General features: G+C 39.3%; 4 protein-coding genes across 4 annotated transcripts; 2 read left to right on the top strand and 2 right to left on the bottom strand.

The window, feature by feature from the left end:
* Nucleotides 1-3315: 3315 nt before the first annotated feature.
* LOC126693104 (5-methyltetrahydropteroyltriglutamate--homocysteine methyltransferase) lies at nt 3316-8311 on the bottom strand. The gene is made up of 12 exons (XM_050388977.1): nt 8155-8311; nt 7226-7583; nt 7053-7140; nt 6305-6432; nt 5817-6208; nt 5560-5723; nt 5194-5274; nt 4935-5101; nt 4738-4843; nt 4325-4575; nt 4014-4215; nt 3316-3900 (listed from the first exon to the last, which is right to left on the bottom strand). The coding sequence occupies exons 2-12, from the start codon at nt 7573-7575 to the stop codon at nt 3532-3534; spliced, it is 2298 nt and encodes a 765-aa protein (XP_050244934.1). The 5' UTR covers nt 7576-7583; nt 8155-8311; the 3' UTR covers nt 3316-3531.
* Nucleotides 8312-26776: 18465 nt separating this feature from the next.
* Nucleotides 26777-27187, bottom strand: LOC126691266 (ribulose bisphosphate carboxylase large chain-like). Its single transcript, XM_050386325.1, has one exon. The coding sequence runs from the start codon at nt 27185-27187 to the stop codon at nt 26777-26779; it is 411 nt and encodes a 136-aa protein (XP_050242282.1).
* Nucleotides 27188-37499: 10312 nt separating this feature from the next.
* On the top strand, nt 37500-41225 carry LOC126691265 (uncharacterized). The gene is made up of 3 exons (XM_050386324.1): nt 37500-38360; nt 38850-40413; nt 40477-41225. The coding sequence occupies exons 1-3, from the start codon at nt 37500-37502 to the stop codon at nt 41223-41225; spliced, it is 3174 nt and encodes a 1057-aa protein (XP_050242281.1).
* A 9259-nt stretch (nt 41226-50484) lies between these two features.
* LOC126691264 (uncharacterized) lies at nt 50485-55972 on the top strand. Its single transcript, XM_050386323.1, has 3 exons — nt 50485-50553; nt 54422-55248; nt 55453-55972. Exons 1-3 carry the CDS (start codon nt 50485-50487, stop codon nt 55970-55972), a joined length of 1416 nt encoding a protein of 471 aa, XP_050242280.1.
* Nucleotides 55973-72089: the final 16117 nt, after the last annotated feature.

Here is a 72089-nt window from a genome sequence, read left to right as displayed (position 1 = left end):
AGTGGATTCAGATACCAACCAATAAGAATTTGCTACCTCAACAGTTTGTAAAAATGTTATAGAAAATTTTGTAGTTATAGCATTACTCTTAAAAGAATTAATAATATGCAAATGTAATCTTATATATCAAAATTGCTAAAATTATAGATTATGATCAAAGCACAGTTGTTGCTAGTAATAGTAACAATAAGCCCCCACAAAAGAGGTCTCCGAAAAATACAGTCAAATTCATAAATAAGTACTCACGGTTACAAACATTTTTCTTTTAGCGAATGATATAAAATTAGACAATGAGATGGTTCTACTTCTTGAGAACAAACTCCCCTTTTGGACTTTATAGTCCATATCGAAAACAGAAAAATAAAAAGGGAGGAAAGTACAAAATGTAGATCAAATATCTAAGGGTGTGTTTGGATAGGACTTATTTTGCTGAAACTGAAAACTGAAAACTGAAAACACTGTAGCAAAATAAATTTTAAATGTGTGAATAGTATTGTGGGACCCATTTTTAATGAAAAATTTGATAAAAAATGGAGTTTGTGGGACCCGTGAACAGTGCATAAGTACACTGTTCACAGGAGAATGGGTCAACCATTGCGGCTGAAAAGGAAAAAAAAAAAAAAAAAAAAAAAAAAAAGGAGGAAGGAGGAAACGCAGACGCAGCACTAATAAGTGCTATCCAAACTAGCACTAAGTTGGAGATTTTCTTACGCGTCAATTCAAGGCCGGCACCTCTCAGTGTGCATCAAGGAAGTACTTGTATAAACTCCGCAACGTTACTTTGGACCACACAACTTGCATTGGCAACCACAAAGCAGCTTTTGCACTCCTAACCGTACACCCCAATCTCCCAAATCCCGCATTTCGGGCACTCCCCAAATACATTCTAGTCTCCTACATTCTTAAGAGCATTTTCATCAGGTGTGCCAAATGCTAAATATTTGACATTTGGCACACTAAACACCAAAAACAGCCCCTTATGAATGTTTCAAAATTATGAGACATGTTACAATACGTTCTCAAATATAAGAGCGTACGGACAGGAATGCTATAATTCTTTTGATTATTTTATTTACTTTTTTTTCTCCTCCCAACACATCTCTCTCCGTCTGCAACACAGCTCTCTCTCTCCTCTTTGGTCTCCAGCTCTCCGTTGCTCCCTATTTCTTTCTCACTTTCATTTTTTTTTTTTATCTCTCACTCTCTTCCTCTCTCTTTGCATTTCGGTATTATCGCCGTAGATTCGACCCGTCTCTACGCCTTTTTTTTTTTCCTGTCACTATCTCTCTCTCTTTCTTTTCCTGTCACGAAGAAGAAGGCGATTCCGATATGAAGCAGAGCTCGCTGATTGAAGCTCGCCAATCTGAACCTCTGCTCACCCAAGGGCAGTCACCGATCTTTGCTCGTCGTCCTCCATAGTCACCGATCTTTGCTTCTTGTCACAAAGAAGAAGGCGATTCTGATCTGATGCAGAGCTCGCCTATTGAAACTCGCCAATCTAAACCTCTGCTCGCAGATCTGAAGCTTTGCTCGCCTAGGGGTAGTCGTCGATCTTTGCTCATCGTCCTCCATAACTCTCGCCGCTGATCTCGCTGCCGATGGTTGGTTGAGTTTGGTCATTGATTGATCTGTTGGGTTGGGGTTTTGTTGAAGATTTTGAGGTTTTTTTTTTAAATTTTTTATTTATTTAGAATTTGTTGGAGGATTCGATGATTGTGGTTGTAGTTTGTGGCGGTGGTGGTTGTTGTGGCGGTGGTTGTAGCAATGACTGTTGGTTCTTAGGTGGTGGTGACTGCCACTGACTGTGCATTTGTATATTTGCTGGGTTTTGGGTAAATATATTATTTTAATGTATAATAAATATTATTTTAATATATAAAATTGAAGAATAAAACATCTGATAAATGAGATATTGTAAAATGATGTGTTAAAATGATGAAACAGGTTTTTAACGTGTCAAAATATCATTTTTTATAAGAGAGCAGATGAGAATGCTCTAACTCCTTAAGAGCACCCACAGCAGGTGTGGTAAATGTGCCAAATGCCAAATATTTGGCACATTTACCACACCAAGCACAAAAATGATGCTTTATGAGATGTGCTAAATCTCAAAATTTATACCACATAGCTACAGTACCGTTGCAAATTTGCAACGGTACGGACTAATGTGGTAAAAATTTTTATTGTTTTATATTCGTTTTCTCTCTCCTCTCACTTCATTTTTTTTCTTTTCTCTTCTCTCTCACTCTCCGGTTCCCTCTCTTCTCCCTCAAACCCCCAATCCTCTTCTCTCAAACCTCACTCTGTCTCTCTGTCGAACTCCCTGTTTCTCTCGGCGCCGTCGCCCTGCTCGACCTCGGCGCCTTCGTGCTCACCAAGACGCTGACTTTCGCCGCCGCGTTCTCCGCCTTCCGATCCCGTGGCTCATTGCTCTCGCTTTTTTCTTCGCCCAGTTCATCGCGCTCGCTTTCTTCTTCGCGCTCGCTTTCAACACGATCGGGTGGACCGACAGGGCCAAGGCGGCGATCGTGCCTGGGTTGGTGTCGTTGATTGTTGGGGTGATTTGTAATGGGTCCGGCGTGGGGCCGTGGTTGTTTGGGGTGATTTTGTAATGGATTTGTGTCGTTGATTGTTTGGGTCGTGGTGGTGCAGTGGCGGCGTGGGGCCGTGGTTGTGGCTGGGTGTTGATCAATCAAAGATCTCTCTCTGCCTCCAAATCAAAACAGAGCAAGAAAAACATCCAAAACCTTAAAATTTTTCAATAATGGCAGAGATTAACGGCTGTGGTGGGTTTGTTTTGAATTGTGTTTTGGGTTGTGGAGGAATAGGTGGCTGTGTAGTGGTGGCTGTTGGTTGTTTGCAGTGGCTGTAGATTGTGTTTAATGCGTAGGAAATATTATTTTATTATGTAGGAAATATTATTTTAATGTATAGAATTGTATGATAAAACATCTGATAAATGGGATGTTGTAAAATGGTGTGGTAAAATAATAAAGTAGGTCTTTGATGTTGTAAAATGGCATAATTTTTGCCACATCTGCTGTGGATGCTCTAACAATGCAACACCTCTCTTGGTCTACTTATTAGCTCAATTCAGTTCAAGTTCATTTCTCTAAATAAGCAAAGTATAAAGGAGACTTATTAGCAAAAATAAAAAGTATAAAAGGAGATTTCGATATGAACGTGTCAGTGTCTTCTGTCAAGGCCAGCAATATGGTCCAACTACCCACTTGTAGGCACAGACAAACATCCAAAAGAGTTAAAGTGGCCATGGCAGTCAAATAAATGAATAAATAGAAAAGTAGCTTAGTCAAATGCAAAAACTAATAATGACATTTCATTTTTTTCTTCCAATGCTTGAATGGATATTGGGGGGGCAGAGCCCAAAAATACAATATTTGAAAAAAAAAAAAAAATTGCTCTCAAACCATATTTTAGGCCCTCTAAATATTTCATCACACAGTTATTCAAACAATTAAAACATGAATTTCCTTCAGAGCCAGAGGTTCAAACTCCCAACTCTTAAATGATTCACTTGGCACTAGCAAGCTGGGTGCGAAGGAGCTTGGCTGCAGCAACCATGTTTTTAAGAGCTGGCTTCACCTCGGTGTACTTGCGAGTCTTGAGTCCACAGTCAGGGTTAACCCATAAGATGTTTGTCTCAAGCACAGCAAGCATCTTGTTGATCCGGTCAGCAATCTCTTCAGTTGATGGTATTCTAGGGGAGTGGATGTCATAGACACCAGGGCCAATTCCAGCACCGTACTTGACTCCCTCACGGAAGACCGAAAGAAGCTTCTCATCAGAACGAGAATTCTCAATGGTGATCACATCAGCATCCATGTCGATAATTGAGTGAATGATGTCATTGAAGTTGGAGTAGCACATGTGGGTGTGGATCTGTTGATTGTTGAAAGATGAGAATAAAGAAAAAAATTGAAGCAACTGAAAAAGAATGAAACATAAAGCTAAACTTCAAGGTGTTTTAAGTAGGAAGTGAAAAGGGAATAAACCTGGGTAGTGTCGACGACACCGCAGTTAGTGATCCTGAAGGAGTGAACAGCCCAGTCCAAGTAGAAAGCTTGCTCGGATTTCCTAAGAGGCAACCCCTCTCTCAAAGCAGCCTCATCAATTTGGATAACATTAATACCAGCTTTCTCAAGATCCTCCACTTCGTCCTTGATGGACAATGCAATTTGATAGCAAGTCTCATGTCTGACAACAGGAATTATATGTAGTGTTAGTCTTAAAAAAACAGATCAATCAACAGAAGTAGCTTGTTCTGTCCTTTTTATCTCTTTTTGGTATTCTATTATTTTTATACCTTGGCTGGTCATTTCGAACAAAGGACCAGTTGAGAATGGTGACAGGGCCAGTAAGCATTCCCTTCATAGGGCGAGCAGTCATGCTCTGAGCGGCAGAGGACCAGAAGACAGTCATTGGGTTGGGACGGCTCACATCACCATAGATAATGGGTGGCTTCACACAGCGAGATCCATAAGATTGCACCCACCCATTGACAGTAAAGGCAAAACCAGACAGCTGCTCCCCGAAATACTCAACCATATCATTCCTCTGTAATGAAAATTTTCCACAATTAGTGGGAGCTACTCATACAAAGATAAAAGGTAACCTAGACAGATACAGTGCTCTTTAATATTTTAAATTTTAGGAAAGCATTAGATATATCCTACTGCTGATCTTCAAATAAACAGATATTAATATAGGGAATCACACCTCAGGCTCTCCATGAACCAGAACATCAATATCAAGTTCTTCTTGGAGCTTGACAACTTTGTTAATTTCCTCCTTAATGGCCTTAACATATTCATCCTCAGAGATTCTATAGAGAACAGCATGATCAGGGACTATATTAGATAAACATTCAAAACTCACATGCTGAGCAAAACAAATAGAATTGTCACTTCACTCACTTCTTTGCCTTGTACTCACGACGGACCCTTCTGAGTTCAATGGTCTGAGGGAAGGAACCAATGGTGGTGGTAGGGAGAATTGGAAGGTTGAGCTTCTTCTGCTGAGCATCCAGTCTGGCGCTCACATTTGTAGCACGGCGGTGGTCAGAACCCTTCAAAGCAGCAGCCTGAGGAATCAAGAAATTAAGTCATCAGTAAGCACATATACATACAGCATATCCACTTGAAAGGCAGAAAAAATGAAGAATGAGGCACTCACGGCTTTCTGAACGGATTCATTTGTCACCCTTGGAGAGGATTTCCTTGATGCCTGAGCTGCAGCATTATCAGAGAAGAATGCCTGAAAATGAAACCACAAAGAGTGAGTATGTGGCATTCATATCAACTTAAGCAACAAGAACAATTAAACACAAAAACAATTTCCTTCAAGGTGGTTTACAAGATTTCTCCCAGAAGTTCAAGCAAAAATCTAAACTAATTTTCAAGCAGACAATGCTGCTTCCCCGAAGTCCAAGATTTGCAAATCCGCTTATCAAACTTCACTATTATCCTCATTACTGACTAGGAACCAACCACCACAATGGATCTAGTAATTTCAGTACACACACACACAGAGGTGACTTACATCATCCTTGTGACCAGCCAGGGCCTTAGCCAATGCATTCACTTCAACAACTTTCTGTGCTGCAAAAGCAAGCCATGACTTGATTTCCTTGTCCAACTTAGTCTCATTAACTAGATCAACAGCGGTATGGAGAAGCGAGCAGGAGGTAGAGACCACTAGTTTATCTGCACAGAAAAAAGGAAAGAAGAAAAAAATAAAGAACTACATATAATGAAAACATCTATCACCATGGACAACAAGACATAAAACATTTGTACCTTTGCCCACAATGCCTTCAAGAGCATGCAATGTGCTAAGAGAAGCAGCAAGATCATTGGCCCAAATATTCCTTCCATCAACGACTCCAGCAAAGAGGTATTTTCCCTTGGGGAATTCAGCCTTGATCAAATCAAGGGTCTTAGTACCACGAACCAAATCAAATCCAAAAGCAGTGACACCCTTCAAAGCAGTTAGTGTCTTGAATGCCTCAGCAGGAATATCAGCAAAGTAGGTCTCAATGAGAACATTCAATCCAGATAAAGATGATTCTAGCTCAGAGTAGGCATCAGTGAATGCTTTCAATTTGTGAGAATCAAGATCCAATACAATGGTGGGCTCATCAAACTGAATCCAGGAAGCACCAGCTGCTTTAAGCTCAGAGATCACTTCCCTGAAGAAATATTCATCGATGCAACAATGAATTAGAAAATTCAGATCATTTAGATCCGGAATAAACGACATAGATGGTAAGTTTAAAAAATCTCACTTGTAGATAGGAAGGATTTTTTCCAGAAGGGAGAGGAGAGAGAAGTTCTTATCAACACCCTTTGCAGGTTTAGACAGCAACAAGTAGGACACAGGGCCAACAAGGACTGGAACAGTATCTACTCCAAGCTGCATGAGACACAAAGGGAGTGGAACTCAATATACGGCATATATTAATAAGTTGATTCACAGGTAAAGAAAATTGAAAGGAATAACTTGTAATTACGATCAGGGCCTGGTACTATTACTATAGAAGGAGGATATATGACAAGAAACCATCACGATGCTTGCATTGCTAGGTTTAACTTCTAGTTTCTATACATGTATGCCATATCAATTTCAAACCATTATCAACATTTTTTTTATTGGTAAGCTACACACACGAACCCATAACCTCAGCATCCACCCACACTTGTGAGAATTGGAAGAGCAATTTGGGTTCAAGTCATCATATGGACATATTTGACATTCAAAAAAAAAAAAAAAACCTCACTGCTATGGACACATTTACCAAAGCAGCTACATATACACACCCAGAGCCGATATATAAATTAATTGACAAAATATTACCAATATTAGAAGTCTAATGGATGGAAGGAAGAAGGACCGAAGTAAAATAATGTTTGCTAAAAATAAACTAATTTTGTGCTAAATCTACTCTTCTTTACTTTCAGTCCCTCCCTCCCTCCCTCTTAATCCAACTAACCATAAATGATAAACTAATAAAAGAAAATAGAAAAGAAACATACCGCCTTAGCCTCCTTGTATTCAGAAACTGCCTTGTGAGAAGCATAAGAGAAGTTAACATCAGGTCCCAATTCAGGGACAATGAAATGGCTGGATGGATCAACAAAATAACAATAGTTCAATAAAAAATAAAAAAAAGTTAGTAGTTGCGGTGGAAGGAAGGAAAGTGACTTACTAGTTGGTGTCGAACCACTTGGTCATTTCCATAGCCGGAACAGAGGCATTTCCTCTGGCCATGGAGAAGTAGGTGTCGAATCCAATTTCACCACCATTCCAACCGTATCTTGGTGGAACAGCGCCAAGCATTGCGGTGGTGTCAAGCACCTGATCGTAGTAAGCGAAAGTGTTGCTAGGGATGTACTTGATCCCGGCATCAGCCATCTGCTTCCAGATTGATGACCTCAAATCTGCACTCACCTTCTGCAATTCCTCAGCACTGCTCTTTCCATCCCAGAACGATTCCAATGCAAACTTCAGCTCTCTCTTCGGGCCCATGCGAGGGTATCCAACAATATGTGATGCCATTGTTCGTTCTAAAATCAAATAAACAAAATTAATTTAAAAAAAAATGCTTAGTACTGCGATTCCTGGATCTGTTTAAGAAAAAACTAATCAATTCAATTCTTTCAGATCTATATCTAATACACTGGTTGGTTTCAATTTCAATTATGTATGTTTTGCCCAGATCTAAACCTAATATCTGAAATCCAGGTCAGATCTAATGTGAATAGCAAAGACCAATTCTAGATCCGGAGGATAAATATGGTTCAGAACACTGCTTTCTTATAACCAAAACTAGATCCGCCGTGATCCTAGCTAATACTAATTGAGAGATGTGTGTGTTTGTGGTAAGGTCCTATATATATATATATATATATATATATAAATGGGACTCACAAACTCACTCACCAATAGATCTCTCAAACAAAACAAAACAAAACAAAAAAACAGAAAGAAAGCAAGGAAGTGTTTTTAGATTTGAGTTTATAGAGACATCATCGTCGTCGTCGTTGTCTTTTTTATGTTTTAGAGAAGCAACTAAACTAAAAAGAAAGAAATAAAAACAGGGTGTTGCACGGACAGGCAGCAACCAAAAAAGCATACCTTTCGGATCTCAGATTATTATTATTATTATTATTTTTAAAATTTTTGAGAACGAACGAACGAACAAACGAACGAGGGAGGAAGGAGTCTTTGCCGAGCTTGGAGCAGAGCAGAGAAGCGCGAGTTGAATGGAGAGTATTTGGGTCCTATTTATAGCCCAAACTACTGTGCTGGCAGGCGTTCAGATTCAGTAGATCTCATTTGGCCCGCTTTTCTATGAATTTCTACTTTTTTAACTATTGTTTTTTCTCTCTCTTATTTTCAGTATCTTTACTCGCTCTTGTGGCGCGTGTGACGGTTTTGAACTGGTGTTAACTTTGCAACTTCAAAACTTTGCTCAGTTCGTTTCACATTTTCTAGGAAATTTTTTAAAAACTATTTCCTAGCAAAGCTATTTCATTTTCTTACGTTTGTTAACTACTTTTGAAACGAGTAATAGGAAAATTATTTCTTAACTTCACTTATTTCCGCTCTGTTTGTTTTGATGTTTCCCATTTTACTATGTTTGTTTTACAGTAAAATATTTAGTCAAAAGTAAAGTATTTTCAGTCAATCAAATCAATTAAGCAAATTTATATAAAATATTTTACATTTAAAATTTTGGTAAAATATTTTACATTTGCTCTCTCGCTCTCACCCCGATACTTTCACTCCCTTAGTACCTCTCATGATATTTCCCATGACTCTCTCCCTTCCCACTCTCAGTTCTCTCTTCCCACAAACCAGAGCCACCAAACCATTCTTAGGTTCGCAGCACCACTCATCTCCGGTGGCTCTCATAGTCAGCTCCACCTCTGCCACCATAAACCAGAGAGACACTAAACCAATCAGGTTCTCAACACCACCCATCTCCGATGGCTCTCATCGTCAGCTCCACCTCTGCCATCATCGACTCTACACCTTCGCCCACGATTCATTTATCCCCATCACACCGACTCTACCTCCATTGTTGTCAACTCACCCATCAGTTCTCAGATCTGGGTTTTTTAACCATTGTGGGCTTTTTGGCGGGTTTATGGGTTGTGGTGGGTGGCTGGGTTTTTGAGTTACAATGGGTGGCTAGGATGGTTTGTGGGTCACAGTGATGGCTGAGTTTTTGGGTGGCTAGAATGATTTATGGGTTATGGTGGGTGGTTGGCTGGCTTTGGCCTTTTTTTTTTTCCTTCTCCACTTTGTGGATTTGAGTTGTCAGTCAGTCAGTGGAGTGTTAGGGTGGTGGTAGGTGGGTTTATGCAGACATGGTGGTGGTTTGGGTGGTTGGTGGTGTGGTGGTGGGTTGGATTTTGTCGGATTAGGTGGTGGTTGTGAGATTCTTAAATTTTTTTCCATTTTGTTGAAACATACATTTTTAGGAATGCAAACCAAACACCGTAAAATGAAAATATTTTTAGTAAAATATTTTACTTTTGCAAATATTTTACTTTGAAACAAATGGAGCGTTAACTTCGCGTGAAATAAAGTTGTTTTCCATAAAATTTTAGGCTGTGTTTGTTTCGGCTATAATGAAAATTAGGAAAACATTTTACATGATGGTTAGTGTTTGGTTTGGACTGAAAAAAGGATCTTTGACTGAAAAAAAGGATCTTTGACTATAAGAGAGAGAGAGAGAGAGAGAGAGAGCACTGGCCACCAAGGACAAAGGCTATCAATAAGGGAGAGAGCACCACTGACACCTGAACTCGAGCTCCGATCCACCACTGTCCGTGGCCGTGCCTATCATCGCCGATTAAGGTCAAATCCGAAACCCTCTTCCACTCTCTCCATCCTTCTTTCTCGCTCTTCCTCCCATATTGATCTTACTTCTCTCTCTCTCTCTACCATTTTGTCCTCCCTTCCTCCTTCACCGATCTAGCCTCATTGTTGTGGATTTTTTTTTTTTTATTGGAAAATTTTTTTTTTTTGGGTTTTGGAAAATTGGTGTTGGGGGTGATTTGTGGGTTTCAATGGTGGTGGGTTAGGTTGAGTTCTAGCATTGATGGTGGCCAATTGGGGGTGGTTTTTGGTGGATTGGTTGCTTGGGTGATTTGGGGGTTTCAAGGGTGGTGGGTTGTGGGTTTAGTAGATGGGTTTGTTATGGATAATTTTGAATTTTGATCCAAATGGAGTCTATTTCCATAGATATTTAATTATTCTGGTTAATGTGAACGTGATCCATTAGTATTTAAAAGCAGGCAAATGATTGGCTAAGATATGATTAAACTAATCAATTTTACATGGTCATTTTTTTTGTTCTAAAAATCAAATAAATAAGTAAAAAACACAATGACAAAGGATGGTTCTAATTTTTTTTTTTTTTTTTTTTTTATAGAATACTAAGTATTTTAACATACACATGGGGAGAGAGGAGAAGATCTTAAAAAAACTGATAGTGGTGTATATTCCAAATGATCTAACTCTTTGACTCAGACTCATTTTCCAATGTAGGATGGTTCCAATTAGGTTAGATATTACAACTTATATAACCACAACAATTTAATATCTATGGAAATAGACTCCATTGGATCAAAATTCAAAATTACTTTAACTATCCATGACTCCCAACTCCCAGTATGTACAGTACATGAAAATCCTCTACAACCTTTTTTTTTCTTTCAATTTTTAATTTTGCTTCTATTGGTATGTGAAAGGGAGGGGAATGTCAACTAAGAGGCATGAATTGCAGATATATTTATTTGAATTTTGATTTTTATTATTAAGAAATTAAATTCTATAAGGATGTTGTATAAAACCTAAGTTTACACCATTCAATCCCAACATGCCACATTATCATATCATATATTAAAGAATAGGCACAACCACACCCAATTAATTTTAATGCCCATTTGAAAATCCAAACCAACTAGGATTTTATTGTGATGTTATTAAGTGTGATAAGATGTATTGAGTTTCAAATAAAAAGTTGATGTAGCAATATTTTATTTGATGGTGTAAACTCCATATTTTACACCCCATCCTTACCAAATTCGAACTCATTTATTAAAGGCTAAAATACTATTTTGGTCCTTACATTATGGGGTCGCGGTCAATTTGGTCCCTACATTTTGGTAATAGTCAATTTGGTAATGCTCCCTACATTCTTAACTAAGCTCAATTACGTAATAGTCGTTTTGGTAATCGTCCCTACATTCTTAAATCTTAACTAAGACTAATGGCCTATTAATATATCTTCAAATTTGTACAGATCCAAATTGGGTAGGGTATGTCCATCATCTCAAGATAAGTTCAAAAAACTATGGTTTTGTGCCAAAAGAAACACTTCTTTTGGTTTATGTTTCTAATTTCCCAGGTTACATCTTATTTTGTTTTTATTATAACTGTTTCACAAGTTGAATTCAAATAATTTTACATTGAATTCAAATAATTTTACAAAGTTTTTCACAGAGATAGAAAACACCAAGGTTAACATAAATAAAGAAAAAGAGCATGATTTTTATAATATTTATAAGTTTTTAAATTTTAAATAAATAAAACAATCGTGCGAAGCGCAAGTAAAAAACTAGGGCATGTTTGGTAGATTGTAATAGGCACTGTACTGTAATAGTTATTCCTATGGTTTAACTATTTAATAGTTTGGTTATGATTTTATTACAAAGAATAGTCATTCCTTATGAATAACTATTCTTTAAAATGAAAAATAACTTTTTTTTGTCAACAAGTGAGAAATTATTATTACTCTTTAAAAGGGCTGTAATAGCTATTCCCCTCTAAAAGGGTTATAATAGCTATTCCTTAGTATATGTAATAATTTTTAACATTAATATATTTCCAAATAAACAAACTTTCCATATTCATCTAACAATTATGGAAATAAAAAAAAATCATCAAAAAATAACTCATCTCTTTAAAATTTAAAATCTATTAGTTTTTAGGAAATATAATTGTACGAATGAGATATTTCCTGAAATAGATCTTAAATTTTATTCTAATATTACAATTCACAATCAAACTCCCTTAAAAGTTACCATGGCTTTTGAGTGGAGTTGTGGTGTGCCTTTGTGTTAGAATTCCTTTCCCTCTCTCTTGTGTGTGTGTTTGTTTCTCAAAAAAAAAAAAGAATGGGTAATTGTCCTACATTATTTAAGAGAGTGTGTGGTGTGTAGTATAACTTGCCCCACCCTCCCTTAAAAGTTACCATGGCTTTTGAGTGGAGTTGTGGTGTACCTTTGTGTTAGAACCTCTTTTCCTCTCCCTTGTGTATGTGTGTGTGTGTGTGTGTGTGTGTGTGTGTGTGTTTGTTTGTTTCTAAAAAAAAAGAATGGGTAATTGTCCAACATTGTTTAAGAGAGTGTGTTGTGTGTAGTATAACTTGCCCCACCATCCCTTAAAAGTTACCATGGCTTTTGAGAGTATGTTGTGGTGTACTTTTGTGTTAGAACTCATTTTCCTCTCCCTTATGTGTGTGTGTGTGTGTTTGCTTCTCAAAAAAAAAAAAAGGGTAATTGTCCCACATTACTTAAGAGAATGTGTTGTGTGTTGTGTGTAGTATAACTTGCCCCACCCTCCCTTAAAAGTTACCATGACTTTTGAGTGGAATTGTGGTGTGCTTTTGTGTTAGAAGCTCTTTCTTTCTCCCTTGTGTGTGTGTGTGTGTGTGTGTGTGTGTGTTTGTTTCTAAAAAAAAAAAAGATTGGGTAATTGTCCCACATTGCTTAAGAGTGTGTGTTGTGTGTAGTATAACTTGTCACACCCTCCCTTAAAAGTTATCATGTTTTTTGAGTGGAGTTGTGGTGTGCCTTTGTGTTAGAACCCCTTTCCCTCTCCCTTGTGTGTGTGTGTTTGTTTCTTAAAAAAAAAGAATGGGTAATTGTCCCACATTACTTAAGAGAGTGTGTTGTGTGTAGTATAATTTGCCCCACCCTCCCTTAAAAGTTATCATGGCTTTTGAGTAAAATTGTGGTGTGCATTTGTGTTAGAACCCCTTTCCCTCTCCCTTGTGTGTGTGTGTGTGTGTTTGTTTCTCAAAAAAAAAAAAAAAAAAAAAAAACTAATGAATATGTTTAGTTATTTCATTACAATGCATTTTATTTCCAGTAATAAAGATTATCATTCCTGTTGTAATCTATACTCAGTTTATCAAACATAGCCCTAGTGTTTACTCTAAAAATATATATAGTTAACTCCAATGGAAGCCACTCTGAGTTGTAATTGACTTTTTTTGAGCTACAAAAATTAGAATTGCCTCATTCTCAATAAATAAATAAATAAATAAATAAATTGCCTATTCGAGTTTGAGGCTATGTAAAATGTAAGTGTAACAACTAAGAGCATTTCCAATGGTGTAGCTAAAAGCAAAATATTTTCTATAATAGAGAATGAGACCAAAAAAATGGTCTTCAATAAATTCTCTAAACCCTGATTTTTTTTTTTTTTTTTGCTCATGAACAGTAGCTCATCAAATCTGATAGGCTACTGTACATTAGCAATTGAATTTTTTTTATTAAAAAACTATACCACCTACTATTATATCAATTCTTTCTCTCTCCTCTGAAATTGCTTTTTTCTCTCATTCTCTCTGTTGCTTCTTTTTTTCTCTCATCTTCATTGCTTCTTTTTTCCTCTCATTCTCTCTGTTGCTTCTCACAGAACAATTATTCTCTCCTCTTTTCTCTTTCTGCTACAAAGGGTGATCTGCAAACGATCACAGATCTCTCTCTTTCACATTAACAATCCTGGATTTCTCTCACAAAAGCTGAAATCAAACTGGTATGCCAACTTCAATCATTTGAAATCATATTTCCAATTGGCTATTTTTTGAGTTTAGAAAAATGGGTTTCTAGGTATATGACTTGCTATTGATTTGGATTTTGGGGTTTCAAGGGAATAAGGTTTGATCGTTGAATTCTTGGTAATGGCAATGATGTTTGATCACTGAATTCATATTGGGTTTTGCATGTTTGTCATTTTTGCTTGGTGGGTTTTTGATATCTATGTGGTTGGAATGGTTTTTGGAAAATGTTTTTTGGCAATTCTTGTTTTTGTTCTTTTTAAAGAGTATTGTCATAATTTCCATATGATTCCATGAATTTTTGTAAAGACAATCCAAGCTCCACAAGGTAGAAAGAGTAGTCTTTTTGCTACAACTCAAGAGTCAACAAGGAAAGATGTAGAACGTGCATTTGGAGTGCTTCAAGCACGATTTGCGATTGTTCGTGGGCCTGCACATCTTTGGAGAACAGAGGCTCTTGATTACATTATGAAGGCATGCATAATATTGCATAACATGATAATTGAAGATGAGCATGATGCCAATGGAGCAGAAGACTTTGATTATGAACAAGTGCTTGAAAGCATCCCTACAACAGTGTCCCACGAGCCTATAGAAGAATTTAGTCAATTTACAGCGTTCATTGCAGCCCATGAAAAAATTAGAAATAGAGAAACTCATTTTGAACTCCAATTGGATCTTATTGAGCACATGTGGCAATGATATAGTGAGTTGTAGGATTATCTAATTTTAAGTTTTATGCTTGCATTAATTTTTATGTCTTTAGTCTTTATTGTAATTTGAGATTTCTCTTCATTTATGTTAGTCCTGTATAGGTAAAATTCGATGTAATTTGAAATTTATCAAATCTATGTTAATCTTGAAATTTATCAAGTCTTTTTGGAAAAATATAACTGTTGAGAAATATTACCATTTGAAAAAAATGACCCTTTAAAAAAAGGGTATTGAGAAAATATAATTGTTGAAAAATTTGAAAATGTTACCGTTAGGAAATTTAAAAATATAGGTGTTAGGAATTTGAAATATAGTTGTTGGGAATGAATAAAAAAATATTAAAAAAGATTAAAGAATGAATAAAGAATGAATGATGAAATAATATTTAAATGAGATAGAAAATCTGTTGAAAAATGTATTTTAAAAAGTGGATAACTAAAATGTAAAAGTCATTGTTCATTTTTCAAACAGTACAAAAGTTTGAAAAAAATTTGAAAAATGACTGAAGGTACTCTAACAACAACGTCAGCATGTTTTAGCAAATAAAAAAAAAGGTTGTGTTAACGGGCACCGTGTTGAATAAAAAAATATTAAAGAATGAATGATGAAATAATATTTAAATGAGATAGAAAATCTGTTGAAAAATGTATTTTAAAAAGTAGATAACTAAAATGTAAAAGTCATTGTTCATTTTTCAAACAGTACAAAAGTTTGAAAAAAATTTGAAAAATGACTGAAGGTACTCTAACAACAACGTCAGCATGTTTTAGCAAATAAAAAAAAAGTTGTGTTAACACCAGAAGTAAAATAAAAATAAAAATAAAAAAAATAAATAAAAAAATAAAATAAAATAAAAAGCGCATTGGCATGTGATGTGAACCAGAAGTCAGAACACTGATGTGCAAAGCAAAAGTAAAACAAGTGAATTCACATGAAAGAATCCCGGCAGATTTGTCACATGGTAGCGTGTTCGCCACGCGCTACAGAAACGCTTGCACCTATATTGTAGTGTAGATGTTAATAATAAAAAAATTATTAAAAAAAAACAGGTTCATATTTTTATAAATCTTTGAACTCTTAAAGTTCCCAAGATATCCTAAAAGTTTACGCTGAAGTGTAAAAAAATATAGGATAAAAGGCAAAACTGATGTTCTAAGAATTTTTTAAATTTTATTTCAGTCTTTTAATTTTGTTTTTGTTCATTTTATTTTTTTTAACTTTCAAATTTATTCATTAAGGCTGTTTTATCAATTTTTGTTATATATTGTTGTTAATTTTTCAATTTTATAAAATTTTCTTCAAATTTTTTAAATTAAAAAAATTCAATTAATAATTGAAAAATATTTTCCACATTTTTAAAAAAATATTTTTTAACAAAAGTTAACAGAAATGTCTTAATTGAATAAATCTGAAACTTAGAAAACTGAAATGAATGAAAGCAAAGTTAGAGGACTGAAATGAAATCTGAAGAAAGTTAAAGGGTCAGTTTTGGATTTTAGCTAAAATTTTAAATAAATATAAAAGGAGGAGACCTCTTGTTTTGCGCAAGTCTCTCCATTTAAAAGATGCAAAAATATTTTTTTGTCTCTATATTTTGAGATTATAGTTAATTTAGTTCTTCCATTTTGATAGCAACCAATTTGATTTTTATTACTTTCAATTTACAGTCAATTTGATCCCTACCGTTAACTCATTAACAAAAAATGCCTACGTGACTAACAAATTGCAAATAACCCTATAATTTTAAAAAGCCAGGTTAGCATTTGAATTAAAAACTTAAAAAAAAAATTTAATTTCTCAATTTTAAAGAAAAATTAAAATGAATTAAAATAAATTGAAGAAGTTGGATTGCTTTAGATATACTTCAGAATTTGTATTTTGTTCCTTTAAATCTATAATTGCCATCATAATTTCCCTTAGAATTTGTAACTTTGTCATTTGTTATCACGTCTAATATGACAAGGGAAATGTAGGATGTGGGCGGAGAGATAACTAGGTGGAGATTTGCAATGAAAGACCGAGCCCCTAATGCCATGTTTGTTTGGAGGTGAATGGTGGGCAGGTGTTTTCTACCCAGGCATACAAAAATATTTTCTCCCTAAAATAGAGAGAAAAATGAGTGGAGATAAATTTTTTCTTGATTGACAAAAATGCCCATATGCACATATGCTTCTTCAAGTTGCCTTGATTTTTTTTTTCTTCTCCCCTGGGTAGTAACATTGCCTTTTGATTCTTTTTTTTTTTTGGGCAATGTTGCCTCTTTTTTTCTTTTTTCCTAAGCCTGGGCATGCCTTCTTTCTTTTCTTTTCTTTTTCTGGGCAGTAACGTTAAAGTTGTCTCTCTTATTTTTTTTATTTTTTATTTTTTATTTTTTATTTATTTTCTAGGACCTGGGCGTGATAGTTTTTTTTTTTTTTTTTAAACTAGACATGAATTTTTTTTTGGGACATGATTTTTTTTAATAAATTTGGGTGATTGCTCCTTTTTTTGTGGTTATTTGTCACTTTTTTTTTATTTTAATTGGACATCATTTTTTAACAAGAATATATGAGTAAATTTATTCAAACTTATTTTTTTCCTTCCCTCCATTTTTCTACTCCCAACCAAACAAAAAGGAGAGAAAATAAAATCTCTTCTATTCTCCCATTTTTCTATCCATCCAATCAAACGAACCTTAAGATTACAATCTGGCAATGATGAACTTGAAATGTAGATCGGCGTCGATCTCAAGCACAACTGTAACAGCTCGGTCTCATCCGCATAAGCTTTGCCTCAAGCATGTCAAATCCACCACTACCATTAAAAATTTATTGTTTCTTTCCAAAATCCTTTTTCTCTAAGATTCTACTTGTGTAAATTATATTTTACCTTTTTGTGTTTTGAGTTTGGGAGATTCGAAAAATTTGTAGATCTAATAAAAAAAAGGTTTGGTTCGACAATGGTGGCTGGGGTACTAGGTATAGATTTTGTATTTTTCTTTGCAAAATTTCGTAGATTTATGTTTATTGTTGCGTTTGGTTTCCTAGAAAAAGAAAAAAAAATGACATCTTAGTCTTGGTCACTCAGCATGTGGTTTGTGAATTAAGTTGTTGATAATGGTTTATATCCAGATTTGGTCCTTTGTCCTCTACCTTAAAGGTTCTTCTTGTGAATTTCTATTTAATTTACCAATAGCATTCACTTCAACTGTTTGGTTTCCAAGATTAGGTGTGGTGTTGGATCGTTTTTTTTTTTTTTAGGAAATGCATAAACTTTTCATTACTAAGGAACCATAAAGTTTACATCATGGATGAGGGCTTGCTTAGCAAAGCAAGGATCCTCTTCAACCCATACAATGTCATCAATAATGTTGTAAGCATTTTTTGCTACTAAGTGAGTAGGCATATTCCCTTGCCTCTTTACATGGGAGAACTGAATTTGTGAGAACCCCATACATAGTAGGGCTATCCACAGGTCGGTCCGGGTCAGGTTTGTGCCCAACTCGGAACCGACCCGTCGAAATCGGGTGAGAAAAAAATGCACCCGTCGCCGACCTGCCGGAGTAATTGGGTCGGACGGTTCAGACCTTCAACAGGTGGCGGGCGGGTCGGTCGGAGTCATAGATTTGAGAAGACAGCGAGAAAACGGTGAAAAAACACAGATCCGACGAACAAATGTAGATTCCGGCGATAGTTTTCCAGATTCCGGTGAGATTTCCCTTATATCCGGCAAAAATCTCACCGGATTTGATGAGATTTCTCCAGATCCAGTCAAAATCTCACCGGATTTGATGAGATTTCTCCAGATCCGGTCAAAATCTCACTGGATCTAAGGGAAATATCACCGGATTCTAGAAATTTTGGCCGGGATCTAGAAATTTTGGCCGGAATCTGGAAATCGTTCGGTCGGTTTGGGTTTTTCGGGTTTTAGAGGAAGAAAACCGAAACCGACCCCCCATAATCGGTTTCTGGTGGTGAAGACCCGCCACCGACCCATCGGAGCAGTTGGGTCGGCCGGATTCGGGTCGGGTCCGGTCGGTTCTTCGGGTGGGTCGGGTTACCGGATCAATCTGGATAGACCTAATACATAGCTTTAGAACCCTTTGAATAACAGAAGCCACAGCTGAGGGAGAGGGGGAAGAACTTGCCAAAGCATTAACCAATACCTGTGAATCTCCTTCCAAGGTGGTGTTGGATCGTTGGTGTAGGAAGAGAACAATGGTTTTAACTTTCCAATGTGTTTGGTAGCCAAAAAAACTGAAAGAAAAAAAAAATTACAAGTTGATTTTTTTTTCTCTTTCTTTAAAATTAGAAATAAGATATTTTTTAAAATATTTCTGACATGGATTTGTTATTAAGCTAACGTGGCTTTTTAAAATAGTAACTGAAAATTTTTATTATTATTTTATTAGTCAACTTAGTTTCAAGTGTACCAACTGTGCAATCTGTTAGCCACACAGGCATTATTTGTTAGTGAGTTTGCGATAGGAACTAAATTGACTGTAAGTTGAAAATAACAGGGACTAAATTAATTGCTACCAAAGGGTAAGGATCAAATTAACTGTGACACTAAAATATAGGCATCAAAATGATGTTTTCTCCTTTAAAAACTATCAATTTCATCTTATTTTATAATTTAGATTGAGTCCCATTAAGGGGTGTAGTCATTCATTAATAGACAATTTTTAAAATATTTTGATACCCAATTTTCATAAGAAATATAAAATATTCGCAATGCCACTTTTGTATAGAATCATTATTGATAGAAATTTTTTCATCATAAAAATTATTGATAGAAATTTATATTATTTATTAATCACCATTTAATAAAAAAATAATTAAATGTCCATAAAAAAGAGTGTGATAGGGTGGGTAATTGGAATCATTGAAAAAAAAAAAGGAAAAAAGTTAACGGAGAAGTAACGAGGTTGGTGGGTGAAGATTTATTTATTTATATTTTTTTAAGAGGAGTTAGTGGGTGAAGTTGGTGGGGATTGGTGGTGCGACTACATGTAGGTTGGGGGACCAGAGAGAAAGAAAGGGACCGAGAGAGATTACGTTTTTAATTTAATTTAAATACAAGCTTCCATTTGTTGTTCAATATTATTTCCGTACTCTGCCTACATCACCCTTTGATCAGTGCCAAATGGCTGCTGCAGGTTTGTTGGGTGAGTTGGTGAGGTGAGGCCCCCACGTAAAATGGCACAATTATAGCACAACTTGTAAATGATGGAAAAAAAAAATAATGTATCTACGTAACAAGCAACAAATTTTAGTGTAACGCATACGATAGTTGTGGTAATCCATGTAGTATTAGAATTATTTCGGCATGGACTTTGATGATGGAATTGGGAGCAGCATGATTCTATTCAGATCATACCTCTTTTTTTATAGGAAAATACTAACAAGTATCCTTAGGATATTGGTTAAGAATTCAGTTAAAAAAAGTTTTAACATCACTTTTATAGGAAATGAAAAAAACTAGCAAAATATTTTTTTTTTCTTATCCCATAAAAACTTTCTTTAACTGGATTATTAATCAGTTCCCTAAGGACATTCGTTAGCATGACTCTTTTTGATAATCTATTCGGACCATATCTTGAAATTTGAGGAAGAGGAAATATTCATTTGTGCTTCCGTGATCTGCCCATACCAATGATGAGAATAGTAAAACTACCCCACTCTTTACCTTTTTTTTGAGGGCCTCATGTTCAACATGGGATGTCGGCTGGTAGCTGGGTTTGATAATTCTATTGTTTTAATGTATTCGGGTACAATTCATTTTAATTTTAATATAATATATGCTTTTATAATGTATTATATTTATGGCAGAATGTATTTCTCCAAAATATTATTATGAAAATTTTGCTTAAAAATAATTATGTTCAATAAAATTGTGTTGCATGTGTCATCGAAAATAATTATGTTTTTCAATTAAATAATAATTTGATCAATATGTTATTTCTAATGGTGCGTTTGAATTGAGGGGAGGGATTGAGAATAGAGTAGATTTGGTCCAAAATTAGGTTTTTTTTTTTTTTTTTAGCTAACTCTACTTTACTTCCCCTCCTCCCCCTCAAAATTTGAGTTCCAAAATATTCATTTTTTTAGAAACCTTACTTAACACAAATAAATGGTGATATTAATAAATAATAACCTTTAACACAAATAAATATATATGAGATCTAAGTACAGAAAAAATAATTAGCATATTTTAATCAAATAATTTTGTAGAAGAATGCCATATACTAGTAACAGTTCTCCTAATTTGTCTATAAATATTCAATAATTTCTCTTTAATTCTCTACAATTTTCAAATCTATGCATAACCAAAATTTGTACACAAATTTAAGGAATTTTCGTTCAAACAATTTCTATATGAAAAAAAAAAAAAAAAAAAAAAAAAAAAAACATAACAATTTTCCAATCACACTTGTGAGAAAAGCGACATGAGAAGACCACTTTTTAACTTATCCTTTTTAATTAATACTCTGTCAACAAATGCCAAGGTAGAGATTCTATAGTTGATATTATTTTTTTTCCTTACCCTAAGGGTCCGTTTGCATTGAGGTAGAGTAGAGTAGAGTAGAATTGATCCAAAATTGGCCTATTTTAGTCAACTCTACTATCCCTCCCTTCTCCCCTCAATCCAAACAGACCCTTATGGTCCGTTTGGATATAGCTGAAAAAAACTGAAAACATTGCAGCAAAATAATTTTTGAATGTATGAATAGTACCGTGAGACCAATTTTTAGTGAAAAAGTTGCTGAAAAGTGATGTTTGTGGGTCCCATGAACAGTGCACCTGTTCATAGGAAAAGTCAACATTCACGGCTAAAAAAAGAAAAAAGAAAAAATAAAAAAGAAAAACGTGACGCGGAAACGTAGGAAATGCGAAATCCAAACCGCACCTTAGAGCGAAGAGGAGTTTTTTTTTTTTTTTTTAGAAATGCTAATGAGTGCCCTCAGGGCACTTGTTAAGAATCCAGTTAAAGAAAATTTTTATAGGAAAAAAAAAAAATTAATGTTTTGACAACTTTTTAGAAATGCTAACGAGTGCCCTAAGGGCACTCGTTAGCATGACCTTCTTTTTTTTTTTTTTTTTTTTTTTTTTTTTTTTTTTTTTTTTGCTATTTTGTGTGTTGGGACTATAAGTTCTACCCTCTAAAACTCTTATACCGTACAGAAAAGAAAGAGTTAGGACAAGAGATCATCCCACAAGCCACAAAGGAATTTTTGCTTTTGTTTTTGTTTTTTTTTTTCCACGAGAAAATAGAGTTATTTTATTTTCTGTTTTTTCTTTGATTTCTTTTTTTTGGGAGTTGGGGTTTAATTAAAATGCCTACGGCTAAAGAAATAAGCTAAAGATTTAACTTGATTTATTAAAATTTGGAGACCATTTTTTTAAATTTTTTTGATAGGACCATGTTCCACTTTTAGCCTTAGGCGGTTACCTACTTGGCATGCGTTTGGGTAAGAATGAAAAATTAAAATTATTTCACTATTCAGCTTATTTTTGTTATTATCCATGGTTCCATTGCACTTTTTGATACTATTCATGGGCCTTACTGTACTATTTTAACTAACTTTTACTTTTATCTACAGTATTTTCATCAATAATTTTTCAATTTCAACAAAAAGTGTTGGGAGACTAATTTAAAAGGGTAACTAGCTAATATAGACAAAGTAGAGTTTTAACTAAAATTTGGTCAAACCTTTGCTGACATGTGGCTGATGCTCCTACCTGCTTCATCTTTTCTTTGTACATATTTGATTTTGTCAGACAATAAATCAATAATATTGAAAAAAATTAAAGTAATTCTTGATTAAAACCCTAGAGGTTGGCTTTATAAATAACAAAGACTCAACATCATTCGAAAGAATTGAACTTAAACATCTATTTCATCAATATTAATTTTATTTATTGTAGTTCCATACGACTGAGCTCATAACCATAACCTTCAATCATTTGTGTGGTGACTTATCCCTTGAAAGATCACTTGTTTTGTCCATCTTAACATATAACAATCATTGTCAATGAGATTTAAAGTTTCCAACAAAAAGAATTCATGAGTTTCTTTTTCTCTGACATTGATAAACGAGACCATTTTCTACAACTTTTTAACTGTAAGAGAGAGTTTGCAAATGTCACTGACAGACTGACTCGTGGCGTTCCATTAATTTTGTTTAATTTGCCATAAAATATAGCCCATGCCTTTGTGATTCATTTTGCTCAAATTTATTGAAGAACACAATCAAGAATTTTGACAGATGAGTAACATACAATTATTTTTATAAACATGAAAAAGGAACTAATTGACAAATGGAATAAAGTCCAGCCAGATTGTTGGTGTTGAAAATCAACAGCCTCACAGCCACGGGTGGGTTAGAAAGGCTAATGTAACAAGTGATACGCAGGGTGAGTAGGTGTGGACCGGGCCGTCCATTTCATTTTCACTACCTAAAATCACCAACCCACCTTGAAGGAAATTTTGTGCGGTTGGTGATCTATATATATATACGATAGACAGTCAAGGTGGCTTTTTCATCACCAACCGCTGATTGCTACGTTTTACTACTCATTACACCTTTCATTGACAAGGCCAAGCCGAGGGAAGGGAATACACATCCTCAAACTCAACACCAACAACCCAATTGTTGTACCCAAAGGAAAATAACATTAATAATCCAAACCCATCAGCCAACACTTCTGTCTTTTATCTCAATCTTAAAAGAAAGCTCTTTATATTTTAAATCTTTGGTACTTAGCAAAAAGACCACACTAATATACCATTATGATATGGATATTGTTTCGGGTCATCTCTATGGCCAGCCATTGAACTTCCTTGATTGTTGGACTTGGGGCTACTGTCAAGTATAACTTCGTCTGGATGCTTATGACTTCAAGTGTTATATTTGATGGCTTGGATTATTATTGTGCACCACGTAGCTTGGGATAATTGCCCATTGAATTCCCAACCCGGCTTAGATATCCAGGTTCAACTTGAAATCGATGCTTTTGACCTCAGGTGCTCAATGTATATTGACTGGTTTGGAATAGTAGCAAAGTAGATATGAGATATAGAGTTCTACTTTAAGTAGACTTTGTCTTTACTTGAATTGGTATTTTGCATGCGAAGGAATACAATTCTATTGATTGAATGACTTGTATCTTCACCGACTTAATATCCAATATAAGCAGTGTGTTGTGGCAATTGAAGTGTGTGAAAATAGAGTGTGTGGGTGTGAGGAAAAAAAAAAAAAAAAGGCTCTCCTTTGTTTGGTTCATTGACATTTGTGGGTTGCAATTTGGAATAGTGAGAGAAGTTTGTTGCTGCTTGGTTCTGCAGTTTAGTGATTTGCTCTCTCTTGATACGTTGCAACTTTTGGATTTGCTTTGTGGCTCTTTCTTTGGTTTGTGCATAATTCGCATTTGGTATTTGGTATTCGCATTCGGTATTTGTAAGCCTTTGGTTCTTTGGTTTGTATATGTGAGAGAGAGTTATTTAAGTGTATTTGGGATTTGGGTTTGTGAGAGTGCCTTTACACCAATTTGTATTATCCCAAATTTGATATAGTGATATTTGCTCGTCGTCACTTGTGGATGTAGGCTATTACCGAACCACGTAAATTCTTGGTGTTTTGTGTCTATTTTCTTTTGGATTAATTTTCTTCGTTCCTATTATTAGTTTGGAGATCTTTCACAAGCCTAAAATATTTTCACAATCAATCTTGGTAATTTGAACTTCTGCTATTTTACAACATCAAGGATAGCTCCATTATCCGTTGCAGCTATAATATGTAGACTGTACGTAGAAAGATCAATGATCATGAGGGAACAATATGTAGCAAAAGTTAGGAGTTTATATAGCAGCTTTCGTGGCTTCTTAAAGCTGATAATGTCATTGAGGGTTACTTATTTAGAGATATATTAGCTCATAGTATAGACCCAAACTCATCCTTCTTTGTGTAGAAGACAAGTCTCCTACTTGTATTAGTAGTTTAGTATACTTCCGCATCTATTCTATACGTTATACTTCCGCATCTATTCTAACACATTCAACATGGTATATCAATGCTAATATTTAACATGGTATTATAGCCAAAATTTGTTCTTGGCTTTTAGCAAAATTCATCTTGATCAAGCAAAGAAGATTCCATGCACAGATCCATCAATCACAGTGCCATTGCTTGCCTCCAAATCTGGAGCACACAACATCACACAAAACCTCCCATGGAGTCACCATCGATGCCTTACGGCCGAGTCCCCCCACCCCCCCGGGAAAATGCCTAATATTTACAACGCTCTGGTAGTTAAGGGTTGAGATACTGCCAGTCAACAAATTAATGTGACTTGTGAAGTACAACAATTATTAGGAAATAATCAAGTTAGTGCTGTAGCTATGAGTGCTACAGATGGTCTAATGAGAGGAATGGAAGTGATTGACACGGGAGCTCTTTTAAGCGTTCCGGTTGGTGAAGCGACTTTAGGATGAATTTTCAATGTGCTTGGAGAGCCTGTTGACAATTTAGGTCCTGTAGATACCCGCACAACATGAAAAAATATGTATAACTAGAACAAGCACAAGGGCTATAGCTCAGTTGGTAGAGCACCTCGTTTACACACGTGCCAATGTTTTTCAAAGAAGTCCGTCATGGAATCAAAATATTTGATTTGATTGATAAATAGATGTCTTACTCTATGTTTTCGGGAATAAACAAGAGAACAACAGCCTAACAAAAGGTTCGGTCCAATCCGGGCATCCATTTACATTTAGGTTCGGTACCAAATAAATGGAACCCATCTTTGCGTTGGTTTGAGATATTGATAAGGTGAATATCCCATCTATTCAATGCTAGGCATAATGAGTATCAAGACCTCAAAAAAATTCTTTTTTCATCCTATCTTATGAACTCTAATGCTATTATAGCATTTGAATAAAATATGAATAGAGTAAACTAGAGTAATTAGTAAATTTGTCTCACGCATATATCTTTAACAATTCATAAAATAGAAAGAAAAAAGCATGTTGATTATATCAAAGTTCGAGGGTAACAATAATTTTAATTTATCATGGGTAAAGACACTATTGCTGATATAATAACTTTTATATGCAATGCTGACATGAATAGAAAAGGAACAGTTCAAATACCATCTACTAATATCACCGAAAACCTTGTTAAAATACTGTTAAGAGAAGGTTTTATTGAAAATGTGAGGAAACATCAGGAAAACAACAAATATTTTTTGGTTTTAACCCTACGACATAGAAGGAATAGGAAAGGTCCATGTAAAATTGTTTTAAATTTAAAATGGATCAGTCAACCTGGTCTACGAATCTATTCTAGTTATCAAAGAATTCCTATAATTTTAGGTGGGATGGGGATTGTAATTCTTTCTACCTCTCGGGGTATAATGACAGACCAAGAGGCCTGACTAGAAGGAATTGGCAGAGAAATTTTGTGTTATATATGGTAAGCTTTCTTATATCCAAATTAAGATATGGAACTTTACTATTTGTAAAAAAAAAAGGATAAAGAATGGGTTTCTATTCTCACTCTCCTCTTACATTAGTTAATACTTCAAGTAGGTTTTACCGCGAATGAAAAAAGAAAACTGGATTTATCAAAGTTTAATTCCTGAATCACTTCCGAATGGTATGCTTTGGAAGCATTGGTTTTTACATTCCTCTTAGTCTCGACTCTGGGAATAATATTTTTCACCATCTTTTTCCAGGAACCACCTAAAGTTCCAACTAAAAAGATGAAATGATTTTTTATTATCTCGATTAAAGTAATGAGCCTCCCAATATTCTTCAATAGGCACGTGGTTAGAGTCCCAGGCTCCTCCCACTACTTGGGAGCTTACGGTTTCATGTTCTATTTCACTCCCCGATGGGGGTTCTTTTCACCCTTCCCTCACGGTACTACTTCACTATCGGTCACTCGGGAGTATTTAGCCTTACAAGGTGGTCCTTGCTGATTCACATGGGATTCCACGTGCCCCATGCTACTCTGCTCAAAGTGTAAGCTAGTGATGCTTTCGGCTATTGGACTCTCGCCATCTAGGGTGCAACACTTCACCACTTCGGCTAGCAGCCGACACTTGTATTGCTTTCCTACAACCCCGTTTTCATGGTTTAGGCTACTCCCATTTCCCTCGCCGCTACTACGAGAATCGCTTTTGCTTTATTTTCCTCTGGCTACTAAGATGTTTCAGTTTGCCAAGTTGTCTCTTGCTTGCTCATGGATTTAGTAGCAGTTCGAAAGGTTAACTGGTCTAAGGGGTAAGCTACATAAGCAATAAATTGATTTTCTTCTCCAACAACTGGCTCGATATGGTAGCATCGTCCTTTGTAACGATCTAGACTGGTAAGCCCGTCAGTCCACACAGTTGTCCATGTCCCAGTGGAAGATTCAGCAGCTACCGCGGCCCCTACTTCCTCAGGCGGAACTCCAGGTTGAGGAGTTACTCGAAAGGCTGCCAAGATATCAGTATCTTTGGTTTGATAGTCAGGAGTATAATAAGTCAATTTATAATCTTTAACACCAGCTTTGAATCCAACACTTGCTTTAGTCTCTGTTTGTGGTGACATAAGTCCCTCCCTACAACTCATGAATTAAGAATTTTCGCAACAACAAGGTCTACTCGACATGAATTAGGAGTTAATGAAACCTTTCAAGGAATCGTTTCAAAAAATCACCAACTAATTACAATGGTTCATTATTAGACCATGATATTTGATTCGCCAAATACACAATTTTTGTATACTTTTTCATATGTATGGCGCAACCCAATCCTTGTTTTCTCAAGTTTCTAATCTCTTACCCCCGCTCCCCAAGTAAGAGATTAGAAACTTGAGAAAATAAGGATTGGATTACGCCATACATATGAAAGAGTATACAATGATGGTGTATTTGGCGAATCAAATATCAAGGTCTAATAACAAAGCATTCTAATTAGTTGATGATTTTTTGAAAGGATTCCTTGAAAGGTTTCATTAACTCCTAATTCATGTTGAGTAGACCTTGTTGTTGCGAAAATTCTTAATTCATGAGTTGTAGGGAAGGACTTATGTCACCACAAACAGAGACTAAAGCAAGTGTTGGATTCAAAGCTGGTGTTAAAGATTATAAATTGACTTATTATACTCCTGACTATCAAACCAAAGATACTGATATCTTGGCAGCCTTCTAAGTAACTCCATAACTTGGAGTTCCACCGAGGAAGCAAGGGTCGTGGTAGTAGCTAAATCTTCCACTGAGACATGGACAACTGTGTGGACTAATGAGCTTACCAGTCTTGATCGTTACAAAGGACGATGCTACCACATTGAGCCGGTTGCTGGAGAAGAAAATCAATTTATTGCTTATGTAGCTTACCCCTTAGACTTCTTTGAAGAAGGTTCTGTTACTAACGTGTTTACTTCCATTGTGGGTAATGTATTTGGATTCAAATCCCTGCACGCTCTACGTTTGGAGGATTTGTGAATCCCTACTTCTTATTCTAAAACTTTCCAAGGTCTACCTCATGGCATCCAAGTTGGGAGGGATAAATTAAACAAGTATGGCCGCCCCTTATTAGGATGTACTATTAAACCTAAATTGGGATTATCCGTTAAGAATTACAGTAAAGCAGTTTATGAATGTCTCCGCGGTGGGCTTAATTTTACCAAAGATGATGAGAAAGTTAATTCCCCACAACTTGACTCTCATTTTTGGAGTGGAAGTCACACAAGCTAAGGTTGTCAATGGTGGTCTGGAAAAAAAAAAAAAAAAAAAAAAAAACCGCTACACCACGATCAGGCACTTGCCATCCATTTTCATTGTTCAACTCTTTGACAACATGAAAAGCCATTGTTTAACTCTTTGACAACATGAAAAAACCAAAGGCCTCTGCCCCTCGATACCAATGATTGGACCATGCAAACTAGAAATACCCTTTTTTTCTTGGATAAAGGAAGAGATTACTTAATCCATTTTTGTATCGCTCATGATATATATAATAACTGGGTGCCCATTTCAAATGCCTATCCCATTTTTGCACATCAGGGTTATGAAAGTCCACACGAAGCGACCGGCCGTATTGTATGTGCCAATTGCCATTTAGCTAATAAACCCGTGGATATTGAGGTTCCACAGGCGATACTTCCTAATACTGTATTTGAAGCGGTTGTTTGAATTTCTTATGATATGCAATGAAAACAAGTTCTTGCTAATGGTAAAAAGGGGGCTTTGAATGTGGGGGCTGTTCTTATTTTACCTGAAGGGTTTGAACTAGCCCCCCCCCCCCCCCCCAATTGTATTTCGTCCGAGATTAAAGAAAAGATAGGCAATCTGTCTTTTCAGAACTATCACCTGACTAAAAAAAATATTCTTGTGATAGGTCCTGTTCCTGGTTAGAAATATAGCAAAATCACCTTTCCTATTCTTTCTTCGGACCCTGCTACTAAGAAAGATGTTCACTTCTTAAAATATCTCATATACATAGGCAGGAACAGGGGAAGGGGTCAGATTTATCTTGACGGTAGCAAGAGTAACAATAATGTTTATAATGCTACAACAACGGGTATAGTAAACAAAATCATATGAAAAGGAAAAGGAGGATACAATATAACCATAGTGGATGCATCGAGTGGGCGTTAAGTGGTGGATATTATCCCCCCTGGACCTGAACTTCTTGTTTCAGAAAGAGAATCCGTCCAACTTGATCAACCATTAACGAGTAATCCTAATGTAGGTGGATTTGGTCAGGGGGATGCGAAAATAGTACTTCAAGATCCATTACGTGTCCAAGGCCTTTTGTTTTTCTTAGCATTCATTATTTTAGCACAAATATTTTTGGTTCTTAAAAAGAAACAGTTTGAGAAGGTTTACTTGTCCGAAATGAATTTCTAGATCCTTGGATTTATTTGAAACGAAAGAGATCCAAATGAATGGAAAGGAAAAAACAAAGGATGAATTCCACTTTAAAGAGACACGCTATAAAAATAGACCCATTTATGAAACCTCTTATCTAGATGGCAATCAAGAAAATTGGAAGTTAGAAATATTTAAAGAAATAAAAGGTAAAGAAAGATTCTTGTTTGAAAAACCTCTTGTGACTATTCTTTTCGACTCTAAAGGATGGAATCGTCTATTCTGATATATAAAAAACGATTGATTTCAAAATGCTGTAAAAAATGAAATGTCACAATCTTTTTCATTTTATCCAATCCTTACGTTACGTCTCTCGCTTGTCTCTGCAAAATAATGGGACAATAATCTATTACATTATTGATAGGGGTAGGAGTTATAGAAAAGAAAGAATTTCTTCTTGTACTTTCTTTATAACTTTATAAAAGACTTTATAACTTTATAAAAGAATAATAAGTAAAAATAATATAATATATAAGTAAAAGTCGATTATCTATTCAATTATATCATATTAAATTGATTGCTGGAGCACTTAGAGAATTTCATGAGTCTATATACAAACATACAAACAAAGTATCTGCAACTCCCATGTTTGAAGCACGATGTTGTCTAATTAGACTACAAATTACAAATGGCTGGAAAAGTTCTATTGCTATTTCGTGAGGCAATCCTTAATACAATTTTACGGGGTTGAAGGAAAAAATCCAAATACATGTTTTATTCTTTTCAATAATCCATATTTATGGCAATGAAATCCTATTGTTCCCCTACCCTGAGTGAAGTGATAAATGACTGATTACAAATATCTATGATCTATAATACTATTTCTTCTCTATAAAGGACCAGAGGACCAGCTATTGTTTCCTCAATTTATTGTAACATAAAATCAACTCGTATCAATCAATTGAATTTGTTGAATAAGTAGTATTAATCATAGAAATTATACTATTTATTTATATTTATCAAGGCGAATTATATTTATTATCGTGGATGATACATAATATATTGATCGTGTTTACAAAAAATGTAAGAAATCAAAGCATCTTGACCCTCTAGCATGAATCGATCTAGAAGCAGATTGATTAGAAAATTCTGGTAAATCATTGATTCATCTGGTGTCTAATGTTAATGTATAATTCATTTCTACTAGATCCTAAATTTATGATGTTCAAAAAATTATGTCCAATGTCACATTTAGTAAAGATTTATGCTCTTACAAGAATTACAAACCCTGAAAAGACAAGTCAAATAAAGGCTTAGGCTTTCTCATCTACAAATATCCAAATTTTGATGCCTAATACCCCATAGATAGTTCCGACTGCATATGAGTAGGTCCTTCCATAGCATCGGGTAACCATACATGAAGGGGAAATTGGGCGGATTTGGCAATTGCACCAGAAAATAATAAAAGAGCACACAAAGTAACAAATAAAAAATTAACTTCATTATTAGAAATCAATCTATTGACTATTTCAAACAAACCCCGAAATTCAAAACTACAGGAGAAATGCACTGGAGTACCGATGTAAACCATGCATCGGAATTCACATACAGCAATGTACATCTCTTACCAAAAACAAGTCATTTATGGATAGTATCAAGAGGTTCATGCCGCTCTAGTGTAGCCTCTTTTTCGCTTTAAAAGGATCAAGATAAAATTAGCGTTCATTCTCTTTCTGTTGAAGGAAGATCTATTTCTAGTTTGTCAAGAAATAATGATCAAGTAAGACAAAAATTCTTTAGTTCAGATATCTTTGGTAAAAAAAAAAAAAAAAAAACAATGTGAGATTCCTGATTATTCAAAACTTCATCAAAGGGGTCATTGTAATTTAATATATCCTGTTATTCTCTACGAAAATTTTATTTATTGGCAAAGAGACAAAGAAATAGATTCATCATTCCATTACAATTGATTCCAGACCAACCTCCTAACGCGAAATAAGCACAAGGAAAGAGCAATAGACCGGACCAACCTACAAAAACGAAACAGTCCCTCCATAACTAGTTATCCATAATATCAAATAAATAATTTTCGTCTTTGGTAAATTTCCCAAGGGCTATAGTCATAGTGATCCTCCTATTCAACTACTTCAACCACCTTCAATGATCTTACAACAAACAGGAGTTTTTCCATTGTAAATTCGTATAGAGCAATTAACGAATTCCGGAAAAATAGAAGATCTATGTGACCAAATTTTCCTGTTCAAAAGAAGATCTCTCTTCTTCTTCATTCTCAACAGGAATGCATCAACAAAACTGCCCTTCCATATAGATTGTCGTGGCATGAACTCAGAATTTCTTCGTAATACGCTTCTACTTTAATTAAAGCTTGCTCCTACTCCTCCTCCTCCTTCTTTAGTACAGAATCATCATTGGTCCTTCTTTTTATTTTCACTTCTCTTTCTTACACAATTAAAGCCCATTCCCTTACCGAATAAGCGTATTTCCCGACACGATAGACTTATTAATGGGTCTTTTTTTTTTTTGTTGGCTTCGGTGGAGAATCTTGCCTTTCTTTTTCTATATCCCCTCTATTCCCCACTGACCATCTTCCGAACCTTGGTGAATTAGTTTCCTTCATGAGGTCAATACTGGAACTAGTCCTAATCTCCGTACACAATTTAGTTAAATTAGACTTTTTTCCCTTCCTTCTTTTCTTTCTTTCTCTTCTAAGTAGGAATATATCTTAATCTATTTAAGGAGCAAGTAAATCCAAGTAAAGATAGGCCCGATTTTTATTTGCACATATAGGGCAAATGTCCCAATACCATGTCTTTTTGCTATGGCTTTTTTTTATTTTTCAATTTCATTTATTTCATGTCTTCCACTAAATATTCAATGTATTCATTATATTACTCGATTGATTAAACAATTTGAGATCGCTCTTGTTTATAAATAGAATATTATAAAAGTAGTAATCTTAGATATATTACCAATTGGGTTTTTTCTAAACGGAGTCTGGATACTTCATTTTTTTGGACCAGTCAAGCCAACCATAAATTATTCTAATTGATAATATTAATTTGATACCGCTACAAAAAATAAATAGGATTAAATTGTATTTCACGCTCCAAACTTTTGATAATTCAATCAATCTTTTTTGGGCAAAAGAGGGGATATCTCGATTAGGAGAGAGAATGGGGAAATTCCATGTGACCCAATATATCTGACAAGTCGCACTATATGTCAACCCACGATGCATCTTCCTCTCCAGGACTTCGAAAAGGTACTTTTGGAACACCAATAGGCATAAGACCATCATTTACGGCTAGGACTACTAGGGTATCTAATCCCATTCACTCCCCTGGCTTTCGTCTCTTAGTGTCCGTGTTGGCCCAGCAAAGTGCTTTCACCGTTGGTGTTCTTTCCGATCTCTACGCATTTCATCGCTCCACCGAAAATTCCCTCTGCCCCTACCATACTCCAGCTTAACCCAACTCAAGCTGAATGTATTTGCACCATCACCATCTTCAAATAAAGTATTTTCTACGGTAGCACCATGAATAGCGCATAGAAAGGCAGTGCTCAATATATCGGCAACCGCCAATACATCGGCAACCCCCATCATATGAAATGGGTTCAATGTCCAATTATGAAACCCTTGGAAAAAGAGGATCTTTTGTCTCATGGTAGCCTGCTCCTATTCCCTTCTGAAACTTTCGTTATTGAGTTAGCCATACACTGCACACGTTTTCTAGTGATTCATATGGCATCATCAAATGATACAAGTCTTGGATAAGAATCTACAACGCACTAGAACGCCCTTGTTGACGATCCTTTACTTCGACAGCATCTAGGGTTCCTCGAACAATGTGATATCTCACACCAGGTAAATCCTTAACCCTTCCCCCTCTTACTAAGATTACAGAATGTTATTATAAATTATGGCCAATACCAAGTATATAAGTAGTGATTTCAAATCTAGAGGTTAAGTGTACTCTAGCAATTTTACGTAAGGCAGAGTTTGGTTTTTTGGGGGTGATAATGGAAAAGTTGACAGATAAGTCACCCTTATTGCCACTCATAACCCCCTATGTTGTAAGTGGTAAAGGGAGAGTCTTACTCAGATAAAAAAAAGCCATTTCCCCTTTCTCTAAAAGGTAAACTTGTTCCACCCCTTCACGAATTCTTTTGCAACAGCTTGAACTGAACTCGGGATATCAATGTGAACGAGAGAAAAACAAACCCCCTTTTTCTCTCTCTAAAGATTTTTGTTGAGGAGGAGTTCCCAAGAATCCCCTCATCAGGTTTCTTAGGGGCTTCTACGCCGGTTATCTCTCTTGAAATCACTCCACTTCCATCTCCGAGAAATGTATTCGACGAATGGCACAACCGCGGAGGGGGGGCGATTAGGGCGTGGACATAAAGGTCTTTATGACACAATCAATAATTCGATTCATTTTCAATTAGGCCTTGCTCTAGCCTCTTTAGGGGTTATTACTTCCTTGGTAGCTCAACATATGTACTCTTTACCTGCTTATGCGTTCATAGCATAAGACTTTACTACTTAAGCTGCGTTATATACGCATCACCAATACATTGCAGGATGGATCATGACAGGAGCTTTTGCTCATGGAGCTATATTTTTTATTAGAGATTACAATCCAAAATAAAATGAGGATAATGTATTGGCAAGAATGTTGGACCATAAGGAAGCTATCATATCCCATTTAAGTTGGGCCAGCCTTTTTTTGGGATTCCATACTTTGGGACTTTATGTTTATAATGATGTCATGCTTGCTTTTGGTACTCCCGAGAAACAAATCTTGATCAAACCCATATTTGCCCAATGGATACAATCTGCTCATAGTAAAACTTTATATGGGTTCGATGTACTTTGATCTTCAATAAGCGGCCCAACGTTCAACGTGGCATTATGCTGATTTCCCATTCTCTAATCAGTCCTTCCCATGGGTTAGTGTCCCACCAAATAATTGGAGGAGTGAAATCCTAATCAAATTCAAAAAAAGCAATAAGTCCAAGGAAATAAACTAATAAAAAATACGTATTTTTTTTTCAATTAAACAAAGGGATTCGCAAATAAAAGTGCTAACACTACAACCAGTCCATAAATTGTTAAAACTTTCATAAAAGCCAAACTAAGCAATAAAGTACCTCATATTTTTCCCTCTGCCTCGGGCTGTCTCGCGATCCCTTCTACAGCTTGGCTCGTAGCCACACCTTGACCAACCTTAGGTCCAATAGAAGCAAGCCTGACGGCAATAACGGAAGCAGCAGAAATTAGTGGATTCCTGAGAAGTTCCTCACACCAAAATAAGTAAATAGTTAATGATACAATCAACCAATAAATTATGACTTAATTATTCCATCGCTAAGATCTATACAGTTGAAAGAAATAAGAACTCGGAATTGAAGTAATAATATTGTAAGGTTGAATTTAATCAACCATGTGTTGGCTTTATTCCGTGACAAATTTGCTTGTAATACAGTACTTAGAAACCCTGTATTTAGGTGGGAATCATGTAAGGGTAGTGTGTAAGAGAGTGTGAAGAAATGCTCAAGACTGTGCAGTTTAGCAGGGACTCGCGACTGGACTCGCGGGAGGCTCGTGGCTTGCAAGCCACCAAAAGTTGCACACGCACAAAGCATGCAGGGGAGCTGAACAGTCATGCTAGCTGGAGCACTACAGGACAAAAATCCAGACTGGCCATTCAGTTAGCTCGCGGCTTGAACTCGCGACTCAGTCAAGTCGCGAGGTCAAGTTGCTAGCCAGCCCTGTTTTGGAAAAACTGACTCTTCGCATTCTATTCTCACACCAGTATAAATACCCTTCATTCCCACAAAATATGTGTGGCTATTCAGAAAGAAAAACCCTAAGAGAGGTTTCTTTAAAACACCCACCCAATTAGAGAGAGCTACTCATTCTTAGAGAAAAATCTTTGTAGTCTCTTCTCATTCCCTCTCTCATTGTCATTCCTATTGAGAGGAGATTTCTATCCAAACACTACCCACACCCATTTAGAGTGTTGAGTGTTTTTGGAGCTTTGGGAAGTGACGGGAATGACGACTCTACATCCCGCTGACGAAGATAACATTACTGACGGGAGAATCATCCATGACGAAGTGATCAGAAACAACGAAGGAAGCCATCATCACTGACGAGGCAGAGAGTTATTCAATGCGATCAATCAATGATCCGATCAGTTACCAAATCAACCAAGAAGACCGTTGGAGGGCCTATTAAAAGTCTCATTACTGGCCAGGTGCGTTACAAAAGAAAGCATTAACAGCCTCAACGGCTAGCTCTTATGGGCTCAGGTATAAAACTCTCACACAACCAACAGAAGCGGACACATGCAAAGATACTCTGAAACTATCTTTTATTTCTTTATTGTGTTTAACTGTGATCCTAACTTTGGCATCGGAGACTTTGTGGCAGGCGCCACACCGGTGTCCCTCGTCGAGCAAACCTTCACATCCCACGAGTGATTCCATCTGCTCATTCACTGACGGATTTGTGTTCCATCAGTTTGGCGCCGTCTGTGGGAACGAGTTTTCAGATTTACATTCGAAAACGTAGTTTCCATCAATTCACCATATCCAGATGGAATCCAACCCAGATTCAACAGCCTTGGCCCAGCAAGTTCAAGCCCTGGCAGCCACCATTGAGGAACTCACCAGGCAGAACCAGGAAATGAAGCTGTGGCTCCAGCAGGTTCAACAAGCTCAACAGGAAGAAAACCGGTCCAAGGGTAACACGGAGGGAGAGGGGGATAGCCAACAGAGGGAAACCCCCCGGAGACCAACTACTCCGGACGAACAGAACTCAGATCTTCTTCGGGAAATGAGGAAAGAGATGGACGAACTAAGGAGCGCTATCAAGGAAAAGACAGACCAGAGTGTAGACAAGATGGTAAGGGCTACAGATTCGCCCTTCACTGCAGCAGTACTTGATTGCCCCGTGCCGACAAAGTTTCGCCTGCCTCAATTAGAACCATTCGACGGACTCAAGGACCCTCAGGATCATCTTAATACCTTTAAGACGACTCTGGGCCTTCAACAACCACCTGACGAGATATTATGCCGTTCCTTCCCTACGACTCTCAAAGGAGCTGCAAGAGAGTGGTTTACTAAGTTGCCAAACTCGTCCATAGACAACTTCGATCAGCTAAGTAGTGCTTTCCTGCGTCACTTCATAGGGGGACAACGCCCAAGGAGACCAGTAGATTACTTACTCACCATAAGACAGGGAGAGAAGGAGACTCTGAGGTCATATGTCAAGCGATTCACCCGGGAAACACTGGAGGTGGACGAAGCTGATGACAAAGTGCAACTGACGACCTTCAAGGCAGGGTTGAAATCCAGAGACCTTGTAGCCTCTCTTGCCAAAAACCCCCCGAAGACAATGGCTGAGATGCTCCTGAAGGCCCAAAAATACATGAACGCGGAAGACGCTCTAGCTGCCATAAAAGATACCGAGAGGCTAGGAGATAAGTCCAAGAGGGAAGACGACCGTAGAGGGCAAAAGAGAGACAGACCAGAACGTCGGAACAGTGACGGGAATAGAAGGAGAGATGAAAAAAATCTCGTCAGGTAAAATTTACTCCTTTGGTTATGCCTGTTGACAAGATTTTCACGCAGATCAAGGACGAGCATTATCTCAAATGGCCCAGGCCATTACACTCGTCCCCCAACGTACGTGACAAGAACAAGTATTGCCGGTTCCACAGAGACCACGGCCACAACACAGAAGATTGCAGAGACCTGAAGGAACAAATAGAGGAGTTAATACGGAAAGGAAAGTTGCAGAAATATGTAAAGAAAGGAGAATATAGCAAGTTCAGAGACGACAACAGGACCCAAAAGGAATCCTTCACTCGGGATGACGACCATACATCCCAACCTCCACGCAAAGTGATCGGGGAGATAAACACGATCACGGGAGGACCATTCGCAGGAGGGTCATTCAGATCGCTTAGAAAAGCATATCACAGACAGGTAAACAGCGTCCACGCCATTCCTCCGTCCAAGTACCAATGAACATACCAAGATATGTCCTTTAATGAAGGAGACGCCAGGGGAGTGAAACAGCCTCACAACGATCCCCTGGTCATAGTGCTGAATATAGAAGGGTTCAATACCAGAAGGATCCTTGTTGATAATGGAAGCTCGGCGGATATCATCTACCTCCCAGCCTTCCAGCAGTTGAAGTTAGATCCAAAAAGGCTCCGTCCTTTTGACTCTCCGCTTGTCAGTTTCAGTGGAGACAGGGTCTACCCCAGGGGTATAGTGACTCTGACGGTGACAGCAGGGACCTATCTGTTGCAGTTGACCAAACAAGTAGATTTCCTGGTTGTAGATTGCCCCTCGTCCTACAATGTCATCATTGGGAGGCCTACCCTAAACAAATGGAAGGCAGCAACGTCCACATACTGTTTGAAGGTGAAATTCCCAACAGACGATGGTGTAGGTGAAGTGAAGGGAGATCAGGTCCTGGCAAGGGAGTGCTACCAGGCCGTACTGGCAAGAAAGGAGAACCACACGTGGACGATAGAAGAAAAAGAGGAAGACGGAATGGAGATCCTGGAAGCAGTGGAGTTGGTAGAAGGAAATGCGGACAGGACAACCAGGATAGGGACGACGCTAAGCCCTGAGATGAGAGCGAAACTCATAAAGTTCCTTAAAGGGAATCTTGGTGTCTTTGCATGGAGTCACGAGGACATGCCAGGCATATCTCCAGAGATCATCCAGCATAGACTGAATGTGGACGCCAATAGGAAGCCCGTTCAGCAACGACGAAGAACTTTCGCTCCAGAGCGAGATCAGGCAGTAGCAGAAGAGGTAACCAAACTATTGACGGCTGGGTTCATCCGGGAGGTATACTACCCAGAATGGCTCGCCAACGTCGTCCTGGTAAAGAAACCAAATGGAAAGTGGAGAATGTGTGTAGACTTCACTGACCTGAATAAAGCATGCCCAAAGGACAGCTTCCCTCTACCAAGGATAGACCAGCTCGTGGACTCTACCGCTAGACACAAGTTGTTGACGTTCATGGACGCCTTCTCAGGGTACAACCAGATAAAGATGGCTGAAGAAGACCAGGAGAAGACCGCCTTCATCACCAGCCAGGGACTTTATTGCTACAAGGTGATGCCTTTTGGGTTGAAAAATGCTGGAGCTACATATCAGAGGATGGTAAACAAAATGTTCAACCAACAAATTGGCAGAAACATGGAGGTATACGTAGACGATATGCTCGTCAAGAGTAAGGAAGAGCTTGCACATCTGAACGACCTAGAGGAGACTTTCGCAACCCTGAGAAAACACCAGATGAAGTTGAATCCAAACAAATGTGTTTTTGGGGTAGCCTCGGGAAAATTCTTGGGATTCATGGTGTCCCAGAGAGGAATAGAAGCCAATCCAGAAAAAGTACAAGCTATCATTGACATGGCCCCACCCAAGATCGTCAAGGAGGTACAAAAACATACAGGAAGGATAGCAGCTCTAAATAGGTTCGTCTCTAGGGCCACAGACAAATGCCTGCCCTTTTTCAAAACCCTCAAGCAAGCTTTCGTTTGGACCGACGAATGCGAAGCAGCGTTCCAAGAGCTGAAGCGATACCTGAGCAGTCCACCTCTCCTGAGCCCGTCCAAAGGAGGGGAGAACCTATACTTGTACCTGGCGGTGTCAGCCTCGGCAGTCAGCGCAGCCTTGATTAGAGAAGAGGGCAAAAAGCAACTCCCGGTGTACTATGTCAGTCAGGCCTTTCAAGGAGCTGAGTTCAGATACCCAAGGATTGAAAAGATTGCGTTCGCGCTTATAGTAGCCTCGCGCAAGCTCAGGCCGTATTTCCAGTCAAATCCTATCCTTGTGATGACGGATCAGCCAATTAAGAAATCAATGAACAGACCAGAAGCAGCAGGGAGAATGGTCCAATGGGCAATCGAACTCAGCCAATTTGACATCGAGTACCATCCAAGAGTAGCCATCAAGGCACAAGCTCTGGCTGACTTCATCGCCGAATTCACTCTTCTAGACGAAGAAGGAACTACAGACGAAGTTGATAAATGGACAATACAGACAGATGGTTCGTCGGCCCAAAAGAGGGGGGGAGTAGGGGTCGTCATAACTACCCCCGACGGAGAAGTGATGAAGTATGGAGTTCAACTGGAATTCCCAGCCACCAATAATGAAGCCGAATATGAAGGAATATTGACGGGCTTGAGGCTTGGAAAAGCTCTTGGTGCCAAAAATTTGCTGGTCCAGAGTGATTCAAAGCTGGTAATCGGACAGATCAGTGGAGAGTACGAGGCAAAGGAGGAAAGGATGCAGAAATACCTTAAACTGACGAGGCAATTAACTCAGGAGTTCGACACAGTGGATTTCGTCCAGATACCAAGAAACCAGAATATTGAAGCTGACGAAGTGTCGAAACTAGCGTCGTCAGAAGCAGGAATGACAAGCACAGACGTGGCAATAGAAATTCAGAAATGCCCAAGTATTGAAGAGGTAGCAGTGCTCACCACCCAGGGAACAAACACCTGGATGACGCCCTTAATATCCTTCCTCCGAGACGGACACTTACCTCAGAATACTGACGAAGCCAGAAAGGTCAGAAAGAGAGCGGCTAGGTTCACGATCCTAAATGACGTCTTGTACAAGAGAGGCTTCTCTATGCCCTACTTGAAGTGCGTCGGCGAGGACGAGGCCAAATACATCCTAGAAGAAGTACACGGAGGAGTTTGTGGCGACCATGCCGGCCCCAGATCCCTAGTAAACAAGGTGATAAGAGCGGGGTACTTTTGGCCAACCATGCAGGGGGATGCTGCTAACCTCGTTAGAAGATGCAACAGATGCCAGCGGTACGGGAATGTACAACGGCTTCCAGCAGAGAAGATGACGACCATATCCTCCCCATGGCCATTCGCGCAATGGGGAATCGACATCGTCGGTCCTCTGCCCCAAGGTAAAGGTCAGGTAAAATTCCTTCTAGTTGCTATTGACTATTTCATAAAATGGGTTGAAGCAGAGGCCCTAGCAACCATCACTGAGGCTCGGATCCGGAGCTTCGTGTGGAAAAACATTATCTGCAGGTTCGGGATCCCTTTGACGATCATATCTGATAATGGGAAGCAGTTCGATAGCCAAGGCTTCAGAGAGTTCTGCTCAAACCTCGGGATCAAGAATCAGTTCTCATCCCCGGGACACCCCCAGGCAAATGGACAGACGGAAGTAACAAACAGGACGTTGCTTAAGATAATCAAAACCAAGCTGGACGAAGCAAAAGGTGCCTGGCCAGAAGAACTGCCTAGTGTCTTGTGGGCATACAGGACTACAGCCAGAACCCCGACAAGAGAGACGCCCTTCAGGCTTACCTACGGCTCAGAAGCAGTGATCCCAGTAGAAGTTGGAGTAACAAGCATCAGGCGAGGAGCTTTCAGAGAGGGACTCAATGACGAGGGGCTGCGGTTCAACCTGGATTGCTTGGATGAAATAAGAGACAACGCGTCCAGTAGAATGACAAAGTATCAAAAGAAAATGGCCGAGTATTACAATAAGAGGGTCAAACTCAGGCGTCTGGCCATAGGGGACCTCGTCCTTCGCAAAGTCACTATAGCTACTAAAGACCATACTCAAGGGAAGCTGGGCCCTACATGGGAAGGGCCATATCGCGTCGTTCATTACTCTAGGCAAGGGAGTTACCATCTGGAAACTATGGACAGACGAAAGCTCCCTCGTCCTTGGAACATTGAGCATTTAAAGAAATACCATGAGTAAATGTAACACATGAATGCACTCATTACTGAAGTTAATAAAAGTATTATTCATTCAATGTTTGTGCGCAGGCAGTACAGGTCGACCATGAGGCCTATAAATCATTAAGTAACAAGATTCCGCCTTGACGGATGTAAGTTACTGACGACCATAATACTATGGTTAAAAAGACTAAGTAACAAGATTCCGCCTTGACGGATGTAAGTTACCGACGACCATAATACTATGGTTGAAAACTAAGTAACAAGATTCCGCCTTGACGGATGTAAGTTACTGACGACCATAATACTATGGTTGAAAACTAAGTAACAAGATTCCGCCTTGACGGATGTAAGTTACTGACGACCATAATACTATGGTTAAAAAGACTAAGTAACAAGAGTCCGCCTTGACGGATGTAAGTTACCGACGACCATAATACTTTGGTTAAAAGACTAAGTAATAAGATTCCGCCTTGACGGATGTAAGTTACTGACGACCCTAATAATGAGGTTAAAAGACCAAGTGACAAGAGTCCGCCTGGACGGACGTAAGTCAAACGACAGAAGTCAGTTCACGGAAGAGCACAGTGCATTAAATCAACAACTAATTAACAAAGCACAAAAAGTACGGACGGATGCAAACCAGCCAGAAGAAAATGCCTTCACTGGCCGGCACGTCAGCAACAGGCTCGTGAGCATCCTCGGGAGCATCATCACCAAGAGCAGAAGACGAAGCCGCCTCCTCCAGAGCCATCTCCTTGTCCACTTCCTCCAAATCCAGGCTCTCCAGGTTGACTCCAGAAGGATGCTTGATCATGTACCTCCGGAGAAGCTCAAAACCTTTAAAATACCAACTGAAGAGCACGGTGTTGTACTCGTCAGTGGTCTGGAAAGCCTCCACAGACCGAGCAGCGATGGTCACCAGTTTCTCCTTGGCTGCCAGAAGCTGCTCGTCCTTCTCAAGAGTCAACCCGCGCTCAACTCTGAGGTCGTCCTCCAACACCTTGACCTTCTCCTTCAACGTTGTTGCCTCGTCCATGGAAGTGATCAGGTTCGTCTTCAGGTCAGAGTTCTCCTTCTCCAGAGCCTCCATCCGAGTTGCCAAAGATGCCACCTTGGCCCCTTGAGTGAGATACTCAGCAGTGATATGGATACTCTCTCCCAGCACCTGGAGGGAATTATGAAGTCGTCTATAAAAAAAAAAAAAAAAAAAAAAAAAAAAAAAAAAAAAAAAAAAAAAAAAAATGATGATAAAGAGAGAAGAACCCCGCACCTGGACAAGTTTGTGGACGTGACGAGAGGCCACATCGTTTAAGGATAGGTCAGAAAGAGCCTTCAAGTCCGATGAAGTAACGACCTCGTGAGCTCTTTCTACGGCCAGAGACTCGTCATCCCATATTGTGGATGAACGAGTACCCGTCTTCTCCTTCCCTTTGCCAGATACACGCGGCCTTTTGGAGCCGGGAGTAGGAATCTCTTCTATTGAAACGGCCGGGGAGGCAGTCCTCGTCGTCTCAGAAGCTATTGAAGGAACGATGTTGAGCGGGATGGAAGCAGGACCCTTCCCGGTGACTCGCACAGTCTTCTTTCCCAAATTGGACAGGGGTTCGTCCTTCTTTGACCTCATCTTTGCATACATGTCCTTGTTGAACTTTGTCGTCATCTCTGCAAGAAGAAAGTATGTCAAAAAATTGCTTAAGTATATATAAGGGGAATCAGCATTGACGAAGTTATACATAAGGGGAATCAGCATTGACGAAGTTAAAACTTACTCTTTTTGCCTTCAATGCCAAGCTGACGAAGAACGAAAGGAGATGGGTCAGGACCAAGGTTGTAAAACGCAAGAGATCGAGGGTCAACCAGCTCGTCCCAGCTCTCAATCGTCTCAGCGTACCCGATGGCGGTCTCTATGCGTTCCTTATATCGTCTCTTCAGCCCAGGCCGTCTCTTAACTATACCAAACAAAGAAACAAAGAAGTCAGCAAGACCAGAACTTCAAAATTGGCAAGATTGAAACAACGGGGAGAAATACTGACGCACCTAAGGTCGGGGTTCCCCACCGACGGAGCAACCTCGGGATATCACCCCAATCACTGCTAGATTGGGTCTCGAAGTCGTCCCCAGACACAAAGAAAAAGCGCGACTTCCAATACCTGAATGACGAGGGCAATCCCTTGACGATCCTAATCTTTCTCTCCCAAGGGACTAATTCGTAATACCCCCACTCTTTAGACTCTTTCAAACGATACAGGTAGGTGAGCTCACCTATCCTGATCATATCCCTGTTGGAGGCCAACCATATTTGCATACAGTTAATGACGATCCTCCACGAGTTTGGCATGAGCTGTCCAGGGGCTATACCAAAATGATCTAAAAGTTCCATCAGGAACGGGTGGACGGGGAACCTAAGCCCACAGGTGAAGGCTGACTCATAAAAACATATTTCGCCTGGAAAGAAGTGACAAGCCCTATCTTCTTCCCTAGGACGACGAACACGAACCCTAGACGGAAATTGAAACCTATCCTTAAATCTATTCACAGTCTCGTCATCCAGACCACAAATCTCCCTAAGGGCATAAAAAGCCCTAACCTCTCGAGAACCAGAGACAGCGGTATCTCCTTCAGCCGGGCCACCACTGGACGATAGCCCAGTCTCGAGGTCACTAGACCTAACCTCAGACATTAATCTTCTCCCTCCTAAACCCTCAAACCAATTTAGCGATTGACGGAGCAACGGCAACAAATCACTTAAAACGACGCTCAGACTATTGCCTTCGTACACAAAATTTTCTAAAAAAGGGTAAGTACCCAAAGACCCCCCTAGACGCGCAAAAAGGAAGGAGATCGACGGGCAAGCTATCCTAACCTCTAAGCTATCAACCATGGAAAATACAGAAATCAAAAGGAAAACAAGGTACGAAACTGAAACCCCAAAAGAAAAACAAAAGCCAACACCAGAATAGAAGCGAAAAGGGAATAGCAAATCAGAAATTATACAGTAAAAGAAGAAAAAGAAGAAAGAAAAAGGAAAGAAGAACATACCTCCAATGGCGGAACGGCAGAAGCAGCGCAAGGCAAATCGGAGAAGAAAGGAAGCCTCAGAATATTCAGAGTATCACTAAAAAACTGGTTTGCTTTTGCTCTCTGAGAAATAAACGAAAAGTTGAAAAGGAGAAGTTTTAAATGTGGGCCAAAAACGATTGAAAAACCAGCGGGAAACCCCAAGGGTCATGCCATTAATTCCACAGACCATCAAGCGCCACGTGGCCATGATTGCGTGTAGCGCCGCCACTAAGCATTAAAGGCGGAACAGAACCCCAAGAGTCACAAGAAAAACTTTTCATCTTCTGTGATCGTCATGACGGGTCACCGACGACCCCAGAACTTGGGGGGCAACTGACGGGAATGACGACTCTACATCCCGCTGACGAAGATAACATTACTGACGGGAGAATCATCCATGACGAAGTGATCAGAAACAATGAAGGAAGCCATCATCACTGACGAGGCAGAGAGTTATTCAATGCGATCAATCAATGATCCAATCAGTTACCAAATCAACCAAGAAGACCGTTGGAGGGCCTATTAAAAGTCTCATTACTGGCCAGGTGCGTTACAAAAGAAAGCATTAACAGCCTCAACGGCTAGCCCTTATGGGCTCAGGTATAAAACTCTCACACAACCAACAGAAGCGGACACATGCAAAGATACTCTGAAACTATCTTTTATTTCTTTATTGTGTTTAACTGTGATCCTAACTTTGGCATCGGAGACTTTGTGGCAGGCGCCACACCGGTGTCCCTCATCGAGCAAACCTTCACATCCCACGAGTGATTCCATCTGCTCATTCACTGACGGATTTGTGTTTCATCAGGAAGTATTGGAAGATGCCAAGGATGGCGGATGCTATGGATTATAGCGGAATCCGGTAAGTTAGAAAAGAAAAAGGTTCGGCGCAACCTCGTTGGAACAAGAAGCTTGGAGGGCTTAGGTACATCGGGTAGATTAGGATTGGAGGGTCTATTACTGTTCATGTATCCCAACTACATTTTTTAGTGGATTATTGACTGCTTGGAGGGCGGCAGAGAGGTTTTACGCCGAGGGTTTCGGTTTCCTCTTCGATAACACATTGTGTGTTGTCCTTGTGTTTGTATCTCTCTTCCCTTTATCTTTGCCTTTTATTTTCTGCTGTGGATGTGATTTTAATTGACATAAATTGTTTACCAATTCTGTATTAAGCTTTTGTTCATGTTCTGCACACTAATTGTTTGATATAAAGCTTGAATTGGTAATTTGTAAATTGGGGGTCTAAACGTTCAAGGGTGTTTTTACACTATTTGAACTTTCAAATATTATTATTGAATCATCAAAACGGCTTTGATATATTTTTTTTTTTAGTTTTCATTAACAAAATTTTTTTGAATCCATACCATTCTTTTTGAATTTTTCGTTTTTTCTTATTTTCTTGATTGAATCTCTTTATTCAATAGTCACTTTATTTTATTCATTTAATATTCAATTCACAACTACAAAGGAAATGGAGGGGATTCCATTGAAGAAACCAAACACACATCCCTTCTCTCCAGCAACATGCAAGCGAAACCCTGAAATTTGACCTTCATTAGACTTTGCTCGCGCCTCTACATTCGGCCACTAGCTCCTGCAAATCATCCACACACCGCTTTAGATTCCTCACGCAAATTAAAGATTGTCCTTTCGACACATACACCGTCATGTTGGCCTCGTCATTTGCCAATTTGCAAAAACAAGGAATCCAGCCTCCATACACCTCCATAAGCATCACCTGGGCTATTCACTTGCTTCCACATTGCGGTAAAAATCTGCACGTGCCACATGTGCTAGAAAGTTCTCTATATTATATAATAAAATTTTATATTTCATATTTTAACTAATCACTTTTCAAAAACCTGATTCTTTATTTTCTACTATAATTCATTAAAATATTAGTTTTTTTCATTCATTCTTTATTCTTTCACTCAACGCATTTTCTTTTTTCTCAATTTCTATATCCTCCACTCTTTCCCAAGAATCGATATTGTTCCACTCCCAATCCCCATTCACCATTGAAACAACCATATATAGGATATAAAATGAGAGCAAAACCAAAAGAGAGGGACAATTTAATTGAAGATTCACCAATGCGATGACCATGGGTGGGTAGGGATCATAAAACACCCACAAGGAGGTTTTGGTTGACTTGGGTGATGTAGTGATGGATCTCAATTTGGTGGGTTTTGACATGGCTGTACAAGGTCAAGGATTTGCTTGTTGGTTCATCTATTCAGTGGGCTTTGGGATTGAAGAATTCGAGTGCCTTTGTCTACCATGTGCTGCCCCATTGTAAGATTTGTCTACCACGCGCTGCCCCATTGTTAAATTTTGAGAGAGAGAGCCATTTCATTTACCAAGAGAAAAAATAATACAAAATTGATCTAGTGTTATCCATTTTTAGAGAAGCAGTTTACCAAAATTTTATTTTGGAATTTGGATTCGTTAGACATATTTGGGTTGAAATGCTATTTTGCATAAGCCAATATTCTTTTCAATTACATCATTGCACCATTAAGATATTCGAATATTTAATTTATTTGTTTGTTTGGTGTCTCTACTTCTTATCTTGTTGGTGACCAAGCTTAATTCCTAAGTTCAGATTATTTCTCGCTTCCTTAGACTACGTAGAGTTCAATTTAATGTCTAAACATTCAATTATATCAATATGCCTTTTAAGCTGTGTACAGTTTAGTAGCCTATGACACAGAAGAGTTCAATTTATTATATCGATCCAAACACAGGCTAGTTCAGGTGGGTTTTTTTTTTTTTTTAAGCGGCTAGTTCAGGTGGTTAGACCATAGGAATTGGACAAAGTTGTACGAAACCCCTATGACTCTTAGAACCATAATTGTTTTTTGATGAATTTAGAACCATAATTGTTAAAACATGAATGGTATGGTAAAAATATTTTACAAATTTAACTAAAAAAAATTAAATTAAAATATATTTATAATATGTACATTCAAATTGATTAAAAAAACAGAAGAAGAAGATAATACACTACTTCATACACAATGAGATATGAGCCAGAATACACAATGGAGCATAACAACGAAAGAAAAGTTCCGTTTCTCCAAAAAAAGAAAAAGAAAAGTTCCTATTAAAAAAGAAAGAAAAGTTAACAGAAATACAGAATATTGTCATAAGCGCAAAGTGGTTTCAAAGCATGAGCTAGGCATTTAAAACAAATGAAATGTGGCGCAGATCCTGGAACAGTAGAGAGTAAACTTTTCAAGGCCAGATTGATTCAAGGCAAATCCTCTGCTCCGCTAGATCTTCGACTAGCAGCATATCTTCCGACTGAATGTTGTTGTTGTTGGTCTCGCTTCTCAAAGGCTTTCTCTCAGGAAAAGCTGTGCCAGCTCCTGTACCAGTACCAGTACCAGTACCAACACAAGAAAAAGAAGAAGAAGTTGTTGTCAATAATAACTCTGGTTTTGTGTTTTGGCTGTGGGGACAAACAAGTTCAGATAAAATAAGAACAAGAGAAGCCATATACGGGGGAATTAAAGCAAACGAAATTTTTGATATCTAGTAGTTTGGTTTAGACGTGATCATCGATCTATTTATTTATATATAGGTGGTTGGAAATTAAAGAGAATCAGAAGAAGAGGTGAGTAGTGAGTACCCATTGTTTTGTTTTAATGAACAGAAGCCGCTGTTTGACGTTGGTTTTTACTTTTACTTTTTGCCTTTCCAGTGCCAGACTGTCATTTTCATTTTTTGTTTTCTGGAAACTGTCAATACCACCATTACTATTCCTATGGGCTTTTTGACCAACACGTCAAAACCATGAGTTTTTTTTTTTTTTTTGGAATAATGAACAAAACCATGAGTTTAGGTCACGGGATAGCTCATTCGCAAAAAAAAAAAAAAAAAAAAAAAAGGTCACGGGATAGCTTTTATCAGTTTTCTCTTTTTCTATTTCTTTTTTTAGAAAAAAAAAAAACTATTTATGACCACATTTACTTTTCATTAATTCTTGATGATGCTATTTTTAGTTTTAGGTGTCTTTATATTTATATTTATATATATATAAAAGGATCATGTCAATGAGTATCATTTTCCTATATTATACAATCAAGCGAGCTGCCAAAAGGCAGCAATTACACACAGCAAATGAGGCCGAGTAAGAAGGCAATTTATTATTATTATTATTGGGTCAAAGAACGGTAGTGAGAGAGGATGCATTATATGCCCAATTCACTTGACAAACAAGAAGGACATATACCATGACTATTCTACAAATAAAAATAAGGAAAAAAATATATATTACACCTTCTAAATTTGACCAAAATTTATTTTAATTATTTAACTTTACTTTCATTCAATTAAGTTTTTTAAGTTTCAAATTCATTCAATTAAGGTATGTCCATTAAATTTTGTTAAATGTTATTGTTAATTGTCCAAATTTTATTTTCTTTTTCTTCAAAAATTTTTGAATTTAAAAATAAAATTAATTATTAAAAAATACTAGATTTTTTTAATAGAAATTAATAAAGAGGCCTTAATTGAATAAATTTGAAACTTAGAAATTAAAAGACTCAATTGAACGAAAGCAAAATTAAATGACTGAAATGAATTTTGGTTAAACTTAGATGATGAATTTTACGTTTTTACATAAAATATTTTTCAAAAAATGACAATTAAATGAAAAAATCAATAAAATATATTTTCTATTCCTTTCTCATTTTCTGTTTTTAATGAAAAAATAATCTTAATTACCTCTCCCCTCCTCTCTACTAATTTTTTCGCGCGCCTTTTGGCCTTCACCTCCTCTCCGGTCTCTTTTCTTTTTTCTTATCTCCATGAGCAAACATGCACATATGTTTGGAATGGGTTTGGCTTTCCTCCAGTACTTTTTTAACTGGACATTTTTATGTTGTTTTAAATATACAATGACAAGTGGTAGTGAGTTTTAATCTTCACATTTTATTTAGTTAGTGGGTGATGTGACAGTTTCTCATTAAAATAAAAGGAGATTCCAGTTTTTATTTTTTTATTTTTTTATTTATAAAAAAATATTAGAGGTAAGCCAAACCCGTTTGGAATAATTTGTTGTGATTCTAAATTTCTAATGGTTTCTTTGTGCGTAAGGTTGCTTTAAAAAAATAAAAAAGCTTTGTTATATGTGTTGACAAATTAATGGTGGAGCACTGTGAGTTGGAAAGAGTATAGGAAAGGGAAGGGAAGGGAAGGCGGGGGGGGGGGGGGGTGGTGACAAGGCCAGCCCTTGACTTAGGCCACTTAGGCTGTGGCCCTAGGGCCTTCCACTATAGCAAGGTCCCCAAATGTGGGCGGAAATAAGTAATTTTTTAATGGTTATTATTTTTAATTTACAATTAATTTGGAACATACCATTAACTCATTAACGGAAAAGCCTTTTGTGGAAAATAGTGTGCAATACTGGAACTCTTGAAGCTAACGTGGCTAACAAAATATTAATTAATTTTTTTTTAAATTTAAAAATTCCACATCAACATTAAAATTGAAAAAAAAAACAAAATAATAATAGTTTCTCAATTAAAAGATATGCAAAAAAAATTAAGATTATTCCCAACTTTTCTTGCACTTTCTGGATGACTAAACATAAAAACACAAAGGAGTTAATACCATTTTCGTCCCTACATTTTCAACCGATTTCAATTTTGGTCCCCACTTTTTCCCCCTATTTTGGTTCCCAAAAATGAAAAAGCATTCTCATTTTAGTCTTTTTCATCATCTTACAAAAGGAAATTGCATATGTGGCAAATAGATTGCATTGCTGGAACACTAAAAGTTAAGTGACCATTAAAATAATAATAGTAAATTTTAATTGGCATTAAAAAATTGTCACATCAACATTTAAATAAATAAAAAAAAAATTTTTAAATCTTATTTTCTTTTCCTAAGTCCTCTCTCTCTCTCTCTCTCTCTCTCTCAGCCACCACCTGTGATCTCCTCCACCACTATCTCTCTGATCTCCACTAACAACCATAACCCACCTCTCAATCTCATTGTTTAGTTGTCGCAAGCACTTCCTTGGATCGACGAGAAACTGATCACATGGATGGGTTGTAGATCAACGGTGATTGACGATAATGGTAGTGTGACTAGGTCATTGATTAGGTCTTCCATGTATAGACACCTCATTTCATTCTAACTTATATTCTAGCCCTCGATGCCAATAACGAAAAATCAAATCGCTTCCAAAATAATTAATATCGTGTATGGAGTCCGACGAGGATGAGAACCCTAAGAGTGACCCAATACAGTACAAGCTCAAGCCCAACTATGAAGTAAGAAAGAAGCCCAAAGCCTAAAAGTCCATTTTGACCTAATTTGACCGAGGTTGACAAAGATTGTGTATGTTAGGTATATGATGCATATGCACCCAATTTGTGGTGTAGCACTACCTAGACAAAAAGTCACAAATCAATCCATTTCCATTTTAATGAGATTCTAGGGCAACCAGCCTGATCAACTGGTTGCCCAAATGTCTCATTAAACCCTAGACTCCCATTTCCCCTATGAATGCCCCCATTTTCAACATCCAAATGGTTAGAAACTTTTACCCTACAAAAACTCTATCAAAATATCCTCAGAATATCCAAACTAAGAGGTTTAAGGTAGAAGGGCAGAAAAAAGTGAGAATTGGACTAATTTTCAACCATCATTTGGTGAGGAAATAGTCTTTTACTCACTTTGATTCAAAACTTCTAGTTGGTTCAAGCTTGCAAACATACCACTTAGGGTCATTGGTCAACCTAATCAAGTTGTTCAACTCTTCCTCCCACACACACAACTAAGGTAGTCAATTTCAGCCGAGGGACCAGTTAAAATAACATCATTGTAAGTGCTACGAGGAGGAGATGTGGATCTTTTCCATGATCCACATTCTCTTCCTCGATTCTTGTGATTTCATACTTTCTGTTATTGTTGTTGTTGTTGTTGTTGTTTTTTTTTTTTTTTTTTTTTTTTTTTTTTTTTTTTTTTTTAAATCCATTAGTTGTTTGGTTGATTTTTTTATTGTTTTGATCAAAAACATGTGGAAACACTAATATGCCTCTGGGTGTGTAAGCACTTCCTGAGTGGCATATGCACTCTTTGAATAATTATGGTTCATCTTTTGGTCATTCTTATGAGAATATGCCTTGAATTTCAAGTACGTATGCCAGCAGAAGAGTGTGTACATACATTTCTTTTATGGTGTACACCAAGACTTCAATAAGATTTCTTGCTTTTTTTGTTTTATTTGTCATTAATGCCATGTTTATTTTCTTTCGTTTTTTAGGTCTAACCCTAATTCATTCTCTCTCATCCACTCTTTAATTCTAACTTGAACCTAATAAGACAATTAAAAGTCTTAGAGATAAATAAGGAAGCATTTGAAAAGACCTAAATACTTTCTAAAACATAAGGAAAGTATTTCAAAAAAGGATTTTAATGTAATTAAGATAATTGATTTGAAACTAAACGGTAACATCTCTCTCTTTGTACGTTTTTCTCTCAAACCCAGATTTTGAGTTATATTCTGTGAATAAATTGTGTGTAAAAGTAAAACAAATATGCTGATGATCAGATGCACGAGACAGACTTAAAGTGCGCAATATAATCTTAAAGTTTTTTTTTACATTAGTTTGGTATTGGAATCGAAAAAATACGTTGCACGATTGATATTTATTTTTAGGACAAAACTTATGTACAATACCTTAGGTGTTGTTCCTTAGGTTCCCCACTTAAGATTGAACTATGTGGCTACTTAACTAAAAAATACACTTTCATCCTATGAGGATAATCCACATGGTAGAAACTTAAGAGGGGAACCTAAGGAATAGAACGTAAGTACTGTACCTAAGTCATCTTATGTTGAGTCAAGTTCAAATTTGATCTTTCGGTGATATTACCATGGATTTGTATATCAATTTTGAAAGCACCGTTTTTGGTTGGTGGAGGATGTGCAAGTGTGACATGGGGATGAACTAGTGTGGGTCAGAGGTGTGCATAGGTCGGGTTGAGGGGATTTTTCGACCTAATCCACCATGGTGGGTTAAAAAAAATCCATCCCAACTCAACCCATCACAGGGGTTCAACCCAACCCACATGAATCGGGTTGGGTCGGGTTGTACCCATGGGTTGGACAATTTTTTTATTATTACTATTGTAGGGGGCGGTTTTGGGGCTCAGGCCCAACAGGCGGGTGGTTCTGGCCCAAAAATCCCTCAACAATGAATTTGTAGAGAGTAGGTTACAGAACTAGGTCTTTGACAGAGGAAACGTAGTTATGAACAAGCCATGCAACCAGTTGGACGTAAGGATATTCCTCCAAGCTTTTGGAATAACGGTCCCTAGGGCTGTATCTTCTGCTTCTTGTCTCTAACTCCTTTATCTTTTTCTCTCTTTTTCTTCTTTTCGCTTGCGATCTCCTTTCCATGGGGATTTCCTTCTCTTATATAGCATCCTTCCTAAGATCACGACCCTACACTTGTCAACCATCTGACCCTCTACTTGAGTGCTTGTCCCATAGGTCATCCTCCCTTTTTTCTGTGAGTTGCACTGGCCAAGATAATTCTACGTTCCTGTCCTTTCCACATTAATGCGGCTGGAAAAATAGTTCCTTGGCATTTAATGCGGCAGTTGTGGTTGCCCCCCTTCCTGAACGCAACGCACTATTCCTTCGTATTGGGTGACTTTTCGCCATGTATGGAGTGTGAATCGGACACCCACTTGGCGAGTCCGAGGAGGTAGTCCTCCTCGGACGCCCCTAAGCAGGCCCGGCCCAACATGGTTGGGATGGGATATCCTATGCCCATGCCTTTTCTTCTTGTTGTGGTTGGGCTTGGTACATGTACTATGGCCCAACATCGGCTGACGGATTTTACCCCCACAATAGCCCCTCAAAATGCCTGCCTTTTTTCTGGGTCCGAGGAGAAAAGGCGGGATTTTGATGCTCACTAGACGGCTCGTGGTGAATCACTGTTTCACACGTGTAGGGGGGAAGCACGCCTTCACGTGCCTCATTAATGCTGTGGGCAGTTAATGACCCAGGGGAAAGTAACCGCAGCTTTCGAGGTTTTACACTCGCCCAATCCAACGGTTGGAGGCAGGATCTACGGTGGACAGCGTTTCACGTGCCTTAGACGTGAGTGCGTCTGTTCAACTTCTACCGAGTATAATAGGCTTTGAGGGCGTTTGTCCCTCACTTTTGACGAGCATTCCAATATTCAGAACTTCTCAAAGCTTTCTCCTTCAGTCCGTTCTTACTTCCGCTGCCATTCTCTTGAAGACTCCTTCGAGCCTCTTACCCGTAAATGCGCGCTTCTTCTCCATTATTCTTCATTAATCATACTGCCTTCAAGTTGTTTTTAGGATTAGAGGGGATGGGTAGGCTTGAGAAAATGGTAGATTCTCCGGCCGGTATGGCAGGCTTCAGGGCGAAGTATCGTATCCCATCGGAGGTAGGTTTAGAGTACTGTCATCTGGAGGACATTTTGCTCAAACGGAGAACAGGAGAAGTCGCAATTCCAATGATAGCCTTGGTGGAAGGAGGAATGACTATTCCAATGGGGAGAATAACTAGGGATTACCTACGTGGTCATAGATTGGCCCCCCATCAATGCACCGCTAATCTGTTCCGGATCCTGGGGTGTGTCGAAACCCTGAACGATCAGATGAACCTTGGCCTCTCATGGCACAACGTGGTTCATCTTTATGAATGCCATAGGCTCGGCGACACATACTATCTAAAGTCTAGGACTGACGAAGTGAGGTTGATATCCTGCCTTCCGAAGTCCAGCAAAGGCTTGAAGGACGACCATTTGATCGTCTCCGGACCATGGTATGACGGCCCTCACTGTCCGACTAGGGCGGGAACGCCAGGTGGGGTGTCGTAGAACTAGACTCCGTGGGGAGGACTTTGGTTTCAAGCTTCTCCCCCTCCTTTTTCCCTTTTTATTTTAAACTTGTTGGTTTGGTTGCATGTCTCCTCGGACTAACATAAATCTTTTAACGGCCTTTGCAAACAAGGGACGAACATCTCCTTGGCTGAGCCTAGTCAATATCCCGGCCCTAAATTACCTCCTGAGGTCCGAGATCTTCGTTAGCGAGGACGGACAACTACGGTCGGCTCCTTTGATTTTGGATTACACTCCACTCACTCGAGCCCAGGTAGAAGCCGGACAAGTTATAAGGGCCGGTAGTCCGAGATTAGCAAGGATTGACGTTTCCATACCAGGGTTCCTCGCTGATACAGACTTGCCTCCTATTCAGTTACCCCCCCAACGTGTCTTTCCCCCAGTAGTTATCCCAGAGGAGGAGGCCGGCTCTTCACATTCATCCTTAGAGGATCAGATAGACCAGTTCCAATTTACTGAAGAAGGGGAGGCTTCGGTTAGAGTAGTAGAGATCTCCGACTCTGACGCTGATTTAGATCGTGCCTCAGCGGCTCCTGGTACTGGTTTGGTCATCGCACAACCTGATATCAGCGAGGACACAGAAGAAGAAGAAGGAATGGACCTCCAACCGAGGACTGGCCTCAGGGGTCTTCTATCCAACAGGTCCAAAGGGCAGACCTCCATGGAAGTCTCGAAGGGACAGACCGTCCCCAAAGCCCCCGCTCCTCCTCCCCCTCCCTCGTCGGGTGCGGCGCTGAAGCCTATGCCTAACCTAAGGCGAAAAAGGCCTGTAGAAGAGACGGAGGAGGGAGAGGTTGCCCGTGAGAAAGCCGGGCCTAAAAAGAAGGGCAAGGAAACAAAAGAGCCCCGAGAGAAAAGGACCAGGTCCACTGAGAGCCGAGATGAGGCGGCCACTCTGAGGGGACCACGAACATGGTCTCCTCGGATCGAGCTAGATGGCGCTCCAATCCTCTGGGATGTGACCCTATGGGAGTCCCAGCGAGAGCAATCTTCGTTCATGGCCGAGGCGCTGCAGCAGCCTCTTCTCTTGCCCCGTGATATGGAAGGCCTTAGGAAGATTCGTCAGCCAGAACTTTTCATGTCACTGAAGAGGGACATGGCTGTGGTAAGTGGAATCTTCTATCTTGTCTTTGTGTTGAGAACCTTCTTATTGTCTTATCTTGGTATCGTCTTCATTTTCGTCCAAGCGCAGGTCACCCAACAAATTTATGTTGCTGAGGAGTGGGCCAAGAAGGCCCGTGAGGATATGCATAGGGAGGCTTAGTCCCGTGCTGCGGCTGAGAGGGCCGCTGGCGATCTCAAACGAGATCTTGATCGTCAGGATAATGAGCTAAAAGAGGTGAAGAAGGCCAATGCGAATGCAGAGGCTGGCCTGAAGAATGCTGAAAAGCAAGCCGACGAGCTGCGCAAGCAGCTCCGTCACTCTGAGGAAAGACTGTCAGCGGAGCAACAGGCGGTTTCGGAGCTTAAGGTTGAGCTTGCAAGGACCAAGGAGGAAACTCGCTTGTCCAGGGAGGTTGCCGAGAAGGCTGTGGCGGCTTCGTATGAACGTGGAGTTCACGATATTGAGGAGAGACTGGCCGAGGAAGTTGCCATCGTTTGCAGGGAATACGTCACCTCGACCTGGGGATTGGCCATGGATCGGGCAGCCGTCCCCGCAGATTCTGATCTCAGGAAAGCTGAGAACATCTTTTTCCCTGCGGAAATACGTGAGATTCCTGGCGAGGTCGCCTCCACTGAGCCTCTTCCAGCAGATTCCTCCATTCCCGAGACTGGGGGCACGGAGCAAGCTACGCAGGGCTAGTCACCTGAGGACAGTCTTCGCATCAGCGAGATCCTTGCCCAGGCCCAGGAGATCGCCTCGGAGAACCCAGCAGCGGATGATCAGCCTGCCCGACTCAGGGCCCTTAGGGACGTGGAATAGGAATTCGTCTGTTTTGCTTTTTGTACTTCGTTTTGTTTAATCCTCGCTAATATTTCTGAACTGAGTTACTTTGAACATTATATGACAAAAGTTATTTCATTACATATATCGCTGCTTTATTCTATTCTGTTTTCATCATGAATGGATATTGGTTTTTGCCTTTTTATTGCTGAAAGTCAAGCAATAATGAATGAATACGTTAGAATGGCGACACTTTGTAAGAATCCGTGCAGGACTTGGGCTCCCTTTAACGCTTTTGAGAATCACAAATGGTTAAAACTTACTGAGAGTCGTTGCGTGGTTAATTTCCCCCAAGTCTGTGGTCCGAGGAGCCATGCAGGACTTGGGTTCTGTTTAACACTTATTGAGATAATTGTGTGGTTAATTTCCCCCAAATCTGTGGTCCGAGGAGCCATGTAGGACTTGGGTTCTGTTTAACACTTACTGAGATAATTGTGTGGTTAATTTCCCCCAAATCTGTGGTCCGAGGAGCCATGCAGAACTTGGGTTCTGTTTAACACTTACTGAGATAATTGTGTGGTTAATTTCCCCCAAGTCTGTGGTCCGAGGAGCCATGCAGGACTTGAGTTCTGTTTAACACTTACTGAGAATCGTTGCGTGGTTAATTTCCCCCAAGTCTGTGGTCTGAGGAGCCATGCAGGACTTGGGTTCTGTTTAACACTTATTGAAATAATTGTGTGGTTAATTTCCCCCAAGTCTGTGGTCCGAGGAGCCATGCAGGACTTGGGTTCTGTTTAACACTTACTGAGAATCGTTGCGTGGTTAATTTCCCCCAAGTCTGTGGTCCGAGGAGCCATGCAGGACTTGGGTTCTGTTTAACACTTACTGAGAATCGTTGCGTGGTTAATTTCCCCCAAGTCTGTGGTCCGAGGAGCCATGCAGGACTTGGGTTCTGTTTAACACTTACTGAGATAATTGTGTGGTTAATTTCCCCCAAGTCTGTGGTCCGAGGAGCCATGTAGGACTTGGGTTCTGTTTAACACTTATTGAGATAATTGTACAGTAAAACGACATCAAGTAAAGTATTTTTCATTAATAAAAGTACCTTTTCAGGTTATTTACATTCCATGGACGTGGCACTACACGTTCGTCCAAGTCTTCCAAAAAGTACGCTCCAATGCCAGCCACCGAGGTGATACGGTATGGACCCTCCCAGTTTGGTCCGAGCTTTCCCTATGCAGGGTTCCTCGCGTTGCCCAGGACTTTCCTCAGCACTAGGTCCCCAGGCGTCAAGGGTCTCGACTTCACCTTGGCGTCATAGCCCTGCTTGAGCTTTTGTTGATACTGAGCTAGATGCACCATCGCGCAATCTCTTCTCTCTTCCAAGAGGTCCAGGCTTTTTTCTAGAAGCCCGTTGTTAGCAATGGGGTCGAATGTAGCAGTCCTCTGGGAGGGAAAGTTTATCTCTAATGGGATGACGGCCTCGGCCCAGTAGGTCAACGAAAAGGGGGTTTCTCCCGTGGATCGGCGGGGCGTGGTGCGATACGTTCACAAGACATGGGCGAGCTCTTCAACCCACCTCCCTTTCACGTCGTCCAACCTCCTCTTCAGCCCATTCACTATGGTTTTGTTGATTGCCTCTGCTTGTCTGTTACCCTGCGGATAGGCTGGTGTAGAGTATCTGTTGACAATCCCCAGTTCACTGCAATATTCCCTAAAGGCCTTGCCATCAAATTGCAGGCCATTGTCCGAGATTAGGGTGTGTGGGGTACCGAACCGTGTGACGATGTTTTTCCAGATAAACTTCATGACATCAACATCCCTAATGTTTGCCAGCGCTTCAGCCTCGACCCATTTCGTGAAGTAATCAGTGCCGACGAGAAGAAACTTCTTGTTCCCGGCAGCTTTGGGGAACGGACCTAATATGTCTAGGCCCCATTGTGCGAATGGCCAAGGGCTGGACAATGGGTTAAGTACCCCACCCGGCTGATGTATATTCGGAGCGAACCTTTGGCATTGGTCACACTTCTTCACATATTCCAGAGCCTCCTTATGCATGCTCGGCCACCAGTAACCCAGCGTCATAGCCCTGTGGGAGAGGGACCGGCCCCCCGTATGGCTTCCGCAAATCCCCTCGTGCAACTCCTCCAGAATGAGTTCAGTAGCCCCTGGGTGTACACACAGCAAGTATGGCCCTGAGAATGAACGTCTGTAAAGCTTGGAGTCCTTGGACAACCAGAATCGAGGAGCTCTCCTCCTGATTTTGTCGGCCTCGACTTTGTCGTCCGGTAAGGAATCGTACTTCAAGAATCGGACAAGAGGGTCCATCCAGCTTGGTCCCTCACCGACGATGTGTACCCGAATACCGTTAGCCTCCTCTTCCGTGGGGCGGCAGAGGTCCTCGACCAAAATAACCCGCAAAAGGGGCTGAGCCGAGAATGTGGCCAGTGTTGCCAGAGAATCGGCGTGGGTATTCCCGCTTCTGGGTATATGCGTTAAACGGAAGTCGTCGAAGTGGGCTTGTAGGCGTTTAGCTCGGGCAAGGTACCGCTGCATTCTTTCATCTTTCGCCTCCAATTCCCCATTTACTTGCCCCACTATGAGTCTCGAAACCGAGAATATGCTCGCGCATTTCCCACCCAACCTCCGGATCATGGACATCCCCTCCAGCAGTGCCTCATACTCGGCTTCGTTATTCGTTGCTGGGAATCCCAGTCTCAACGACTTTTCCAAGATTATACCTTCGGGAGAGATTAGAACGAGCCCCACTCCGGAGCCCTTTTGGTTTGCTGCACCATCGATGTATGCTCTCCACTTATCGTGTTCTTGCAGAGAAATCGTGCTGACCAATCTCCTATCGTCACTCGGTGATCCCGACACTTGCACCCCTTCCAAGGTAGGCTCCGCAAATTCAGCTACCAGATCGGCGAGGACTTGACCTTTTATGGCGGTGCGTGGCATGTATCTAATGTCGAAGGCGCTCAAGATGGTTCCCCATTTGGCTATTCTCCCCGTGTAGTCGGCGCTACGGAGGACTGATTTCAATGGAAGTTAGGTTAGCACAACCACTGTATGTGCCTGAAAATAGTGGGGAAGCTTCTTTGTAGCTTGCACGACAGCCAATATTGCCTTTTCGAGGGGGAGGTACTGGGTCTCTGCCTCCTGTAGCGACTTGCTTACGTAATACACGGGCCGCTGCGTGCCGTTGTCCTCTCGGATTAGTACTAGGCTTACCGCATGATCGGCGACTGCGATGTATGCATACAGCACCTCATCGGCCTCGGGACTGGACATGATCGGAGGTCGGGCAAGGTATTCCTTGAGCTGTTGGAATGCTAAATCACACTCTTCAGTCCACTCGAAACCCTTCCACTTGTGCAATAGGAGGAAAAAGGGTCTGCATCTATCCGCTGAGCGGGAGATGAAACGGTTTAAAGCTGCTATCATGCCGGTAAGCTTCTGGACATCTTTGGGATTCCGAGGAGGTTGCATACTATGAATGGCCCTTATCTGGTCAGGGTTAACCTCGATCCCCCGGTGGGTTACCATGTAGCCAAGGAATTTCCCCGATCCCACTCCAAATGAGCACTTGAATGCGTTCAGTCGCAGCTTGTACCTTCTCAGAATGTGAAACACTTCGTCAAGGTCCCTGATGTGGTCGGTCACCAATTTACTCTTTACTACCATATCGTCTATATACACCTCGACAGTTTTTCCCATCTGTTGCTCAAACATCCTAGTCATCATCCTTTGATAGGTCGACCTGGCATTCTTCAGGCCAAAAGGCATCACCTTGTAATGATAGTTGCCAATTGGGGTGACAAAAGCAGTTTTTTCCTGGTCTTCGGTGGCCAAGGATATCTGATGGTAGCCCTGGAAAGCGTCCAAGAAACTCATTCGGGGATGCCCGACAGTTGCGTCAACCAGTCGGTCTATCCGCGGCATCGGGAAAGGATCCTTCGGGCAGGCCTTGATTAAGTCCGTGAAGTCCACACAGACTCGCCATTTTCCGCTCTTCTTCTTCACCACGACTGTGTTCGCCAACCATTCGGGGTAGAATACTTCCTTGATAGCCCCAGCTCTTTTCAATTTTGCCACTTCCTCTCTCACAGCGTCTGCATGCTCCCTTGACGGGTGCCGGGGAGGCTGCTTCTTTGGGGTAATAGCCGGATTAACGTTAAGGTGATGGCGTATTAGGTCTGAGTCAACCCCAGGGGCTTCGTAAGGATCCCAGGTGAATACGTCCTCATTTCGTCGTAGAAAATTAATTAGCGCCGACTTCTCCTGTGCTGGTAACTCCGAGCCAATCTGGAAAAATCTCTCGGGGTCTGATCCGACGAGCACTTTCTCCAGCTCTTCACAGCTCACCTCCATGGCCGGTCCTTCATTACCCGTAGCTAGGACCGGGGTCCTTGATTGCTATAAGCTATTCCCGGCTGAAATGGAGGGCCCGCTGCTTAATTGTCGAGCAATTGCCGATACCATGCATTGCCTGGCCATTCCTTGATCCCCCACTATCTCTTTGATTCGGCCCTCTGACGGATATTTCACTTTCTGGTGCAGGGTAGACGACACAGCCCCTAGTGTATGAAGCCATGGCCGTGCCACAATAGCTGTGTAGGGTGAGTATGCGTCCACCACGATGAAGTCCACTTCCACTACTTCTATGTCTGTTTGCACTGGCAACCTAATCATGCCTTTCGGGATGACGATTTTTCCCTCAAAGCTAAGCAGGGGTGAATCGTATGGCGACAGGTCCTCTTGCTTCAAATTCAGCCCCTTATACAAGTCTGGGTACATCACCTCCACGGCGCTACCCTGATCAACTAACACCCTCTTCACGTCATAACCTCCTATTCTGAGCGTCACGACTAGGGCATCCTCATGGGGTTGAATAGTTCCCTCCTTGTCCTCCTCCGTGAACCCAATTAATGGCAGGGCCCTCCCTCTAGCTCTCTTGGATTCCCTTTCACCTGGCTCTGTCGGGAACTTACCCACTGACATCACTCTGAACGGGCCGGAACCGGTTCTCCCAGGTGCGGCAAGAATGACATTTATCGTGCCTATGGGTGGCCTCAAGGCGCTTTGCCTGGTATCGACATTTGACTGCTCAGGGCGTTGCAACAGATGCCTTTGCTTTCCTTCTCGGACAAGTCGATCCAAATAGTTTTTCAGGTTCCTACATTCGTCAGTGACGTGACCAGGCTCTTGGTGATATGCACAATATAGATTCTGATTGCGTTTTGAGGGGTGGCCTGCCATCCTATTCAGCCATTGAAAAAAGGGTTCGTGCTTTATCTTCTCCATGATCTCGTGCAATGGCTCTCGGAACACAGCGTGGACTACCTGAGTCCCTGTAGATCCCGATTGTTCCGTATAATCTCTTCTCGGCTTATTACTGCTACTGAAGCGGTCCGACCTGAAGTCCCTTCTCTCTTGAGGGACAAACTTCGCCTTTCCCTTCCCAGTCTGCTGGTCATCTTCGACCCTTTTATACTTATCTATCCTGTCCATGAGTTGCTGCACGCTGGTGGCTGGTTTCCCAGTAAGAGACTTTCTCAAGCCATGCTCTGTCGGCAAGCCCCTTTTAAAGGCGCTGATGGCAACGTCATCGTGATTTCCTTTTACCTCGTTGTGCATCTCCCAATATCTGTCCGAGTAGGCCTTCAGCGTTTCGCCTTCTCGCATGGACAGGGATAAGAGGGAATCGAGGGGCCGAGGGACTCTAGTGCTGGTGATGAAGCGGGAGCCAAAAGCCTGCGTCAACTGTTTAAAGGAGTCTATGAAATTTGGTGGGAGGGCATCAAACCATCTCATGGCCAGGGGCCCCAGGCTGGATGGAAACACCTTACACATTAACGCCTCGTCCCTAGAGTGGATGGCCATCCTTTGGTTGAACTGGCTCACGTGCTCCACTGGGTCAGTTCGACCATTGTACAGGGTAAACGTTGGCTGATTAAACCGCCGAAGGAGCACCGCCCGCTCTATTCTACGGGTAAATGGCGACTGGGAGATTCGATCCAGGGCCTTGCTCATGGCGTCATTGACCAAGCCTTGGTAAGGTGGGCTTTTGCGACCGCGTTTGTGAGGCCGCTCTTCCTCATAGGAGAACGTCTCGCTCGGAGGGGTTCTCGTCCTTCATCTGTATTCATCATCCTCACCGCTGCTAGTATCTGAAATGGGCGAAAGATGTTTTTGCTGGGCTCGACGCAGCTTTTTCTTCAAATCCTCAATCTCTTGCTGTAGAGCCTTCCGCTCGTTGTGTTGGTGGGACGCGTGATCTTTCCCTTTCGAGCGACTTCTACTCGTGTGAGAGGTGTTCACACTGCCCTCTCGTTGATTATCTTGGTCTTTTGCTCGTTCAAGGTTTACAAAGTTGTCCTGTCGTTGAGATTCTGCACGTCCGGTTTGGCGCGGACCTGATCCTTCCATCCCTTACTGTTTCACTTGTCGAGACACAAGTTCTTCCCACAGACGGCGCCAATTGTAGGGGGCGGTTTTGGGGCTCAGGCCCAACAGGCGGGTGGTTCTGGCCCAAAAATCCCTCAACAATGAATTTGTAGAGAGTAGGTTACAAAACTAGGTCTTTGACAAAGGAAACGTAGTTATGAACAAGCCATGCAACCAGTTGGACGTAAGGATATTCCTCCAAGTTTTTGGAATAACAGTCCCTGGGGCTGTATCTTCTGCTTCTTGTCTCTAACTCCTTTCTCTTTTTCTCTCTTTTTCTTCTTTTCGCTTGCGATCTCCTTTCCATGGGGATTTCCTTCTCTTATATAGCATCCTTCCTAAGATCACGACCCTACACTTGTCAACCATCTGACCCTCTACTTAAGTGCTTGTCCCATAGGTCATCCTCCCTTTTTTCTATGAGTTGCACTGGCCAAGATAATTCTGCGTTCCTGTCCTTTCTACATTAATGCGGCTGGAAAAGTAGTTCCTTGGCATTTAATGCGGCAGTTGAGGTTGCCCCCCTTCCTGAACGTCACGCACTATTCCTTCGTATTGGGTAACTTTTCGCCATGTATGGAGTGTGAATCGGACACCCACTTGGCGAGTCCGAGGAGGTAGTCCTCCTCGGACGCCCCTAAGCAGGCCCGGCCCAACATGGTTGGGATGGGATATCCTATGCCCATGCCTTTTCTTCTTGTTGTGGTTGGACTTGGTACATGTACTATGGCCCAACATCGGCTGACGGATTTTACCCCCACAACTATTATTATTAAATTGAGCAAAAAAATATATCTCACTTGCCACCTAAGTTGATAAAAAAATATATACATGAACTAGTATTCCAATTCAATTATAAACAAAATATATCCAACTGAGTTGATAAACAAAATATGCATAAACTAGTATCCCAACTCAGTTATAAACAAATAAGAATGGAGTGAGAGATTGGAAGTGGGAGGCAGTAGAGAGAGAAATAAGATTGTTAAGGTTTGCAAGGTAATTGGGTTTTATATAGGAATAGCTGAATAGGGGAAAAATTAAACAAAAAATTATTAATTGTATAATATAATTTTAAATATATATTAAATAGATATAATTTAAATTTTAAATATATAGATGGGTCTGGTCGGGTTAGGCAGGTTGTGATTATTATGACCCAAAACCAACCCAACCCATTATTAAAAAAAAAATTTCATAACCCAACCCAACCTACCCATCCCTAAAAACTGACCCAATTCGGTAGGTTGTGTTAGGTCGGGTCGGCTTTGGTGGGTTTGCGGGTTGGTTGCACACCTCTAAGTGTGACGTTTGGATGCCGGTTATGCCCATGGCTGATCTGATCTGATCTATGAGGCTTCATAGTCTTGTAATGTTTTAGCTTTGAACCATGATGATGCTTGGAGAAGATGGCTAGTAAAAAGGATGCCAATTTGGACCAATTGGCCCCCATAAGAAGACTCGCCATCCACTTTAAGGGTTTGTTTGGCTAGAAGGGTGGAAAAGTAGGGGTAATAGAAAATAGGAAGGGCTAGAATATTGAGAGTACAAAAGTGATTTTAGTTTTCTTCAGTCATTTGATTGCAATGTTCCTATAGTTATCACATAGCCTGTTTAGTTGTAATTTATTCTTAGCCTTTGTTGTATTTATCCTTAGCTCCTCTGCCTCTATCTAGGAATTTATATTGTAACCAAATACTACTTTGTGTTGTGTAGCTATATATATTTCCTAATGCATCTTAAGGATAGGTAATTAAGCCAATACCATTACTCAGCTTTTGTTTCAGGAAAATCTACTCATGGCTTTCGATTCCTACTACCTTTCCCTTTGTAAATAGTTGAATGCCTTTGGTATGATCCCTCATTTCACCGCCTACTTCTTCAATAACGGTGATGGCTAGTTGTTGTTAGGATGTGCCTCGGTACAATGTGTGCTATGACGAGACCTGACATATGAGGTCCATGTTGCATTGGAGTATTTCATGTGTGCTCTGCATTATTTCACACACTTGTCATAAAAGGGCCACTACTCATCGCTATCTTGATTCGAAGATCCTTCCTATTGTCGCCTAAAAACAGTTTCACCTCTAGTTGTCTATGCTTACATGGATTTGGTTAATACAATCTAATCTTTAATCTATGGAAAACTTGTTATCATTCCCTCAAAAAATGTCAATGCGTAATGCAGTTCATTGTGGAAATGACCCGGATCCACGAACATCTATCAATTAAATTAAAAAGGGTTGTGTTACCGGGCACAACAAGATGTCCTTTAACAACAATTTTTTTGAAATTTTTCTGATATTTTTTGTCTTTTTTACAGCTTTATCTCAATTTTTTTAGCTTTATAAGTACCATTTGGTGTCTTTTTGCCTTTTTTTAACCTTTTTTAAAAAATCTTTTTTACACCTTAACATTTCCCAACTAAAAATATTGAGTGAATCACCGAGGGATTGCCATCTGAGAATTATCCAATGCCTAAGTTAGAGGTCATGTGAGGAGTTTATTCTATGGAAATTAATATAAATTTATGGGATGAATTATTCACACATTTTCCTTGTCGATTGTGTCAAGATGCTAAAGGAAGTAATGGAGCTAAGAGGAGTAGAATCAATAGCACAAATAAGAAGCAAAGCTCCAAAGAAACAATTTGTACAGTAAACGACAACAATCATAATAGATAGAAAAGGCATGTAATTTTTAGTTCTATATATGTATTTAACTTAGCATGTGACAGGCACATGTATTAGTTTGTTAATTCTGTGTATTAGTTTGATTAATTCTATTAGCTTGCTAGTTAGTTACTTGAGGAGGGACAGTTAGTTACAGCTTTGGTGGATATATATACATATCTTATTGTATTAGTTAATTCATTCAATTCATTTTTCAGTGAAATAGAATTTCAATTCTCCAGAACTCTCCTCTGTATTCTGATATGGTATCAGAGCAATCTTTTCTTGCTTCCACCTAATTTATTTGTTTTAGTTTCTTCTTCTCCAAAAGCTAGGTTTTTCCTTTCAAAGCTTCTTCAATGGCGTCTTCTGATCAAGCATCTACAAGCATTACCATTGATGAATCACATCCCTTTTTCCTTCACCACGCCGAGAGCCCTGGTGCGATTCTTGTATCTTAGCCATTGATTGGAGGAGAAAACTACCCTACATGGGCACGATCTATGGAGAGAGCTCTTAGGATCAAGAATAAATTTTGGTTAATTGATGGCTCTGTTTCTCTGACTTCTCTAGTTTCTTGGATCATCAATTGTGTTTCCACTAAGATTGCTACTAGTATGGTGTATCGGAGAACTGCCAAGGAAGTTTGGAAGAAGCTTCAAAATATGTTCTCTCAAGGCAATGGACCTAGGGTTTATCAATTGTAGAAAGATCTTGCTAGCATTTCTCAGGGGGAACTCACTGTGAGTGATTATTTTACCAATCTCTCAATCTTGTGGGATGAGATACAAAACTATGAACTGCTTCCTCTTTGCTCTTGTGAGAAGTGTGTGTGCCATATGAATGAAAAAATTTCCAATCTTCATCACAGAGAAGCAATTATGCAACTTCTAATGGGTCTCAATGATTCATTCTCTCACATTCGAGGCCAAATTTTGTTGATGGATCCCATTCCTTCTGTTGACAAGGTATATTCTTTGTTGATTCAAGATGAAAGGCAGAGGTCAGTTGGACATAGCAACAATGTTCCTTTTGTTGAATCCTCAGCTCTTGCAGCCAAAACAATGAATCTTGGTTCTGGTTCCAAGACTTTCAAGAAAGGAAAGGAGAGGCCTACTTGCAGCCATTGTGGATTGCTTGGTCATACTGTGGAGAAATGCTACAAAATCCATGGATATCCTCCTGGATATAAAACCAAAGCAAGGGCAAATCAAGTCTCTTCTCTTGATTCTGTTCAAGAGTTTGTTGCAACACCAACTCCACAGCATTTTCCTTTCACAATAGAGGATGCCAGAAACTACTTGCCATGGTTGGAGGGTTTGATTCTCAGAATAGTCCAATTGCTATGGCCAACAGTGTTTCTTCCAACCAAGCTTCTACTTCTCAATCAACTCCTTTGGCAGGTAATCTCAAGCATTCCATTTTCTCTGCTAAGCTTGTGAATAGATCTGCTTTTAGTGGTAGTACTTGGGTTCTTGACACAGGTGCAAGTGATCATATTGCTTATTCTCTTTCACTTTTTCAATCTTATATTGCTGTTTCCCATTATGTTGTTGAATTACCTAATGGTGAATCTGCTCATGTCACTCACATTGGTACTGTCAAATTGTCTAATTCACTTACCCTTGAACATGTTCTTTGTATTCCTTCTTTTTCCTTTAATCTTGTGTCTGTCAATCAACTCACTCAAAGCTTGCCTTTTTGTCTCAATTTTGCTTCATTCAGGACCTTTCTTGTTGGAGGACGATTGGAGTGGGTAAAGTCCAACATGGCCTATATTTGCTGTAGAACAAGACTTCTAGGACTCCACCTTCTTTGTTAGATTACCTCTCCACCAACAAGCTTCCCAAGTCAGCTTTTTCAACAGCTATCTCTAATAAAGATATGTCCATTTTGTGGCATTTTAGATTAGGACACCCTTCTTTTAATAAACTTTCATCTTTGCAAGATGTTTTGCCTTCTTTTTCTTCGAAATGTAATGACATTTGTACCATCTATCCTTTGGCTAAGCAGAAAAAGGCTGCTATTTCCTTCAAACAATAATATGAGTACTAAGCCATTTGCTTTGATTCATGTAGATGTTTGGGGTCCCTATTCTATTTGCACTTATGATGGTTTTAGATTCTTTCTTACCATTGTTGATGATGCCACTAGGTCTACTTGGGTATATCTCATGAAAGCTAAGTCTGATGTTAAACAACTTTTAATTACCTTTTATAACATGATTTTGACTCAATTTAACACTGGTATTAAGGCAATTAGATCAAATAATGCCCCTGAATTCTCTTTGTCAAACTTTTATAGTGATCATGGCATTGTGCATCAAAAGAGTTATGCTTATACACACCTCAGCAAAATTATGTGGTTGAGAGAAAGCATCATATTTTTAATGTTGCTAGATCTCTTAAGTTTCAATCCAATCTGCCTTCAGCATATTGGGGAGAATGTATTTTGACAGCTACTTATCTGCTTAACAGGTTGCCTATGCCTTTGTTGGGTCATAAATCCCATTTTGAGCTTTTATTTCATAAGCAGCCTTCATTTACTCATCTTAGAGTGTTTGGTTGCTTGTGTTTTGTTTCCACCCCTTCTGTTCATAGGTTGAAGTTTGATTCTAGAGCTTCTCCATGTGTCTTTTTAGGCTACCCTTTTAATATGAAAGGTTATAAGGTCCTTAAACTTCATACTAGGAAGATCACTGTCTCTAGAGATGTTGTCTTTCATGAGTTTATCTTCCCTTTTCAGATTCTTCTCATTCATTGTCTGGTTCCCACTCTTTTCCTTTATCTGGTTCATCTACTCCTGATTTTGACTCTCCCTCTTGTCCAATTTCTATTCTTGTTCCTTTTGCAGACTCCACTTCTATTATTAAGCATGTTCCTAATTCCTATACTTGTTCAGACCCTTCTTCCCCTTCTTCTATTCTTATTGGTTCCTTACTTGTTCCTTTGGGTCATTCTAATGTTTCTGATTAGTCCACTATTCCCCCTTATCAGTCTAATGTCCATCTTGATCAGTCCAATGTTTCCCTTGGTCATTCTTCTCCTTTTCCATACTGCACCTCCTGCTCTTTCTTCTTCCATTCCACCTCTTAGAAAATCCACTAGGATTTCTCACAAGCCTGCTTATTTGCAAGCTTATAAGTGCAATCAAGTGTCTCAAGTTCCATCTAGTACTGCTTACCCTTTATCCTCTTACCTATCTTCCCACAAATTGTCTCCTAGACACTTGCATTTTTGTAATGCCATTTCCTCAATTGAGGAGCCCAAATTCTATCACCAAGCAGTCAAAGATCCCAAGTGGAGAGAGGCTATGGCAGCTGAGATTTCTGCCCTTGAAGCTAATCACACTTGGACCCTCACAGCTCTTCCACCTCATAAAAAGACAATTGGTTGTAAATGGCTATATAAGGTGAAGTACAAATCTGATGGGACTGTGGAAAGATATAAGGCCAGGTTGGTGGCTAAAGGCTTCACTCAAAAAGAAGGCCTTGATTACATTGAAACTTTCTCACTTGTTGCCAAGCTTGTTACTATCAAATGTCTTCTTGTAGTGGCTACTTTGCAAGGCTGGTACCTCTGTCAACTTGATGTAAATAATGCCTTCCTTCATAGTGAATTGAAGGAAGAAGTCTATATGGATCTCCCACCAGGCTTCCACAGCAAGGGGGGGGCTAGTATGCAAGCTTACTAAGTCCTTGTATGGACTAAAACAAGCTTCAAGGCAATGGTTTGCCAAGTTTTCCACTGCATTAGTTCTTCTCGGATTTACATAGTCCAAGGCTGACTACTCCCTTTTCATTAAGAAGAACTCTACTTCTTTTATTGCTCTATTGGTTTATGTTGATGATATATTGATTGCTAGTAATAAAAGCAAGCAGTTGATGAGTTGAAGATTCTATTAGATCAACAGTTCAAGCTAAAAGATTTGGGTGATTTGAAGTTTTTCTTAGGCCTTGAAGTTGCAAGGACTACTGATGGTATCAATTTATGCCAAAGAAAGTACACACTTAAGGTGTTAGGTGATGTTGGTATGTTAGGATGTAAACCAGCCAAAGTGCCTATGGATCAGAATCTCAAGCTTAGTAAGTATGAGGGAAAGGATTTGCAAGATCCAAGCTCCTACAGAAGATTGATAGGAAGGTTGCTATACTTGACAATAACAAGGCCTGACATAACCTTTGCTATGAATAGACTAAGCTAGTTCATGGCACATCCTAGAAAGCCTCATTTGCAAGCAGCTCATAAGGTCTTGCAATATCTAAAGAGTTCACCAGGCCAAGGTTTGTTTTTCTCAAGCAAATCAGAACTGCACTTGAAGGCCTTTGCTGATGCAGACTGGGCTTCATGCCCTGACACTAGGAGATCTGTCACTAGATTTTGTGTCTTTCTTGGTGAGTCTTTGATTTCATGGAAGTCAAAGAAGAAACAAACAGTCTCACGGTCTTTAGCAGAGTCTGAGTATAGATCAATGGTAGTAGCAGTCTGTGAGATCATTTGGCTCTTATATGTTCTTCATGATTTTCAAATAAAGCATCCTCAAGCAGCCCTCTTGTTCTGTGATAGTCAGGCAGCCCTTCACATTACTACAAACCCTGTTTTTCATGAAAGAACAAAGCATATAGAGATTGATTGTCACCTTGTCAGAGATAAAGTCTTGGAAAGGTATATCAAAATGTTACATTTTAGGACCAATTCTCAGATTGCAGACTTGTTAACCAAAGCCTTGAATGCCCAACAATTCTCCTTTCTTGTGTCCAAGTTGAATATGGTCAATATTCATGCCCCTCTTCCACTTAAGGGGGGGGGGGGGGGGGGGGGGAGGGGGGTCAAGATGCTAAAGGAAGTAATGGAGCTAAGAGGAGCAGAATCAAGAGCACAGCAGAATCAAGAGCACAGATAAGAAGAAAAGCTCCGAAGAATCAATTTGTATAGTAAATGACAACAGTCATAATAGATAGAAATGGCATGTAGTTTTTAGTTCTATATATGTATTTAACTTAGCATGTGACAGGCACGTGTATTAGTTTGTTAATTCTGTGTATTATTTTAATTAATTCTGTTAGCTTGCTAGTTAGTTACTTGTGGAGGGACAGTTAGTTACAGCTTTGGTGTATATATATACATATTTGATTGTATTAGTTAATTCATTCAATTCATTTTTCAATGAAATAGAGTTTCAATTCTCCAGAATTCTCCTCTGTTTTCTGATAACTGCATCATATTTATGCTCTTTGCGAGAATGATTTTCTCTTTGATTTTCATTAGGGGTTTGAAACTTGAATTATGTTAAGAAATCTAACTAGTCCAATGAAATTTAGTGATACAGTTCTTGGATTCTTGATCCCTGATTATGGTTGAACTCTCCCCTAGAGGCCTTATTTGAATCGTTACTTTTGAGAAGCTACGTTACTTCTCAATTGAGATTGAGCATACAGGTCATTGATTTTAATTGACTAAGCTGCTATTTGGATTAGACAAGGTGCCACGCTAGTACTATACTCATCACCGAACATAAGAAAAAGAGTAATGCTATAAATATATATATATATATATATATATATATATATAATTTTCACATCATTTTTCTTAATTACTAAGTTGATGGGTTGTAATTGATTCTCATATTTATCCATTACCACTACACACCCTTGGTGTGATGATCACTCTATAAGTATAAATACTTGTGAGGTATATAATTTATCCATCATTTTTCTTAATTACTAAGTTGATGGGTTGTAATTGATTCTCATATTTATCCATTACCACTACACACCCTTGGTGTGATGATCACTCTATAAGTATAAATACTTGTGAGGTATATAATTTATCCATCATTTTTCTTAATTACTAAGTTGATGGGTTGTAATTGATTCTCATATTTATCCATTACCACTACACACCCTTGGTGTGATGATTACTCTATAAGTATAAATACTTGTGAGGTGTGAGAGACAAAGGCCGGGATTCAAGTCCCCAAGAGGGAGCTTCATACACATATACAGTTAAATTATTCTAAAATAGAATCTCTATCTTGTATAAAAATAAATAAATAAATAAATAATTCCATCACTGATACTATTTTATTGTATATTACAACACGTCTTCCTAGAGCAACGAAAGTGCTAGAGGTCACGGTGCAAGATCAAATTTTATTGTATATTACATCACATGTCTTCCTAGAGCAACAAAAGTGCTAGAGGTCACGGTGCAAGATCAAGGAGGGCACCAGTAGAGGCCATCAGGGCAATGATGTTGGAATTGCATGAAATTTGACAGGTTGAAGGAAAACGGCATTTTAATCAAGACTTGAGTTATCTCAAGGTTGCCCAAATTTAGGCGAATTTCTTCATTAAGGCCCTGAAAATAGTGTTTTTGCTATTTAATTTTAGAAATATTTGTTTTTTCTTAATAAATTTTAATTTAAAAGTAAGAATAAAGTCCTGTCTATTTTGGGATGTCTCTTAGAAACAATATTTTCAATTTCCGCAATTATCTCAATTTTGCTATTTTGGCAAAAATTACTATTTTGCCTAATTTTTGCTACCTAATTACATGATTAGCGCAAATTAGGTTTTTTAGATGTTTTCCTAGCCGCCCTTAGTTTTCTTTTTACTATTAAAATATATTGTAGCTTCAAAGACAGTTCAGTTTTTAGATTTATAAAATTACAAACTTTGTCTATTATTTCTCTCTAGTGGATTCCATAACCCTATTACGTTGTGGATTTAAGGGAACCCTCATGGATTCGAGGTTTTTATTCAGAAGCAAACATGTTTAGTCTCTTTTTCCATTCAGAAAGCAACACGTTTGTTTTCTTATAGCTTCCACGACATCAGTCTTTAAAACTTATTGTATGGGGAGATTTTGAAAAAATATGCTTGTTTGTTTGTAGGTACACTCTATGGCAAACTA

This window comes from Quercus robur, chromosome 7, assembly GCF_932294415.1.
Source record: "Quercus robur chromosome 7, dhQueRobu3.1, whole genome shotgun sequence".
Lineage (NCBI taxonomy): Eukaryota > Viridiplantae > Streptophyta > Magnoliopsida > Fagales > Fagaceae > Quercus > Quercus robur.
This window is presented reverse-complemented; position numbering and strand designations above follow the sequence as displayed.

Bases quoted from the DNA above. Each gene is read 5' to 3' on its own strand.
- LOC126693104 (XM_050388977.1), bottom strand. From the start codon at position 7,575: ATGGCATCACATATTGTTGGATACCCTCGCATGGGCCCGAAGAGAGAG. The intron at 6,433-7,052 runs GTATGTTTCTTT...TGTCTCATGCAG, and splicing joins AATACAAGGAGGCTAAGGCG to CTTGGAGTAGATACTGTTCC. The intron at 4,216-4,324 runs GTATAAAAATAA...TCCTGTTGTCAG, and splicing joins GTTCGAAATGACCAGCCAAG to ACATGAGACTTGCTATCAAA.
- LOC126691266 (XM_050386325.1), bottom strand. From the start codon at position 27,187: ATGAGTTGTAGGGAGGGACTTATGTCACCACAAACAGAGACTAAAGCA.
- LOC126691265 (XM_050386324.1), top strand. From the start codon at position 37,500: ATGTCCTTTAATGAAGGAGACGCCAGGGGAGTGAAACAGCCTCACAAC. The intron at 38,361-38,849 runs GTAAAGAAACCA...ATGGTGTCCCAG, and splicing joins GGCTCGCCAACGTCGTCCTG to AGAGGAATAGAAGCCAATCC. The intron at 40,414-40,476 runs GTAAAGGTCAGG...GGGTTGAAGCAG, and splicing joins CGTCGGTCCTCTGCCCCAAG to AGGCCCTAGCAACCATCACT.
- LOC126691264 (XM_050386323.1), top strand. From the start codon at position 50,485: ATGGAGTCCGACGAGGATGAGAACCCTAAGAGTGACCCAATACAGTAC. The intron at 50,554-54,421 runs GTAAGAAAGAAG...ACTCGAGCCCAG, and splicing joins AGCTCAAGCCCAACTATGAA to GTAGAAGCCGGACAAGTTAT. The intron at 55,249-55,452 runs GTCACTGAAGAG...TGCGGCTGAGAG, and splicing joins CGTCAGCCAGAACTTTTCAT to GGCCGCTGGCGATCTCAAAC.